Here is a 72,089-nt window from a genome sequence, read left to right on the forward strand (position 1 = left end):
AGATGCTGCTAAACAGCACACAATGCAGACAGTCCCCACAACAAAGAATTATCCTGACCCAAAACATCAGTAATACTACAGTTGAGAAACCTACTTTAGAGGTGAGTTAGAAGTCTAACCACTCTCAGAATCCGGGCAGCCTCTTAAAGTTGACCTACCACTTTGAATTGTTAATGTAAGAAATTTAATGCATACAGGATTCTTTGTACTAGGGAGGGCTTAGACAAAATTTAGATTGTTTTCAGAAATATTTAACTTCAAAATAAAATTAAAAGCACAAGAATTCTTTAAATACTTTCTTGCCATCCTTTAAATGTAGAATTACATTAATCAATAAATATTCTGTCTTCTCCTTCTTAATTTTGGTAATCTTTTCTTAAATAGTTCTATACAAAAACAGTAACTGATTATCATGGTTTTACATGAGAAAAATTATTATATAATGCAGTATCTTTCAACCACAACCCACAGCCTATATCCTAAAACATAACTAAAACTCAATAAAATACCTATAAATAAATAATAAACTATCGTGTTAAGGTGTAAAATGCTTAAAACATTACTTCCTAATAACCAATAAATTAATATATCTAATGATCAGTTGTGCGGTTTACAGCAATATACTGTATACAATATATATCTCTTCTCTGAAGAATTAAGAACTTTTCAAAATATCAACATGTGACTCTAATGCTGTAGTTGAAATAACTCAAAAACTTCCTCACACATTATTTCACAGAAATTATTTTATTGATTTTTCATTTCACTGATTAGTAATGTCATACACTTTTTTATGTGCTTATTGGGTATTTGTATATCATCCTTTGTTAAATGTTTATTCAAGCATTTTGACCACTTTTTTAATTCAATTGCATGTATTTCTATTATTGAGATATAATAGTTGCTTATAGATTCTAGATACAAGTCCTTTGTCAAGTATATTTTTCCCCACTTTGTGGTTTTCTTTTTTTTTTTTTGAGACAGAGTCTTGCTCTGTTGGCCCAGGTAGTGCAGTGGCATCATCATAGCTCACAGCAACCTCAAACTCCTGGGCTCAAGTGATCCTCCTGTCTCAGCCTCCAGAGTAGCTAGGACTCCAGGCCCACGCCAACTTGCCCAACTAAGTTTTCTATTTTTAGTAGAGACGGGGTCTCCCTCTTGTTCAGGCTGGTCTCAAACTCCTGAGCTCAGGTAATCCTTCCACCTTGGCCACCCAGAGTGCTAGGATTACAGGTATGAGACACTGCGCCTGGCCTTGTTTTTTTTTTTTTTTTAACATTATCTCTCAAGGAACAAAAGTTTTTAATTTTGATTAATCTGAGTATTAAACTGTTTCTTTTATAGATAGTACTTTCTATGTCCTATTTAAGAAATCTTTATTTACCTCAAGGTAACAAAGATATTCTCATCTTCCTTTCTTCTAGAAGCTTTACATATACTAGGATGGCTAAAAATAAAGGTTAACAACACCTACTGCAAGCAAGGATGTGGAACAAACAGATATTTCACAACTTGCTATAGTGCAAAATGGTAAAAGTATTTTGGAAAATTGCTAGGTAGGTTCTTACAATGTTAAACATACAACTACTCTATGAATGAGCAATTCCACTCTAGGTATTTACCCAAGAGAAGGGAAAACATGTGTATAAACAGCTTATACAAACATATTTATAACAGCCATATTCATAGTAGCTTACAAATGGAAATATCATAATTACCCAACAACAGGTAGGAAATAAATAAATTGTGGTATATTCATATAATGGTGAATCAACTACTGATATATACAATAACATAGATGAATCACAAAAACATTATGCTGAGCAAAGACAGACAGACACAAAAGAGTACATGCTTCATGATTCCATTTATCTAGAGTTCAAAGCAGGTAAAACTAATTGATACTGATAGAAATTAGAAGAGTAGTTGACTCAGGGCATGGAGAAAGGAGCCCAGGAAGGGGCACAAGGGAATTTATTAAGGTGATGGAAATGTTTTATATCTTGACAATGGTACAGCTTACATTGTTATTGACAATGGCGTGGATTATGTTGTTATTTTAATGTTAACGATATATTCATTTGTTATTGAACAGTGCACTTAAAATCTGTGCATTTCACCATATAAAAATTATACCTCAAAAAATATATGTCATACTGAGTATTAGAGGCATAAGTCTAAATTCATCTTAAATGTACAGCAGCTAAAAAATATGTACACTTTATGAAATCCAAGTATTAAAAGTCACAAGGCATTCTAATGGAAAAATGTTAAAGTGGGAGAAATACCGTTGGGGTGTACCTGTACTTTTTACACGCCTAGAAAGATCTGTCCTCATCTGTGCCTTTTGAGATATAAATGAAGAGTCAAGATTATACACTGGAGGTTGTTTCACTCTGGATTATAACATTTTAACTCAGTTGGAATTCCTAACAGTGGGGCTGTGTTCTCCCCTGTATTTGATCTGTTCTATTGGGCAAGTGCCAATAGTTAATTCTATTTCTACCTATTGTTGTAAACACAAAATATGGTATAACAGGATTTTATTTATTTATAAGACAACAAGGTTCGAAAATAGTTTTGTTAGCTATTAAATTAAGTATAACCTACTTCATTTTCTCAAGGACCAGAGAAAATATGTCAGTTGATCAGTAACCAGGACCTGCTAAACCTCTGACCTAGTCCTAATAGTATAAAAAGGACTACATAACTGTGGGTAAAGAGTTAACAAAATCTTTTGTCCTTTATGAACAAACTTGACCTTGGGTTAACTTTATAGCACTGTTTCCCTGGAGATCTGAAAGGGTAGGATGGAAATATTTCTACTAGGCAATATTTCTTATGATTTAAAAAAAAATGACAAATTGCATCTGACAGGAGAGAAACTCTGTATGAACCATAAATACCTAGTGGGAAACCATAGCTTTGGGCTCCTGGAATGTGATGACTCTAATAGCCGTGTAGTCACTGCAGGGGCTCTAGAATTGATGCCACAAACATTGTTACAAGAGATACAGGCTCCTATTTGAGACATGAGGCTGCTAAGCCAAGATGGGTACACAGGTATCTGTCTCGTCTCCTTGTACCTGAACTGTCAACTTGAAAGCCAGAGATTTACCTCTTGACTGGTGTGAGGACTTCTGCAAGAAGTCTTACTAAAGAAAGATACTTTATGCTGCCATTCTGGCAAGCTGCCTTTCCTACGTTATATCCCTCAGACTGAATGTAATGCCAAGTGTGCCTTATGGAAGTCTTGTGAATCGAAATTTTTAGAGACTCCCTTGTGGGCATTGCAATAACTCAGTACACAATGCAGGAGACCTAATACAGAATGGTAGTGAATAAACGCCTTTCATGACTAATGGGAAATTCAGTGCTCTCAGAGCCATGTTCATCTCTGTCACCATGCGTAAGTCACTCTTCAATGCCACAATATAAAGTGGAGATGGCATCTGCTCTTGTACAATAGTAGGAATGTCATGAACATAAAGTAGTACATGAAATGCTTGTGATCTCCTTAGAAGAAAGTGAGAAAGAAAAATAGCTCAGAGCAGTCTATCTGTGTGAGGTAGGCAAAACCTATCAGGCCCAGAGAGACATGAGCATGAATCCTCAGTCATGCCCCCTCCACCCACGCCCAGGGCAATTATTTAAAGGCATTTTGTTCTTTCTTTCCCTGTAGTTTCCAGACTAGCTGATAAATTACCTAAATGTTATCGTAAGTTACAAAATGTGGCCCTCACCCATTATCTTCATATTCCTGGAATCTTTGAAACAAAGAACAATGTAGAGTCCGTCAATAGCTTATGTTATTTTAATAAACCAATGTAAGAACTGTTTTTTTCCTTTAAAAACCCACTTGGAACTACTACTAATCAAAGCACATATTCAGGGCAACTTGAAACTCTGTCTCCTGGGTTGCAGTCCTCAAATTCAGCCCAAATAAACTCTCTATTGATATTAATTTTGCCTCAGGTTCTTTGTTTAGATCAACAGAAGACACTATAAAAATCAAAAATATGTTTTGGTACAGGCAGGGATGTATTTATTTCCTCTGACATTGTTGATAATATTTTGTTTTTCTCACAGATATATCAGTGGTTCCTTTTTCAAAAATAATAGGTTTACATATATTAAGAGTGACAATTATTCTTTCTCCCCTGCATCTGGTTAACTATACCAAGCCATCACATATCATAAATCAAAAGCAAAGAAATGGAACTATCAAATATCATTAGAGAACTTGGGAGCCATAGAGTAGATGGGCACAAAGACTAGAAATCCCCAAATCATTCTAGAACACAACGAAAAAAAATAGGGATACTTAGACTTGAAGACACCTGACACAAACTTTAAATACACACAGCAAACTAAGAGTGCTATCTGAACAGTTTCCATGGGCATATAATCTCCTTGTTACACCTGTCAGAAGTCAGTGCACGACCCTGAGTCACTACCTTTTCTTGGTAGATAAACTTTCTCTCTAGATACACTTTTAGCCTAACATGAAAAGTAGTTTAGTGAACCTAATTATTATGAGACACTTTTAAAGAGTTAAGACTTATCCCAAGCACACGTTTGTCACTTGAACTTAAATTATCAAAAAAAGAGCTGAGTACATGCAACTTCCTTTACTGAGTTTAGATATAAAGCCTACAGCTCATTTGGCAGCTAACATTACCATTTGCAGATATTGAACAGCTTTGCAAAGAAAATGTCTCAATATATCAATGACTAGATAGCTAGTTTGAGATGATAAAGATGAAGGGCTTTTCTTTAAGACAAAAAACCACTATCGATTTCCAGATGGTGACACTGAAATATTTAACAATACGCTATTCTAATTCATTTTATAAGAATATATGCAAAATTCACCAAGAGCCTGCAGCAGTATTCTTAAGCTGCCACAATTTGATTCACGCATTCTAAGCACAGTCAATTCTATTCTACTGAGTATTTAAGAAGAACCTATGAGTGGGCATGGAGAAGAAAGAGGCAAACTATCCTACCTGCTTCTTTAACCCCACAATATTCTTCTCTGCATGTGCATTTATGTCTGAATAGACACAAACTAAATAATATGGTTACAATTGCCTACATCGGTGCCATTCCTCTTGTGGCACCAGGAGACAGCCTCCCTCAAATGGTGAATGAGAATAAAATCCATGTAGACCCACTGCAAACGTGACAGGATAGACTGCCTCTATCCATCTTGGTATGCCTAGAAGACTAACTAGTTATACTAGTTCTATTAGGTACATACTGTGAGGGGTGGGGGGACGGCCTCTGGCTCTCCCAGGGGTGAGGGACAAGTATCCCACTTCAAATAACCACAGCAGGAGGGAGGGGTAATGCATGGCCCATCAGAACTCAGCATGCTAACTTCGAAAGCAGCAGGGGATTCCCAGAAAGCCAAGCAGCACAGGTGCAGTAGGACTGGAAGATGACCAAAAGTAATCTTGAGCCAATTATCATGTCATTAGCATAAATCTGCATTGTGGTTTTGCCTCCCCTCCTCCCAGTGGGCTTTCAGATAGGCTCACAGGAAATCCGCATGCGCAGTAAGACTCAGATTATATAACTAACAATTGTTCATCGAGGTGATGCATGAGCCCCACCTGCCAAGGAGGGTAAAACTCAGACAATATAAAATGAAACTCTAGTTAATAGTCAGGCCTCCTGTAGCCACAGGGGCCCGTTCACTGTCTGTGGGGAATGTATCTCGCTTCTGCTCAATAAACTGCCTCTTGCTTGCTTTGGTATCAGTGTGTATTGTCATTCTTCAGCAAGAGCACACCAGGAACCAAGAACAGACTGCAACCTGACAGTTCTAATAATTATACTGAATTTGGATGCTAGTAAGCACTTGCTCTGTGATAACAGTGTGCTAGATAGATAATTTATAATGATTTGTTTGTTCCCCTATTGTCAGTTCCTTGAGGCCATGCACAAACTGTGTCTTATTAATCTTTTCACCTCTAGGTTTTACATAGAACCTGGTATACAGTAAATTTATTCAATAAATAAATGAATGGGCAAATGGATGAATGAATGGCAATATGGTAGCAATTTAATCTCATCAGTTACTGAATATACTGCTACTCTATCAGTTAGGATGCTTTCAGCTGCAGTCAACAAATGATAGACTAGCAGACCAAAAATGGATTAAGTAAAGTAAACATTGATTATCTCATTTAAATAGGAAGTGATTCCAAGGTTGGTACAGTGATTTAGTTATGTCATATGACTCAGAATTCTTTCTATCTTTCCACTTTCTAATCTCAGTATGTTAGCAATGTCTGCCTTCATAATCACAAGATGGCTGCTGAAGCTCCAATATCATATTATCACAAAAATAAAAAAAACCCGAAGCAGAAAGGAAGTGAACAGGAAAAAAAATTTTTTTTTTTCTTTCCAGAGGTCCTCCATGCTACCATACTTTTGCTTATCTCTCATGGGTGAAGACTACTTCGCTTTTCCATTTTAGACTGGTCTCCAACAGGGTAGAATGGAATTTCCATAACTGTCATAGAATAGCACTCTATGGCTAGAGAACAGAGATGCATCCTTCCTGCACTACTCCATCAAATGAACAAAGTAGGAATTCTATTCATGTAGAAGAGGAAGGAATGGCTGTAACCTGCAGTATTTGCACAGCTAACTTACAGCATGATATATAGCAGATCCTAAAAAGTCAGCACAATCTCAAATCTTTAATTCATTCAACATATATTTGTTGAGCACCTACCATGTGGCAGGTTTCTGTTCCTGGGAGACATCAGAGAATAAAATATATATAACATCCAAACCTCACAGAATTTATATTCCAGAGGGGAGAAGACAATAAATAATTACTATAATAAATAAGATATATTTATCTTATGTATATGAAAGTGATAAAGGGTATTTAAAAAAAAAAGATCAGGGTAAGGTGGGACCAGGTGGAAGTTTTAAATAAGGTGATCTGAAAAGACCTCCTCCTAAAGATGTGACAATGATTTAAAGGAGAAAAGGCCAAAGACTAACACTCCCCCAACATCTGAAAAGCTGACTAATTCCAAAAGGCAAAAGGTCAGACTATTGCCTTCCCAGCAAAGCCTAATTATTCAGAAGGCCTCAGGATAGCAACAATAAAGTGAAAGAGCATGTCAGAGGAAGAGCAAGAAAGTAAAAACTGAAGTACTGTGTCGAATACATCCAGAAAAATTTCTGGTTGTGTTCCCAGGCACCTTAACAGCAAATAATGTAGGAGCTTACTAAGATAGAGGAAATTGCATTGCTAAAGAATCTATGAACCTAAGAATCAAATAACCAAGTGACTCTATCGGCCTGAAAACTGAACTGTAAAATATCTGTGGCCCTCCAAAGAGAACGAATTCCCCAAATCCATTTCAGATGTGAACAAGAATAATAAGAGACAAGGAAGTTCCTTCCGAAAGGAGAAACGAGGTCTAATCAAGGAAGTTCCTCCACTGCCAGGACAGAAGTCTTTGAAATTCCATCAGTGGTTTGCATCAGTGACTGCTGTGTTTCCCATTCTTCCCTTTTCTGAAGAGAAGTTTTAATTACAATTATCCAGTTCCTGATCCACCATTTATTCTTGTGGTCGGAAGGGGTAACAAAAAGAGAGGAAGGTATCTTACCTTCAGTTTATATGTCACCAACCAATGAAGAGCTACACCTGGATGTGAGTGAGAGGACTGAACATCACCCAGGGATCATGGACATTGAGCTGGATTCGGCAACTTAATGGAGCTTTGAGTTGTCTCTCTTGGGGAAGGGATGAATGTGCTCTTTGTGGCTTGCCTGGTGAAAGGATGAGTGTGAGAAGAAGTATACACACAAAAACTTGGCAGCCAGAATTGCAGGCTGTGGGAGAAATAGCCATAATCTAACATAAATCACCCACCCCTTATTCCTAGGCACATAATTAGGCTATATTTCCCAGTCTCTCTTGCAGACTGATGTAACCATGTGACTAAATCTCAGCAATGAAATGAGAGTAGATGTAATGTGTGCCTACCTCTTCAGGACTGGGGACTTTAAGAGAGGTGTGCCTCCTCCACACTATTCCTCTTTCCACTGGCTGAAATCTGGATACAGTCTTGAGCTCACACCCAATGACATGGTACTAGGGAATGGACAAAACAAAATGGAAGAAACCTGGGTTCTTGAATTAGCAGTGGAGGAGAGCTACTACCAACCTGGAGTAACCACTCTCTGTTATTACATGAGGGAGAAATCATCGTGTTCATTAAGTCACTATTTTCTAAGTCAGTCAGTGTTTATGACAACTTATTCTCCTCTAACACAGAAATTTAGCTAATGCAGAAATTATCTTCTATAAAGAATATAATTTTAGCTATTTGCTTTCAAAATAGCTAAAATGTTTTTGGTTTTGAAATCTACATTTTCCAATTACTTTGGGGAAAAAAGAACTATGGCGGAAACTCTCACTTCTTACAGACTATAGATAATGGATTATTAATATATTTAACGTGTAAGATTTAGCAAAATAATGAAAAAAGCAGGAAATAAAAATGTTATTTGCTGATGTGATACTTAAGACACCTTCACAGTGCTACAGCAATTGAAATGCAAATATATTTCACTGCCATTGAAAACTCCATTCCAAATGGAATTGCCTAAGGCTTTTCTCTTGTACTGGGTGGTAAATTTCTTAAGAGGAGGGACTCTGTTTGGCTTTCAACTGTAAAAATAATATCTGGTGCAGTATCTCACATAGAATATGCATTTAATAAATATTTGTTGAATGAATAAAATTAACGATTAAATGAAGGATTTACATTTTAATTGGTTTTAACTTTTGTAGAAAAGTAATATATTTAGTAGAAATTCCAAAAGCAAAAAACCAAAAAAAAGTTATATTCTTTCTCACGTATCTTTGATGCTATCATCTCTCATTAAGAAACCTTTCTGAATTACAATGAAATTTTAAATTTTAGATCTAACTCCATGGGCAGGGCTGATTCAGAAATATGTCTGGATTTCAATTTCGAGCTTGAGTATTCCACACCCAGGCATCTGGTATTTATACAATAAAATATAAAAATAAACTTCTGGTAAAATATTATGAAACAGACTTTTCTAACTTCAGACATCAATCCTAAACTTTCCTTTTATCACCTTGATTTAACAGTGGGAAATGTGCACATTACTAAAGACTGGATCTGGCTCAAAGTGAAAAAAAAAAATCAATAGCTTGGTAGTTAACTCCCAATCTTCTCCCAGAAATGCCAACACAGAATTTATCCACAGACTGAAAATAGGTTTGGTTTGTTCTGCTTGCACAACAAGACAATGGATCAGCAGACAGCTTACACATAATGTCAGCATTACTAAAACTATAGGTTATAAATCTCTTTAATGCAAATATCTGTATCCCAAACTTTCAAAGGGATGCTTGTCTAAGCTTTAAGGGGAGCCATAATTTTAAGAGCGATAGTTTCTTTAGTGTTAAAGATTCCAACAGAGAAGCACTAGAATGTGTGTAGAATCTTGTAAGGATTAGACTTTTAGAAAACTGAAATAAGCCTGCCACACTGTTCAATTTGAGTGGAAATCAAAAAGAATTTTAAAATAAGTTTTAAAATTTGTTTTAAAATGTTGAAAATAGTTATTGCTTTCTTTCTTACTAAAAATGAGAAATAGTTTAAATAGGTATTTAAACCTCAAATATATTATTTAAGCAGAATAGACTCTAAGATTGAAAATTTAATCTTCAGAGTGTAATAATCAATTTTAGTTTTTAATGTGATTCATTCACTCACACATTCATTCAAGAAATATTTATTGAGCATTGCAGCAGAGGTTGCTTGTGTATTCCAATATCCATGCTCCCTCTTTTAGAAGCCCTGACTTTTAACTGGCCACATGGACACCTAGAATAAAGATGCGATCTTCACGTCTCCCTTTGAGTTAGTCCCTTACCACCTCGATGGTGGGAGTAAGCAGAAATGTTACGTAGCAGTTTCTGAGCAATATTCTTAAAAGGTAGCTGCTATATATTCTTTACCCTATCTTCCCACTTCCTCCACTCTATTTAGGATGTGGTTCTAATGAAAGAACCTACCATTTGCACAAAGATGAGATCCATATCCTAGGGATGGCAGAGCAGAAAGCTAGAAGCAACATGTATGCCTGAGGACTTTGTGAATTAGAAGCACTGCCTTTGCCCTGGAATGCCCGCCTCTAGACTTAAACACAAAAGAAAAATAAAGCCCTATCTTTTTAAACTCACCATTATTTGGGGTTTTCATATTACTTGTGATGAAACCTAATCCTAATGGATTCAAGCACAAATTGTAAGATTTAGTAAGTATTGAAGTAAATACAAGATGAGTAAGACAGAGTTTCTGCACACAACCAGCTTAAAATTTAACAGTGAATACCAATGTATAAAGAGCACCAGAGTAGATTGTCATAGATAGTTTTTTCCTGTTTATGTTTCAAACTAACTCTCTTCCTCTGGTAACAAGCACCACTTTCCTTTGGGGAAACTCTTGCATACCATGATATCAAATTTTAATTCCCATACCTCCATTCCTGAGCCAACTTGAGTTATTTCAGGCTGGGGGGAGAGGTGGAAATAATACAGCCTGGCCAATTAAAGAACTTAGCCATTGTAATTGATTCACAGATAAGCATATGAATTAAACTTTGACATTCAGAATCCCACTGTATTAATCAACTATCACTGCAATATGTTGCATAATAAAGCAAACCACAACTCACTGCTTTAACAACAAACATCTATCATGGGTCTATAGGTCAGCTGGGTCTACCTAGCTTTAGGCTGCAAGTTGGGCTATGGTCTGCTCCACATGTCTCTCATGTGGAGAGACACATGGACCAGCAAATTCCCCGGTGAACTTCTAGTGACATATGACAGGGCCAAAGGAGCCAAGCAAAGCCACACAGCTAAGGCCTCTGCTCATTACCATGTTCATTAATATCCCATTGGAATAGAGAAATATATTCTGCCCACTATAGTGAACTGTAAGGTCATATGACAGACAGAAGGGGTGAAGAAATAGAAATAATGATGCAATCGATCATGCACACATCTTAAGTTTCCAGTACCATTTGAGTCATGGGACCAGAAGGTTTTGAGCCTGGGGCTGCACATGCCAATCTTTCTGGCTAAATGGAAAAAGCACATTTCCAATAGGAGAGAATGATATAGCATATGAAGAGAAACAAAGAGGTGAGAGGTGAATGGATGGATATACTAAACATACTAAATCCCTTACTTTAAAAATGAGACCATGTTAGAAAAAAATATCAATAGTAGTGGCATGAGCAAAAGTTGTGGGAATTCAGGAACGTAGAAAGATTAGAAAAACTTTTGTAGCAGAAAACTTAAAGGAATTTTTATTTGAATCGGACTTTAAATGATGAGTGAGAATGATTTTGACCATCACAGATACAAAAGTGACTTTCAGAAAACAAAATTATGAGATCTTTCTAGCAGACATTGTTGGTTTTTCCACCTAGTCTCTTTTCCTTGCTTTCTATCACAGAGGCTAAAAAAACTAAATACTCACTTTCACAGAACCATTACGTTAAAGGTCATATAACAGTTCTGATGATCATATATAAGCAGAAATCTGCTAGGGTCTCTCAGAAAAGTTTTTATTTCCTAGTAAAAGTGAAAGATGTAACTTCCTCTTCCCCTTATCACCATATCTTCCATCTCTAACTTCCTGAAAGAAAATACATTGCCTCAAAGGACATGAATAGAAATTTTTCAAAAGAAGACAGAAGAATGGCCAACAAACATATGAAAAATGCTCAACATCTCTAATCATCAGGGAAATGCAAATCAAAACCACAATGCGATATCACTTAACTCCAGTGAGAATGGCCTTTATCAAAAAGTCCCAAAACAATACATGTTGGCGTGGATGCGGAGAGACAGGAACACTCACACACTGCTGGTGGGACTGCAAACTAGTGCAACCTCTATGGAAAGCAATATGGAGATACTTTAAACAGATACAAGTAGACCTACCATTTGATCCAGCAATCCCATTATTGGGCATCTACCCTAAAGAACAAAAGACATTTTATAAAAAAGACATCTGCACTAGAATGTTTATAGCAGCACAATTCACAATTGCAAAGATGTGGAAACAACCCAAGTGCCCACCAATACATGACTGGATTAATAAAATGTGGTATATGTATACCATAGAGTACTACTCAGCTATAAGAAATAATGGGGATATAGCATCTCTTATGTTTTCCTGGATAGAGCTGGAACCCATTCTACTAAGTGAAGCATCCCAAGAATGGAAAAATAAGCACCACATGTACTCACCATCAAATTGGTTTCACTGATCATCACCTAAGAGCACATTTAGGAATATCATTAATTGGGTGTCGGGCAGATGTGGGGGGGAGGGGATGGATGTATACATACATAATGAGTGCGATGCTCACGGTCTAGGGGATGGACACACTTGAAGCTCTGATTCAGGGTGGGGGGCAAGGGCAATATACATAACCTAAACTTTTGTACCCCGATAATATGCTGAAATGAAAAAAAAAAGAAAATACCTTGCCTCTCAAGAGTTGCAGAGCCACTCTTGAGAGGAAAACCAGGAGAGCTGCAGAGAGGGTAGTCTTGACAACAATAACAACTGCTAGCAGTTGGTTCTACTTATTTTGTTCTGTGAAACAAATAAACTCATATTTGATTCAGACACTGTTAATCAAGTTTTCCTTTACTTGCATCTGAAAGAATTCCTAACTGACTTAAGCCTAAAGTCAAAGTAGTATCTATTTTAGATCAAGAACTAATTGTACAACTAATCTTTGTATATCACCTTACAGTTTATAACACATTTTTACACACTTCACTGAGTTACTAGACTAGAAATAAATGTAGTGAAAGATAAAATTCTTGACTGTTCAAGTATATAATTGTTTCGTTTTGTCAAATAAGATGGTAAACTAGAAAGACCATTGTAACTGTGTACATTCTAAATACAGTCATGTGTCACTTAACAACAGGCATAGTTCTGAGAAATGGATCATTAGGCAATTTCATCACTGTGTGAACATCATAGAATGTACTTACACAAACCTAGATGGTATAGCCTACTACATACCTATATATGGTATAACCTACTGCTTCTAAGCCACAAACCTATATAGCATGTTACTATACTGAATACTGCAGGCAACTGTAATACAGTGGTAAGTATTTGTGAATCTAAACATACCCAAATGTAGAAAAGGTACAGTAAAAATATGATATAAAAGATTTTTTTTTAAATGCTACTCCTATGTAGGGCACTTATTATGAACAGAGCTTGCAGGACTGGAAGTTGCCCTGGGTGATTCAGTGAGTAAGTGGTGAGTGAACGTGAAAGGCTAGGACATTACCATACGCTACTGCAGACTTTACAAACACTATACACTACATTTATATAAAATTTTCTTTCTCCAATAATAAACTTAGTTTACTGTAATTTTTTAATTTATAAACTTTTCAAATTTTTTACTCTTTTGTAAAAAGCTTAAAACACACATTGTACAGCTGTACAAAAATATTTTCTCTTTATATCCTTATTCTGTAAGCTTTTTTCTAGTTTTAAAATTTATTGTTTTTAACTTTTTAATTTTTTTTTTTAAACTAAGACACAAACACACACATTAGCCTAGGCCTACACAGGATCGGGATCATCAATATCACTGTCTTCCACCTCCACATCTTGTCCAGCTGGAAGGTTTTCAGGGGCAGTAACACACATGCAGTTGTCATCTCCTGTGATAACAATGCCTTCTTCTGGAATACTTCCTGAAGGACCTGCCTGAGGCTGTTTTACAGTTAACCTTTTTTTTTTTTTTTTTATAAGCAGAAGGAGTACACTCTTAAATAACAGTAAAAACTATAGCACAGTAAATACATAAACCAGTAACATTTATTATCATTATCAAGTATTATGAACTGTACATAATTGTATGTGCTATACTTTTATGTGATAGGTAACACAGTAGGTTAGTTTATACCAGCATCACCACAAACACATGAGTAATGCATTGCACCACAACATTATGATTGCTACAAGATCACCAGGCAATAGGAATGTTTCAGCTCATTCATAATCTTATGCAACCACTGTCCTATATGCAGTACGTCATTGACGGAAACATCATTATGCAGCTGATGACTGGAGGTGCATGTATTACTGTTACAAGTGTTAAAATTGAGATCATAAGACTGACAGAATGGACTCCTTGCAGAAATAAGATACCAATTATAAACAAGACCTAAGGCCATGCCAGGCAAGGGTTAAGTCATGCATCCCGACACTTAAAGAATAAACTATGTTCTAACACAGAGGTTATTTTTTCTTTTTCTCTAGCAGCTAAACAACACTGGCCTCAAGATGAGCAATATTAAAACAATTGCAGCTCACCAACCACCAGAAGCTAACTGACTCACCTCCCTGTTCCACAAGCCATAACTGCATCTTTCTTCAGACAAGAGACTGATTTCAGTAACTTTCTCCTGATCCTGATAAGAGACCACCAACCATGAACTGGTTCTGGCCAATGCACTGTGCACTGAGTGTTTTTGTGTCCCTGCTTTACCTTTTGATATTTAGGGTCTAAGTATAATACAGTTAAATATTACGTCTCTACCTCAAAGTGAACATGGGGTATATGTAACATACATGTTTAGTTATTGCACCTATATGTGCATCTTCATGAATATTCATAGCTCTTTCTATAACCTCTTGAATATGCACACTTAGCCAACCCATTCAGCATAAATTCCTGTCTCACTCTTTCCTTCTTCAAAGTGGCTGCTTCCAGTCTCTGCTGAAGGATAGGCTTCCCAGCCTGTCAGGATGGCCAGGCCACAAGTTGTAACCCTTTATAAGAAATAAAGTTTTCCTTTCCAAATTTATGAACTCTTATCTTTCTAGTCGACATAAGCGAGGCACAAAGGAAATGATCACGAAAAATGGACTGAAAAAATTAGATAAAGGGTCCACCAATGTAATACTAAAGGATTCCAGCCAGGATTGGAGTGAGTAGTACCAGAATAGACTGTGATAAATTAAAAACAGATCCACTAATCCATAGAGCAACCCAAGAATAAATGAATAGATATACATATACAATAATTCTAATTGGAATATATAAAATATAGCTAATAGAGAAGAAAAATGAAACAAAATACTAAAAAGAAAAAACTAATCTAAAGAATGCATAAAAAGAGGGGAAACAAACAAGAACATATATGACAAATAAAAAACAAACAGCAAGAAGGTAGAGTTAAATCCAATCATATCAGTAATTACAGTAAATATAAATGAATTCTATATCTTGATTGGAGTGGTGGTTACACGAGTGTATATATGTGTCAAAACTCATCGAATTGTGCTTTTAAAGTGGGAAAATTTTATTTCTGTAAATTATACCTTACTAAAAGAATCATTTTTTTAAAAAAGATGAGTAGAATCCACCTTTTAGTCATATTTACCTAGAATGAGAAATTCAAATAGAAAAAGCATAGACTTTTCTATTTCAATTAATAGAAACTTTAATGTGCACAGGAATCGCCTGGGGGGCTTATTTATGATTTAGGGAATCTTGGATGGGACCTGAGAGAGCTTACATTTCTAACAGGACACCATGTGATGCCAATGTTGTTGGTTCATCCACTACAGTTTAAGTAGCCAGAGTACAGATCACTTTTCTGAGGCATTGATGGCTTTTAATAAGTGCCAATTTGATCCAGAAGTTTTAAAAATCTATGGAATCCATTCCTACCATCAGTTCAAGAATATTCACACGTGGACTGACAACCCAGGCCCCTTTCTATTAGTGAATGTAACCAGAACAGGTGCTTAGGATGCTGTGGAAAATAACAGCGATCTTCTGTCAGCAGCCTGGGGTTCAAGTCCCAGCTTCTTTTTCTAACCAACTGCGATAACCTGGGTCATTTACTCCTAGTCTGGAAAAATGAGCGAACAGTTCCCGTTTCTCTTCTCTAGACTATTGTGAGGATTACAATAGAAAATGTAAGTGAAACTATTGCATGAGCCCTAACCTAAAAAAAAAAAAAAAAGTCAAGCAGAGACTTTGAGAAAGGGGCGGAACCTAAAAATAAAAGGTAGGGATCCGGGAGTATACCCGTGTGTGTAAGGAATGTACCATATTGTGGGGGAGGGGCGCCCCATTTTAAAAATAATCTATAAAAAAGCTTCTGTATTTAAAATTACGCCTATATCATGACACGTGAAATGTGAACTTTTCCTTCACCATATACTGCAACTGGCACCTAACTAAAAGTTCAGTGAGAGTGTTTTGCTTCAGTCCTCTGATTTCAGACAAAGTCCTACCCACGCATCTGTGTCCCTTTCTCCCATCCATCCGTCGCTCTCCTGCCCCCGCCCCCCTGCGGCCCCCGCCTCGGGGCAGTAGTTTGCACTACGCTGAAGGGGAGGTGGTGACGGACTCATCTATCTACGCACCTCGGGGAGGGGGGTCTGAAGAGCCACGGTTCAGAGAATGGTAAGGAACTCCGGCCAAGAGACAACAAATCACGGAAAACAAGTCGCGGTTGCGCCGTCGGTGCGGAAGGGCGGGAGCAGGGCACGAAGCTCCTCTGCGAGCGCGCAGCTTTGCCCCCGGCCGCGCCGCGGTCCCCTTAGCCTTCGTGGGATGGCGCCGGCGGGAGAGGGCGGGGCTAGGCGCGCGGCGGCCACCTCCGCTGCCGCCGCCTCCACTGCGGCCGGAAACAATAGTGGAGGAGCTGGAGCCGCGAGGAACGGCGGTGGCGGCCCGCGGAGCTGGACGGTAAAGACCCCGCACGCCTGCTCTTGCCCTGCCTGCGCCCGGCCCTCGGCCCCTAGCCCTGTCGTCCCGCCTCCTTCGAGTCCCGAGTCCCGCGACCCCTCGCGCTCGTGCGCGCCCCGACGGACGGTCGGACAGACGCGGGTCCGCTACAGCCTGAGGGGCGGGCGCACGCCCCCAACGCCGGAGGCTGGGCAGAAACCCGGCTCCCCTAGACGCTGAGGCTGGGCAGACCGGCCGTGGTGGCCCTCGGACGCTTTTCCCATGTGCGGGAGGAAGCCCGGGGCGATGGGACGCGGCGCTCCAGCCGGCAGCGCTCCGGGATCCCGCGGCTCCCCTCGCCCCGGCTCCGGCCGCTTTGGCTGTGCCCGACCCGGACCCGGGGAGCCGCCGTTCGGCCTTCCCTGTAGGTGCCTCGGACGCGGCCGGGACGCCCTCCCCGGGTGTTCGCGTTTTCCACGTGCATTTTCTGCCGCAGAGCTCGGATAGCGAGCCTCGCAACGCCAAGTTAGCGAAATGCATCTAAGGTTCCCACGATGAAGTTAGCAAAGCAGTGTCCCGTGCAGGTCGTTTTTCTTTCATTTAACAGCGTTAAGTAGGGTGACAGAACCCAGCATCTGAAAAGGCCTCGCCGCTAAGCTCTCTCTGCCTGATTACTCGAGGCCGGGGGACCGAGGGGGAAGACCGAAACACCCGCGAACAGCTTTCCCTCTGATCCCCTTAACGAAATGAAATATACAACAAAAAAGACACTTGGGTATAGTGTCGCCCTATGGCCAGGCGTTAAGTTTCACTAGCACAATGAAAGTATAGTATTGAAGTGCAAGTATGGCGATGCTTGTTTGGTTAGAGAAACTGAACAACGTCCCTGTCGTTTCCTAGAAGTTCCCAATATTGCCTGCCGTAGAGGCAAGTTCTTGAAATTCTGTAACTTTCCTTTTCTGTTTCTTCATAGGGGCACTATGAACGAAGAGGAGCAGTTTGTAAACATTGACTTGAATGATGACAACATTTGCAGCGTTTGTAAACTGGGAACCGACAAAGAAACACTCTCCTTCTGCCACATTTGTTTTGAGCTAAATATTGAGGGTAAGGACACACTATAGTGTTGATTTTATTGCATGATCTATGCATTACTGCTTTTTTGCTGAAGTGGCTATAAGGTAAAACTGAAATATTTTGAACGGTTGGAAATCTTGCTAAGTATGAAGTAAAGAGATCTGTCAAAGATAAGGGTTTCTGAAAATGGAGCAGGAGTTAACAGTTATAAATGTAAGAGAAATCTTTGTTTTTTAAACACCCATAGTACCAACTCCATTTTTGCTAACATAAAAATAGAATGAATATTGGCTGGTAAACATGTTTTCTGGTCTGAGAGCCTATTAAGTTGTCAGATTTTAACACACGTGTGTGTTTTTAAATTGAGAAGTAACATAACAATTTACATTGATGGGCAAATGTAATTTTTTTCATTTGGGCTTGTCATGCGAGTACTTAGGTGAGCCTGAACTCTTTTTCCACCAGTGCTGTCTTATCCAGAAAAATGTTTTAACATTTTTAGATAATATCTTTTCAGTAATCACACACACCATTAGTAATTTTTTTAAACTAAAAAGGTTTTTAAAATTTCTTAATAGTGTCTCTAAGCTATATAAAGGAAAGTTCTCCAAATATTTTTTTTAAATGTTATTGAAAGCATTCATTCTAGTTGGTACACAGTTACTGTGTCTATGGACATCAGTAGTTTACTTCTAAGAAACATGGGATGTTTCCATAATCTTAATGTTGTCATGTTAAAACTAACACTTAAAAGAAAGCTTAGGCCTGTCGTGGTGACTCACACCTGTAATCCTAGCACTCTGGGAGGCCGAGGCAGGCGGATAGTTTGAGCTCAGGAGTTTGAGACCAGCCTGAGCAAGAGCAAGACCCTGTTTCTTTTTAAAAAAAAAAAAAAAGTTTGCCTGTAATTTGAGTTGTAACATATCAGTAGAGAAACTTTATTAGACCCTTAGATTTTAGACAGTTTCAAAACAGTATTTCTTTGTTCCTGATTATATATCTGAAAATTTTCATGATCTTTATTTTTCTAGGAGATATGAAATATTCTTGTAGTTTAAAAAATGCATTAAGATTATATACCTTGAAATTCTTCTTAGAATTTGTTACTCAGAAATTGTGGTCACCAAACAGTATGTGATGGAAGATCATGGATTTCATGTGGGTCAGATAGAGTAGCTATAACTTTGGCTTTAGTAAATGTAGTAATAATAACTAATTTCAAAAAGATGACTTAGCTGGGCAGAGCGGCTGGTGCCTATAGTCCCAGCTGCTTGGGAGGCTGAGGCAGGAGGATCCCTTGAGCCTAGAAGATCTGAGTCCAGCCTAGGCAACATAGATCATCTTTTAAAAAATAAAAATAAATTAAAATAAAAAGAATGACTTAAGGCCGGGCACGGTAGCTCACGCCTATAATCCTAGCACTCTGGGAGGCTGGAGGATTGCTTGAACTCAGGAGGTCAAGACCACCCTGAGCAAGAGAGCAAGAGCGAGACCCCATCTCTACTAAGAAAAATTAGCTAGGCATCAAGGCACACACCTGTAGTCCCAGGTACTCAGGAGGCTGAGGCAAGAGGATCGCCTGAGCCCTGGAGTCTGAGGTTACAGAGAGCTACGATGATGCCACTGCACTCTACCCAGGGTGACAGAGCCAGACTCTGTCTCAAAAAAAAAAAAAAAGAATGACTTAAAAATGTGATTCTTCTGTAGTATTTGAATTATCATGCTCTTAATCATGCAGGAGTGAAAAATCTAAATTTACATTTTTGGGGAATAGAATTGGCCCTGTATATTCTGATACATTGTAGAATTTTAATTTTAGATGGGCAAAGACATTAAAAATTATTCAGTCCAATCCCTATATTTTGCATTTAAGGAAACTGAGGACCAGATAGTTGGATTACTCAAGGTTGCTGTAGCCATGATGGAAAGCTGGTGTTATATGCCAGGTGCTGTGCTAAGTACCTTATGTAGATTATCTTATTTACTTAAAAATAGCTCTGGGATGACTACTATCATTATCCATTTTAAATGTGGTGGAACTGAACTTTAGAGACCTAAGAAATGCACTTTGATGTCACATAGCTAATAATGGACAGTCCTGGGCTTTGAAGCATGGCTATCTAGTTCTGGTATATGTGATCTTAATTCCATTGATCTATTATCAATAATTATTTTAATTTATAGGGCTGATGTTAAAAACTGTTCTCCTAAATTCTAACTGACTATCCTTGCTATTCGGTCAGCCAACTTTTCCTAACCAGTGCTTCCTGCTAAATCATCATTAGTAGGATTCATGTTGTGATGGAATTTTTCCATAGAAACTTAAATTTTTTAAATTGCTTTTCCAAAATATGCCTTTTAACTGATTCTCAATCATTATGTAAAAAATGTACAAAACATTCCTTGGGTACCATCTTTATACATGTTTCAGCTCTGATAATATCTCAATATATAAGTATGACATTAAGTCCTGTTTTTTTGGAAATAATAGTTGTCTTCAGTTTAAAGGACAATTTCCAATTTGAAATAGAACAATTTCATTTAATACTCTACATATACTCAAGGTTTTATATATTAAAATGCCAATGTAACCTTTGTGAGAAAAATGAATTAAATAATTTCTTTTTGGTTTATCTGGTGTCAGTTCTCAGCTCTCATGAATATACATTTTCACTTTTACTACAGTGACAAACTAGTGCATTATAATCATTTTAATATCATAAAATTATGGTAGAATTAGTGCAGGGAAATGAATACCCTAAATTCCATAAAATTTTACTTTTTATATCAGCATAAAGATCATTAAAAATCAATGGAAAAAAAGTGATAATAGTCATATACCAGAAAAATAACAAGTTATATTCTTTGTCAGTAAACTTTTAAAAATATCTTTGAAGTTTTCTTTCTTCTACCAAGTTCCCAGCACAATACTAGTCTATAGACTAAAATGTAAGAAGGACTTTAAAAAATGACATTTAACTTGAATAATTTGTTATAATTTTTTGGGGGGGGAGTATGGTAATATTGCTATTGCCTGGTTTTTAGCTTACTAATTGCTAAATTTGCTGTACAGCTCTCTTTTCTCTGAGAAAAGGCTTAGTAAAAATAAATTCTCTCAAAGAATAACGACAATTAGACTAGTTCTGAGTCCACACATTTGTAGTAAACAAAAATAATATTTTTCACTTTTTGGATTGTTGCTTACATCAAATCAACATTGATCTCCTAATCAACTGGCCTCTTGTTTAAGAGCTGTGTGTATGCATATGTTTATAAAATGAAGACAAAGGAAGAAAGAGAAATAACAAAAGACTAATCTTGTTGGACAGATTTTGTATTCTGGGCATGGCTCTAAATTGGCTTTTGCTGTGACTTTACAATAATGAAAAGAAAAGGGATACCTAAGGTTTATATACTTCCAAGCCATGGGTGATATAATTCAAGGACCTAAGAAATGTACTTTGAGGGTTCAGATATTTTTAAATGTTCATAAGGTTGATTTTTTTGTGTGTACCTATAATTCACCATTAGAATAACTTGTCTACCTCTTAGGTTTGGAGACAGATGCATAAACTCCCTAATATTTGTAGCCTATCCTAGGTCTTAAGATACTATATACTTTTTCACACATGTTGATGAAATACTCTAATATGCATCACAGTTCATTATGCTAAACTTTCTAATGATTTTTAACAACTAAATCACTACCATTCCCTAAGCTGTCCAGGTGGAGAAGAAGGCAGCCCAAGGTGGTTAGGAACCAATAATGGAACTCAATTGTAATGTAACAGAGTTGGAAATAAGACTGACGAGGGGAAAGTTCCAAGGCTCCAATACTGTTACTCCATATTATTGGTTTTCATTTTGTGCCAAAATACCGTGCAAATAATTCTTAGAGCATTTCTACCTTCCTCTAATAATAGACTGGGCCAATTCCTTATATACAGTTTGAGCATCCTTAATCCAAAATATAAAGTGCTCCAAAATGCAAAGCTTTTTGAGTACCAACATGATGTTCAAAGGAAATGCTCATTGGAGCATTTTGGATTTTTGGATTTGAGATACTCAACCAGTAAGTATAATGCAGATATTCCCAAATCTAAAATTTGAAACACTATGGTCCCAGTCATTTTGGTTAAGGGACACTCAGCCTACACACAGCAGTTTTTAGCTTAAGTTGACCTTGCTAGTTGAGGAGTAAGCATATATCTAGCTGTTCTCTACGTGGTCCATCTTGGCCTTCTTCCTCCCCTAATTTGGTTTTTTCAGGAACCTTTCTAGAAGGAGACCTGCAATCAGCTTCTTCCTAATCTCTTCAGCAAGAAAAATCTCTAGGTGATTTTTCTTGGTTAAGGCATAAGTGAACCCGGTGCCTACTTTTAATTTTATTGTTCCTAGATTCTGTCTGTCTTTGATGGTGCACTGTTTACACTGTAAATAGTCAGGCACCAGTTTGAATCTATTAAATCCTTGATTTAGTTTGTCAGTTAGAACTGGTTGTTTACTGCTCAAGGTTTGTCCTTCTTCCTCTATGTCCTGCTTCTGACATATGAACATATTTCCACTTAAGTAAATGATCCCACCACATATAATAGGGAAGCTATAAATAGCCAACTCAATCTGGCATTAGCCTATTTCTCTTGTTTCCCATCCCATATTGGCAAACAACATATATTAGTTACACTTTTACGTATAAAGCCTAATGTGACTTCTGAACTTTAGCTTGGAGATTTTTGATATACTTGTGTGTTAGTCAGTTTTATGCTGCTATAATAATACCTGAGATTGGGTAATTTATAAAGAACACAAATTTATTTCTTACAGTCTTGGAGGCTAGAAGTCCAAGTTCTGGGGGCCCGCATCTACTGAGGGCCTTTGTGCTGCATCATCCCATGGCAAAAAGAGAGAGCCAAACTCACTTTTATAACAAACAAAGATAGTTTGTTATAAAAAGTTCTCTCAAGATAACTCACCCACTCCATGATAATGACATTAATCCAGACATGAGAGCAGAGCTCTCATGACCTAATCACGTCTTAGGTCCCACCTCCTAACACTGTTGCATTAAGTTTCCAAAACATGAACTTTTGGGACACATTCAAACCATAGTGACTTAGAAATAAAGGTTAATTTTTTTTTTTCCTTAGCTGCCTTTTAATGTCAATTTAAACACATTTGAATAATTTTTTCAAATGGCTCTGATAGTAAAACCTCATTTGGACAGGACTAGGGATGGGTGAGTGGAAAATGGGTGATAAGTTTTATTTAAATTATAGAACATTTTAAAAGAAATATAGTTGAAGCTAGGCTAAAACCACCTGGTAAAGACTTGCGAGTTAGCTAACAATCCATCTATGAGGAGCCATGTTCCTGATTTTTATCGCTGTCCTAATTATGGTGGCCTCTTTTTAGTTACTTCCAGCTTTCCCTCCCTCTTAATTTTGTTATACTTTCTAATTCTAACATCGTTAGACTTTCTGAAGTCTAGGGTAAGGTCAAAGTTTAGATCATACACAAATTTGGTTGTAAAGATTTATCTGTTAGAAATTAGGTGTGGCTGAATGTAACAGGAATTTTAAATATCATGGTGAAATAAAGCTGCTTTTGTTTTTCTATTCTACCTTTTCTATTCTGTTAGCACATAGTTTCCATCTTCATAGTCACCTCATAAGCCAGACTGGCTGCTGGAACTCCAGCTATTGCTTACTTATTTCAAGACAGAAAGGAAAGTACATCTGACAGAAGGTGGTGCATGTCAACAATCTCCTGCGTCTAAAAGGAGTTTTTCCTTGAAGTTCCACCTAACAATTTCCTGTTCATTTCACTGCACTTATATTCAAAAGAAGCTGCTTCAAATAAAATCAGCATTTTACACAGAAAAGAACAATGGATAGTGAGTAGGCAACTAGCAAAATGGTCCAGAGAGAGGCCATTTTAGTAATTAAAGGTTATACTCCATCGAGTAAACTATTTGAGCTACAAGGACCAATGAGAAATGCTGTGGTGAATCTTCTAATCCTGGTATTTGAACTGGAAGGCATTGTAGCAAAATAAGGGATTGTATTCTGAGGATGGCCATGTAACCAGATCTCACATGGATTCATTGCCAGAAAGCTGTAAGAATTTTCAAGTTTCTGACCCATCTAAATACATAACATGTAACGATTAATAGTACTGCTCATAAAGAGGTCCCAGATTTTTTTCATTCTGTTAGAAGCTTGTGTGATTAAACAAGTTAATATATTATAAACTTAGAAAAACTCCTCTCTACTTCTCCCAGCCTCTATTCGTGATAAATTAACATGGTAATTCTACCTTCAATACCTTAACATGGAAGACTTATTTTCTACAGCTGAACTCATCTGCCAATGCTACAATGATTAAACACATGGACCAGTCTTGAATTTTGACCCTGAATGTGCTAGTTGGGTTTCCTTGGCAAGATACCTAAGTTAATACTGTCATACTGGTTTCCTAATGTTACCAGTAAGAACAGCTTTGTATTTTACTTCTTAATCTTGAAATTACTGTGCTGGAATCTAATTCAAAAGGCTCAACTCCAGTTGTTGCTGTTTGATCCAAGAATATTTGGCAGTATAAGCTAATGGAGCTCAGATTTTTGTTTGCTTTTGATGCTTAGAATGTAGCTGCAGAGTAATTGAAGCATAATGACAATGAGCACAGGTCTCTAATTCTGTGCCATTGAGGTATAAAAGCTCTAGGTTGGGGCACACACTTCAGAGCCACACTGTCCAGATTTGAATCCTATTTATGTGTGAACTTGGACAAGTTACATATATTATTCTGTCAATTTAGCTAGAGGTGTATGCCGATCTAATGTGTAAATAGGAAATGATTAATATTTACTCCATTCCATTTAGTGACTGTAGCTAAAATGCCTATAGAGATGAACAGGAAGATTGGAAACCTGTACTTTGTGAACTGATTAAGTATGATTGAGCATTTATTGTAGCTAACATTTCTAGAGCCCTCCCATCAAGACTAAATAAGTAATGATATTGTCTCCATTTGTATGTGGTGAAACAAAGACACTAAGACCAAAGTTGTCCAAAAGTCGTGTTCCATAGTAAGAGACACAGAGGGCTTTCAGTTCAGGTCTCTGATGCCTGTAACTACTGTGGGAAATGAACATTTCTTTGACCTTTCCCAAGTTTACATTGTAGACCACATCCTCCATGATAGTGGTGCTCACTCATTGGTTTTCCAGTGTCTGATTCGTCTTACTCTCCTTTAATAGTTTCCTTTTTTGTTTGTTTTTCTAAATAATGTTGGCATGTTCTGTCCTAGGCCTTCCATGCTTACTTGCCTTGGTTTTTCGTGACCTTGTATATGCTAATAACTAGCAGATCTCCCCTCCTTCTTCCCGTCAAGCTGTACATTTATATATGTGACTAAATTTAGACATCTTTACTAATACAGCCCATGAGTACCTCAAACTGCATGTCTAAAGCTAAACTGTCATTATTTCCACCCCATATCTCATTTCAGAATGAAAAAATAAGTGAATCTTCCCCACCCCCAAAATCTCTTGCAACCAAAAATATTGGGGTTGGAAGTGAAGTGTAGAGAAAGTAAAGACTTACATGCCTAGCTAAAGTACCACTTGCAGCATAGGTCCAGAAAGAATCTCTCTGAGCAAATTCTTAAAAAGTTGCTTTTCTCAAAGCAGCCTTCCTGCTCTTCATTTTTTTCCTTATCACCACCCCTACCCGCCCCCCCCCCAATGTTCTCTTCCTCATTGCGCTCTTTTCTTCATGGTACTTGTTACAACTTATACTGTAGTGATTTGCTTGTATGTTTAATGTAGTGCCCTCCCATATGTAATTCTATAAGGACCTGGATTAACTCCTGCCAGGGCCACATGTGTGGCCCCTTGACTGAATTCAAACTTCACAGAACAAATCCCTTTATTAAAAGGATTTGTTCTGCAAAATTTGGAGTCAGTCAAAAGGCCACACTCAAGGATCCAGAAGATCCACATGTGGCCCCAAGTCTGCAGGTTCCCCACCCCCGGTAGTAGTGTATAGTATATATGCCAGTATATTATTTACTAGTATATAATCAGCAATAGTGCAAGGACTGGCAAGGGATAACAAATGACTATTTGATTGATTAATTAATTAATCTAAAAGAGACTTTAGAGAACTCCCTTTATGTTTGTTTACCTGTAAACTTGCCTACAGTGAAACTCTTCTACTTTTCTGCCCATTTACAAAATTTCATGAGATCTTTCTGGAGTCTATTAAAATTTTTATGAATCTTACTAATAAAAGAGCTTTGTCTCATAGTCAAAAGAAAAATATAATATAATCACTAATACAGTAATATTTGGTTATCTTATTTAATTGGGAGGTTAAAAAACATAGTACTTTGCACCAAACACACAACAAATACTGACAGGGCTGTGTTTTAGAATGGGAGTTTCTAGATTCATTTTACACACCGTAATGCAGGGAGTTAGCTACACTCCCAGCAAAAGTTCGGGTCTCTCAGACAGGGGTCGTCGCAAAGGATGAAATAATAGTAGGAAACAGAAATAAAAATAATACACAGAGGCAAAAATATAGTTTATAAAGAACAGATTTATGAAGATAGATAAGGAGGGTACTCGGAGGGTTACACCCCTTTCCCGTTAGAGATGCAGCCCTGACTGAAGTTTCACACAGGTATTTATAGTATACAGAGTTTCGGTTGCCAGGGATAACAGGATTTACATAATAACAGGTAGTTCGGTTTATGTTCAAAGTCTTTCAAAAGGCTTCTACAGATCCCTTAACTAACTCTATCTAGGTGAACAATGAGTTATAAAATCTTCTTAGGGCAAACTTCTAAGTTTTAAGATAAAGCTATCACTTTAGCAAAAACAGAGACATCATGGCTCTGTTTATTGTGTATTAGAACAGTGGTTTCAGAAGTCAAGCCTGAGCTGTCCCTTATGGTATTTACTTTAACCACATGGTTCCATCTGGGCTCCGGCTTGGGCAGCATATCTTACTGATCAGGTCTCATCTCTGATCAGCTCTCATCTCCAGTGGCCTGACTTTGTTGATCAGCTCCCCATCCCGTGGCTCCGTGCAAGACCTGCTTGGTCTTTTAAAGCCGGTGAGAACCACAGGCTTGAGACTGCAGCATCACGTTGGAAAGCAGCTGCTACTGACCATTGAGACCCCGCAGCCTCCTGAGGCGAGGAAGCTTTTGATATGCGAACTAACATGTTTACATTTTCCTTCAGGGCAAAGCCTTGCAAGACTCCTGAAATCATTTCTGTCTCTAAAAACATAGGGGGCATTTCTATAAATCAATATTTCTTAGGCTCAACACCGTAACTCTTTCTAGACACCACAATAGGGTAGTATATACTTAATGGTGATGATCCTGAGTGTCCTTTAAATCAGTGATAAAAATATGTTCTTTAAATTGGTGACTTAAAAGTTGAAAACAAGTAAACGGAATATATAACCCAGATAATAAGAACATCATAGTTATAAATAAAAAAGATTTCTTAGAATACTTAAAAACGACATTCTGGTTCAAAATCATAGTTCATTTATCTCGATATTCTGACAAAGATTAAATGTTTTGTGAGATATATGGAAACAAATCTAGATTGAAAATCTTTAAATACTTAAGTCAAAATTGTCATTCTCAGTAAAAGATACAATCACGGTTACTGGAGAGTTGCTAAAGAAAAAAACAGCTGCCCAGAAATAAAGGGTAATTATTCTGTTATTCTTAATACAACTGTATGAGGTAGGTGCTATGTTACCCCAATTTGATGAATAAGGAAGGTGAGTAGAAAGTCTGGATATCTAGTCCAAAATCACACAGCTTAGAAGTTCAAACCCAGGGTCTCTGATTTCAGAAAGCCCAAGTGCGTAAATCATTTCTACTTCCAAAGATAATTACATGAACTCCTAAGAATTTAGGAGCTATTAAGTAGCTTTTAGGCAAGGTTGGAAATGAATTACACAAATGTGAATATGTTATTCAAGCAAGGAACAAATTTCGGATCTCAAGAGATGCTTAATTTTTAAAAATAATTTCTACCCAGGATAATACAGTTCTGTGGAATACCCAAAAATATTCATTCCTGATGACCTAAGAAAGTAGGATGGTGTACTGTCCATATAGATTGTAATCTAAACAATAATCTGCCACGATAATACAGTTTTGAGAAGTCTCGGATTCATGATAATCAGAGAGAGGACACATAAGTCAGCCTTGTTGCTGGTCGTTGCCTACAAGGGTGTAAGGAAGTTGAGCTGTAGATTGCATTGGCTAAAGAACCATGCAGATGGCAGCTGGTAGTGAAGCAGTGGTTCTAACACTGCTCTCTGTCCTTCCAGCTATCCAAATAATGAAGACTAGCGTATTTATCCTGATTAATCTTTCTTTCAAGAGAGAGAATCGGATTATAAGTGAGTAGAAGCAGACAGTGCAAGCACAAGTGAAGATGTCAGCACCAATCCTGAAATTGCACACTATCTCCCTTATGCTTATCAGCCTCGAGAGCTGAGCCTGGGACAATTTTCAAGAGAGTGAGAGTAGAAAACGAGTTGTTTATGTTGAGCTTTCTGGTTTCTGAATTTTAGAAGATATGAACATTAAACTTGACTACATCAATAGAACATTTTAAGGATACTTAGGACATACTTAGAAATATTATTCCTCTGACACTTCAGAAATAAAATTTAAAATTTTCCAATATTTATTACTGAATATAATATAAAGACAAAATAACTTTATATTTGTATAGTACTTCAGAGGTTAAAAGGTTATTTTACTGTCTATTATAATCTCTACATTATTATATAGGAAAGGAACATTAAGTATGAATTTCAAATAAGGTAATACATGAAAAATGTGTAAGTGATTGAAATCAAAGTAGCTGAGCAAAGTTGTGAAGTTACCAAAATGTTATCAACTATAGTTTTAGTTAGAGTGGATTTAAATTATTCTAATCCAGCCAGAAACTGGTGGGAAAAACTTTGATGCCCCTCACCCTGATAAAGTGCCCTTCTACACAATGAAATAATAAATGTTTGAGGTAATTGATACACTATTTACTCTGATCTGATCATTATACATTGTATGCTTGTATCAAAACATCACATGTACCTTATAAATATGTATAACTGTTACGTATCCATTAAAAATTTTTTTAATTCTAATCTAATTTGGTGTGCCATTTGTTAGGGATTTGATAAGGGGGGGTAAACCTATTAAACACTGAGGTTTGGACTTACAGTGTTAACAATGAAATAGTATCTGTTATTTACAAAGAATTTTAACCTAGTGGTATCTATTTCTGGTAGCTCTCTGCTATTACTGTCTCAACTGTGTAACAGGCAAAATAATGATTTGTGTGTACCCACCAATCTAAATCTCAGAATTACAGCTGTATTGTTGAGTTCATAGCAACTTTTAAGCACATTTGTTCAATAAATATTAATTGAGCAACTGTTACGTGTCAGAAGTTGTTCTAGTATCTGGAGATAAGGCAGTTAAAAACATAAATCCCTGCCATCATGATGCTTACATGAGAGGCGGGAAAAGACAATAGACTAAATAGGTTATATATAGTGTATTGGAAGGTAATATAGGATTATTTGCTTTTATGAAGATAAGACATTAAAAGTACCTTCCAGTTTAAAGTGCTATATAAATATTACTTAATGACATTTTTAATATTTATCTTAAACTCATAATGACTGGTAGAATAATATCTACCATGAATGTAATAAATGATAATTTCTAGTCTATTCCAAAAATAGAGCCCATATGTTGAAGAAATTTGGTTGTGTTATTAGGGAGTAGTGGTTCAAAATTAGCATGAATTACTCTTTTGCTCATACTTTTATATGTCTATCTTTAAGTATTTATTAATAGGACAATGGAAAATATTTTAAAGTTTTGTATTCTTACTCCTTCCTTACTAACACTGTTTGTTAATAGTATTTTTACCCTGAGAACATTTCTGTTATTTATTTAAAAATATCTTCATACTTTTGAACATGTTAATTTGACTGAACAGATTATTTTCAGTTTATCCTGATCAATCAACATTTTGGGTCTATTTTTACTATAAAGTAGAATGAACACAGTAAAGATAAAATATAATTCCCACATAATATATCAGAAAGTTCTCCAGAAAAATCAGTTTTAAATTACCGGCATATTTATTAGCCAAATGCATTGAATAAATATGTCATAAGTATCTTGGAAAAGAAATGAAAAATTTCACAATTCTCAGTTGTTGAGACTGAATATAGAACAATTTAATTTCATGCTTCTTGTAGCTTCTGTCTTTTTCACTTCCCACTCTTCTTAATTCATCTATTTACACTCTCCTCCATTTGTTTTACTTTCTACTGACTCATCAGCTTGCCAGCCTACAGTTATCTTCTATGTAACCTGGCAGATTGGCCAAAAGCAAGATTAGAGTAGCAGAAATGTTCATATCTCCCATAGTTAAAAGAAAAGAAAAAATCAAGGAAAACCATTTCTCTCTTTCCCTTAAAACATAGCTCTTGAAAGAGCAGTGTTCATTCGGAGCCTCTTCTCTCTCTCCCACTATTCTTCAGCCTCTTTTAATTTGCAAGCCTCTTTTGCTTTCACCAGTGACGACCTAGCTATCAATGCAGTAGTTTCATGTTCTTGCAACTTCATAGTCTGACATTTAACATTTCCCTCTTTCTTGAAATGCTCAACTCCCTGGCTCCTGTGATGAGGTAGCTCCGGCCTCTTATTGCTGTCCACTTTTCTGTCATCTTCCCAGGTTCGTTGCTTACTACAAGTCCGTCTGTTTTTGTCTGTCTTTTTCTTCTTATACTGCACTTTCTGTGTTTTTTTCACTGCCGTGGCTTCAACTATACATCTATAAGCTAGTAAGCTTAAGCTGGAACTACACAAACATATTGCCAGGACAAATCTTTCTTCTAAGCTCTCCACCCTTATAGCCAACCTGCTAGACATCTCCTTTGTCTTGAACTTAAGTTTCTTGAATTAAACGTATCTCCTTACTTCCATATACATACCTATTTTATATTTTCTTCGTCATTGGTTCACATGGAACTCCAGGCCCCATCTCTCAGAGATTATGATTCACTAGAGGTCTAGGGTTAAGTCTAGGAATTTGCATTTTAACAAGAATTCCAGCTGGCTCCTATGCAGGTGATCAAAGAACCAGGTTGTTTAGTATTTACCATGTAGAGTTGTACGGGTGCAGGGATGAGTTAGGGCTGAAATGTGGCCTAAGCTCTGCTTTTCAAGGTGTGTGCCTTGTCAGAGATGGTTTTCCAATCGCAAAGGCTTGAGGCTGTATGGTAGCCTCAGCTCTGCCACCCTCACTACTTCCCGCCTGCCTACCCTCTTTGTCATGTAATCTGTCTGAGTCCTATTGATTGTCTGCAATCTATTCTCTACTTGTCATTCCCTCTGCTATATCTAAGTCCAGACCATTATTCCTTATCTGTGTCCCTTCAAGAACCACGTAATTCGTTTGGTAGACTTAATCTCCTCTCCCCCATCCCTACCCCACACTCCTCTCTCCCATCCCGTCTTCCTCAGTACCTTTGGAGGGTCTTTAAAATACAAATCTGATCATGCCATTCATTTTCTTCCAGTGGTTCCTTCTCATTTTATTAGAGTTAATTAACTCCTAACATGACATGCAAGACATTTCATTACTAGGTACCTGCTTAACTGGCCACCTTTATCTTTTATTACCTCTCCAAAGGCAATCTACAGCCAGTTATGCCGTCCCCATCTCATTCCTTCCCTTTCTTTCTGTCTCACTTATATGCCTTTGATTATCTGGTACCCTGTGTCCTAAACATTATTTGCTTTCCTTCCTCCTTGTATGCAACTGACTAACTTGGAGAGTACATGTATTAAATGAGAGGGGATGATAAATAACATCATTGCCTATGTCACAGGGCTGCTATGAGGATGAGAAAAGGTGATGAATCTAGGAACCCCATATAAGAAATATAGGTAAATACAGTATGTGATACTAATGTTAGTATTAATTTAAATTGAAATATAGAAGGGTTTTGTTTTTATCTCATCTGAAAAGATGAAATACTACTAAAGGTATTGTTATGATTGGTTTGTATGTTAAATAGTGTCTTCATTAACAAAATAAGTTAATATTCTGTGTACATTGAGGAGGTTTGATTTTTATCCTGAGTTGACCTGTGATGTGGTTTCAGTAGGTTTTCTGTTCTAACTTCCCTCATTTCTTCATACGGTAGCTGCCCAGCAAATCCTTTCACCACAGTTGGTTTTTTTTTTTGGTTTTGTTTTTCTTTAACCAAATGGTGGGGATTTTGTTCACTTATCTACATATTTCCCCCACTGCTTTTGCAATCTTTGGGTCTCCAATAAAATAAAACTCCACTGTGGTTGTTATTTTACTGGGGGTTGGGGGAAGGCTGCTCTCATTTGAGTGTTAAATACTTGAAATTGCTAGATACATTGTTAGCCTAAGAGAATTCTCATAATCTAAAAAATATTTAGAATTTTAGGATGTTTTAGGAATGTGTATCTTTTACCATTTTAGTATCCTAATCTTCTTAGTTTCACTTGATTCATTGGAACATACAGTACAATACCTAAAGTCTAATTTGTCTTGGACTCAAGAACTCTATGTTCTTTCCCAAACCGAAATGCATTTCTTCACAGGCATTTTTTTAAGGTTTTAAATTTTCACTACTTAAAATTATAAAAGATTTTGTTTTTCCTAATAGTTTCCTTTTTTTTTCACTGAAAAAGCAAGCTATACCTATTATAAGAAAATCAAAATACAGGAAGCAAAACGATTATTAAGATTCATAATCCCACCTATTTTCTAATAATTTCTTAATATTTTTGGTTGGTTTTATAAGTTTTCTGCAATAGAGCATGTGGGGACGGGGTAAAAATGTTTTTAAAACATTTTTCGGTTAAACATTTGTGTTTAAAAAAATGCAATCAAGCTGAATACACCATTTAATAACCAGCCTTTTCACTTAATGTACTAGGAACATCTTTTTCACATTGGTAGGTAAAACTTTAACCACATCAGTGTTTTTTAAGGTTGCATCTTGTTGTACCATAATTTGTTTAACCAGTATCACATCAGTGAACGTTTAGCTTCCAATTTACCAGCACGAAAGTGTTCCTATACATTCATCTTTTTTGCTTGTCTGATTAAATTCCCATTGCATGTAGCTTAAATTCACAGAGGTTGACTGTGGGTCAAAGGCATGTCCCAATTTGCAGTCCTATCATTTGTTTTCATGTCTTCCATTACTACTGAGTTGATGCCATGTTATCCCAGCAATCCGTCATTTAGAAAACTGTATTTCATTATGGAAAAATTTTATTGTACCTTAGTTCTCTAACCTCTTTGTTTAGATCAGAGTTCTTTTACTCTAAAATTTCTATGATGCAATTATGACAAATAGTCACAGTATTTAAGGATATTAACAAACCTCAACGTGAGATAGAATTTAGGCTCCTGGGTATTAGTTAGTATGTTGTTTCCCTGACAGTAGCTTCCTATCTTTGTCTCTGTGTGTAGTAGCATCATTTTTAAAAAAACGCTTGTAGAAATGTGATTGAAGAATAGATCGGCTAGAATGTGTGTTGGTATAATACTACATTTATGTATTAATAGTCCACATTAGTTTGAACTATAATTTCTTATATCTGTTTTAGCATTTTGCCATATAATTCATCAAGTATTGCTTTTTCTAGTTTTAGCTTTAGTTTTCTTATCAGATGGTTGGTGATTGTTTCTCAAATCAGCCTTCATTTTTACCATCTACTACCTACAGTAGTAATTGAATTATAAATGTCTCAAATTCACTAGCTAGTATATCTCTATTAGATGCTGTAAAAAAAATTTAAGAAATAGTTAACTAGAATTTCAGAAACAGTGATTTAAATATATACAGAGAAGTTGAGTTGCAGAACTGATGGGTTATAATTGCAGGTCAGCTTTTCATTTTATTTTTATTATTTGTAAGAAAAGAGATTAGTTTCTAAGTCAGAACCTAAACTGGGCAGATTGGCAATTCAGGACATGAAGGGCCAAGAAATGGAGTTATCACATTTCTTGTTTTCGAACCCTTAATTTGCTTGTCATAATGGTGTGTCCCATTATTATTATTATTATGATAATATTATGGTTATTATTATGAAGGCATTTTTTTCAGGCTGTCTTTTTTTTTTTTTTTGGTAACATTTATCTTTTTAATCTCGTCTGTCATTAGGAAAGTTTTGTTGTTTTTCCTGCAAGTTGATGTCTTCATATGTCTCATGCAAGTGGATTTTTAAAGCTATTAACTCAATCATATTTAATTTGAGTAGCTTTTTAGGAGTCTGTTATGACAACTTCATGCACAAAAATTTTTTTACAATAAATGTCAGTACATTCAATTAAAGTCCTTTAGGGGAAAAATGTAACAAGTAGAGGGTTATTTGGGTCAATTGAATTATTGGCTTAAAACTTTTTATAATATTAATATAACTTTAGTTGTGCCACTTAAAATTTATAGTCTAAATTTGATATATTTTAATGTATCAGAAAAACAAATTTAGCTTTTTATATCCTATATTTATACATCAGTAAGGTTTCACAAGAAATGGTGATGGTGTCTATCCATGTTCTTTTTCCAAGTACCTTTTTGCTTAATCAGTTACCTATGGACAAGCTGCCCTGTCCAATTCAGTAGACTAGCCATAAAGTGGTCATTTAAATTAAAATTAATTAAAACTAAATTAAAAATGTTAGTTCCTGAGTCACAGTAGCTGCATTTCAAATGCTGAATAGCCACTGTATTGGAAGCTCAGATATAAAACATGTTTGTCGTCACAGAAAGTTCTATTGAACATTGCTATTAAAAAAAAACAGGTAGCTAAATTAGGCAGTAGAATTGAGTGTGGATTGTTATTTTTTGTACCCTTTTAGTAATAAACAGTTGGTTATGTAGGTGTGTTTCCCCAACTTCCAACTGTTAGAATAAAAAAGTAGAATGCACTAAGAGAGGTTTTCTTTTTGACAAGTAATTGCAATGTACATGTGCTATCAATACAAGATCTCAGTTCTGCTTTGGCTTTCTTGGTTGAGATTGAGTTTATGTTTTAATATTATCTTTCTGAACTTTTAGCTCACTGAAATTTGCTCTTATAATTCATTTATTGGATTAAGCTGCTTTGATTAACTGCTAAATTCTTAGCACATACAAAACTTTAAAATGGCATAAACATCTCTAAGCTGAAATCTGCTTTCTAAAGACCACCTGTTGATATATCTTTCTTTAGGGCAGTAATTCTCAAAATGTGGAAAAACAAGTTGGTGAACCCATCTGTGTATTGGCTTAGTGTGGTTGCCAGTAATTCCATCTGCTACCAATGCAGAGATAAGCAATTACCTTTTATTTTTAAACAGTATGTTGAGTACTTGAACATGGCAGACTCTGTTTAGTCTTTGAAGTGGCTCCTGAGCTAGCTAAAGACACAAGGGGAAGGGAATGAGGCACTCTTTATCACCAGTAATTTCTAAGGCACATAGGATAACTGATAATTTCTAAGAGGCAGAAGCCTGTCCTATTGTGGGTGTGGGAATGAAGCAAATATTCCAACTCTCCATCCTTGCCTTCTCACCTTTAGTCTAATGTCCCATCTTAGTTGCATGACAGGATAGACAGTCTTAGCATCTTCTCACTAAGTGGCAGTGATTGACAATAGATATAATGGTAATAACTCTTCTTGAATCACGGCTTGGTACTGCTTACTCATCAAACGCATAGTAGTCTAGTTGAATTGGGTGTCAAAGCATGACTGGGGCAAGCAGTATTTACACTGCAGCAATCCAGACCTTTGTCAATGCACAGTCTTAGTACAGGTGACCTGACATGGCTTTGGAGCCTGGGAGGTCACAAGTACATGTGTATTCATTAAGGGAATGATAAGAACTGTTGTGAATTGAAAAGTACATGCTCTATGTATTAGCCTGTTGCTGCCAGATCCTCTGATTTTGTTTTAAAGAGAAACCAAGAAATTGAAAATTGTATGTGTATCTAATTTTTTCCTCTCTTTGAAACATTTGTAGGCCAAACAACACTGTCTGTGTTACAGATCTAGCCTTCAGTCTATGTGTGTGCCACCTCTAGTTACAGGGCTTTTCCTTTTATCAGGAATGGTTTATCTGCTCCTCAGAAACAAATAAGTGACATTTCAGTCTTTTCAATCTTTCCTGATAGAGTTTGGCTGTCCTCCCATTTTTATAGTTAATACTTGCTTAAAGAAGCAAAAGATTACTATTGTTTAATATGGGCAACACATACATATGCAGGTATTTATACTCCCTTTCCTAGCAACCAAGATAAAATCATCACAAAAAGAAAAATATCTTAAATCTTTGAAAATTATTTAAGCTAGGAAAAATATGAGCCTCCTTGAAAAAGATTTTGAAGCAATACTGCATGAATTCTTACACAAATGTTTGTCATATTTGAAGGCAATATGCTTATAAATTTTTCACAGTATGTTAACCTGGAACTTGAATCATAACTTAATTTTTTTGCCTTATTTAAACATTAAGAAAGAGCATACAAACTCACCATTTGGAAAACCCATACTGCCAGATCTCTGATTCTGCTCTAAGTTTGAGGTAAAAGTTGAGGTGCCTGCTCTCTTTCCAGTCTCCTACTGATGTGATGGTTCATATTACAAGTTTACATCCAACTACTGATGATATTAAATTTGCTCTCCCTATGGAGCATCATATAAAGCCATTTCTTTTATTAGGAAATGCAATATGTAATGAAATTCAAAATAAAGTTTTGTCTAATTGACAGTGACTAAACATGCGTGAGGCAGACAGATGATATGATTCAAGAATGTGTGAAGTATAAAGCCATGCAGCATCAGTGTAGCTGAGAGACAGCGTTGTTTGACAGGACCAGCTGGTGAATCATCAGGAAAAGATTGCTTAGCTTGCCACCAAGTCATAAATAAGGTCTTCTTCAGAAGGCTAGGGGTAAAAGCAGAGATGGGATTGTAGTAGAACTTAGGTGTTTTGGTATTTGTGGCTTTTTTTTAAGTGCCATTTGGAGTGTCATCTTTGTTAGGAAAAAAATTGTGTTACTATGATAGGCAAATTAAATATAATCTTAGAAATACCCTTATTTTAAAAGGGTGACAAGCTGGGAGCAGTGGCACACACTTGTAATCCCAGCTACTCAGGAGCCTCAGGTGGGAGGAGGCTTGAGCCCAGAAGTGCAAGACCCCTGCCTCAATAAATAAAGGGGTCACAGTGGTAGCTAGAGATAAACATCTACATTTGATTAGATTTTACTCTTTTATGGGTTTAACCAAGTTTTCTTAAAGAAAATTTATCCTAAAGAGGAAGTTAAAGAATAGAAGTGTGGAGAGCATGCCAGATGGGTTAGGGGGAGAGTTTTAAAGTACATAGAAGAATGGTATAAATATCAGGGATAAAAGTAGGAAAAAATAAAAGAAAACTATTCAATAGGAACAGCTTAACTTTTTGAAATACCACTGTTCATACAGTTTATAAAAATTGCCAAATAGCCTGTATCCAAAAGAAACTCATACTTTTAAAAAACAAAATTAAATTAACAATTATAGTCACCAATTAAGGTCTTGGTTTTCTAATAATAATGACCTTATGACCAAAAAAGGTGACATGGACATCTTTGAAGTATGTTTTAAATATGTTTTCTTAACAGGATGTCAATTATACTGGCATTCAAAATTTTTATAGCAAGGAAATTGTAGTGCAATCTTTGTTGAACTGATTGAGAAACCCTTATAAATCAGCTCCTTCAAAAGTATCAACTAATTTAATTGCATTTAGACTCATTCCCTTTCAAAAGCTGTGCAGGAAACAAATTAGTGCTCAGAGCTGTTTACACGTGTAAATGCAATTAAAACTGAAAAGTCAGTTGAGAAACTCACTGGGATCTCTGATAATAGCAATGGTTCTTTCTCCTATATTAATTTGAACTGATGAGGTGGAAAAAACAAAACCACTTCAAGAGTATAAAATGATATGTATATTGCTGATACAAATTAAGGGAGCTACTCACATTTTCTTCTAGATTAAAAAGTAATTTTGTTCAAGTACATGAAGCAGTATATTATATTTTGAATTTTTTGTTTTCTCTGCTACTACATGAAGTATATTTATAAAACAAATATTGTCAAATTGAACTTTAAAACTCAGGTTATTAAATTTTATTATAACAGACCTAGTTAAGGAAATTAGAGGTACAGATCTAGATGAATGAGCTACAGTTTACATAAAACAGCCTTCTTGTGTATTTACTATCTGTCAATTTCTATTTTAAAAATATATAATTGAGTAGAAATTTATAATTTTCCTTGGCAGATTGAATGATGTCATAGGAATGCCATTTCTCTCTCAGTGCTCCTCATCAGTTCTTTAGACTAATTGCCCATTAGACAAAATATAGGAGTAATTTCACCAAAAGATGCCTTTAATTATCCTCTGAGCAGCCTGGCAGAACAGCACATCCTAGTTCCCTTGCTAGGATGGGCAAAACTGCATTTCAGTAGGCCTCAAGCGATAACTGGTACATTTTGGGGTTTTTTTTAAAGATAGCTTTAAATTTCTTTTATGAACTTCTTTTTCTTGAGTACCAGCTATGTGTCAGGCACTATACACTGAGGACGCGTGTGAGTAAAATAGATAAGGTCTTTTTTTTCACAGAACTTGCATTCTCTTGAGAGATACAGACCAGTAAAGAGGCAATTGTAAAATCTGGTGTGATATATTAACCCAGATACATTGGTTAGAGAAGGCTTCTTAGAAGAAATGAGAAATAGACAGGAGATGATGATTATGACCCAGATTTGTAGTGGGAGTGGTAATAGAGTGAAGCAGAAGGATTCCAGATGTAGTAAATGCTAGATTCTATGGGGGGGATAAATCTATTAAAATGGGTAGCAAAATATCTGGGACTAGGGGGGAGAAAGGAGCTCTCGAGGACACTCGGGTTTCTTCCTGAACAGTTGGTGAGGCCAGACTCAGTAAGAGGATCGAGTAAAGAGGATCAGGTTTGGGGTCTCAGCAGGGAGAATGGAGGAAGAGCAGTTTTGTTTCATTAGAGTTAACTTTGAGGAGCCTATAGGGACATCCAAGTGGAAATGTCCAACAGAAAGCTGTACTAAATGTATATTCAGAACTCTTCTTGCCCATGACACTTTTTTCATCTCATATTTATAGGGGATTTTTCTCCTGAATGTCTGAAAGAATTTGAAATTTATTTTACAGTTACGTATTTTTACAGTAAATTGACCATTGTAGTTCTATGATTTGCTCTTCATTTCAGAAGATTACTTAAATAATCTTGTGCTTATCTTGGTTCCTATTACTGGTTTGGGGATTAAAGTACAGGTTAAGAGAAATTATTTCTGGAGAAGGAAAAGTTATTTTACACAAATCATTAAGAAGAAACACTGGATAAAAATTATTCAACTTTAAAAATCCACATTATTCTTAGATATCTTTTATTGACGTGTTGTTGAACCTCTGGAGTACATCAGGAAATTAGTTTACTATAATGTAATTACTTTTTTATCATAATATAAATTCTGAAGTTTCTATTAATATATGAATACTATAAAACCCCCCAAAATTAATAGTGTTAACTACGTTCTATTGCCTATTTAGAATCTTTTTTATATGCTGAAGAATTTTCTTTCATATAAACTGAAAGAGAAATTTATAATTTACTATATTCAACTAAATCATTGCTACATATATTAGAGCTATAGCAGTGGACTGAGAGTGAGACCATTGACTGTTTTGAGAGATTAGCCATCTGTTGCCAACGAGACCTAAAAACATCTGCAGAGAGTAAGGGAGGCTCTTTAATAAAATTTTGTTAGTAAAGTAAGAAAATTTCAAATTCTCTCTGCCTACATCTGTTTTCCAGAGAAGTAAACATGGGAATCAAACAGCAAAATGGAACTATTTTTTATTTGATGTATAACTTGTAATAACTACCGTTTGATCTTGTTAATGATGTAAAACATATGTAATAACAAAACTTTAATATTTTTATTTTAATAATCAAGGCTTGTGAACTTCATTTTTATGTTAATTTACCCAGTTTTGGATACGTACACTTTGTTATCAAATAAAGCTTTGAGATTTTAAATTTAAGTATTTTAGTGTTGCTAGAAATTTGACCTAATCAGACAATAACTGGTAGAGATACATACATACATACAATTGCAGTACAAGGAGCAAAGTGATAAATCTGTATGAAATTCTGTTTAAGTTTCAAACAATTTTGATGCTCAGTGGAAGAAACAAGGCTGAGATATTTGAGTCTACCTCACGAGAGCAGTTGTTCACATATGCTACTAATGTTGGTGTTCTGGAGTGTGCTCACATAGCTTACAGTAACTTTTGAGAGAACTGGTAAGCAATTTAACACTTGGCTTTATGGCCAGGCACAGTGGCTTACACCTGTAATCCTAGCACTTTGAAAGGCCAAGGTGCGAGCATCGCTTGAATCTAGGAGTTCAAGATCACCCTGAGCAACACAGGGAGACCCTGTCTCTACCAAAATTTTTTTTTTAATCAGCCAGTCTGGTGGCACACACCTGTAGTCCCAGCTACTCGAGAGGCTGAGGCAGGAGGATTGCGTGAGCCCAGGAGTTTGAGGTTGCAGTGAGCAATGATGACACCACTGCACTCTAGCCCAGGCAACAAAGTGAGACTCTGTCTCAAAAAAAAAAAAAAAAAAAAAAAAACTTGGGACTCACCAAGTCCCACCATTGGCTGATATTATATCTTTTTAGAACAAAATTAATACATGATTATATACCACTAACTAAAGTACAAATACATCATTATCTTACTGTTAGCCAGAATTTGTAGTTCAGTTAATAAAATAATTGTTATCATTTTTAAAGCAAAGGATGAATACAGAATGTATTTTTTTCTGATGTATCAGCTAAAAACATTTTTTTAAACCTAGCATCTGAGTGGCTCTCCACTTACTCCATTTAAAAAGCTAAGCAGATTTACACTGATTAGTTCTGGCAGGCATTAATTTCCAGCTCCACATCCCTGATTCACCTGCAGTATAAAAGCACTGCTGTTTGACTTCTCAATAATATGGCTTGGACTTAGGAAAACGTACGAATGTATTCTACATTTTGATATATATTTGAAAATATATTCTATATTTTAAAAAACAATTAACATAGCATATTTAAGCTAGGAAGTTGGGGAAATAAAAGTATAATATGAATATTTCCATTATTTATGATATGTAATGAATATTTGTGAGTTGAATTATACTGGCTGTTGTATCTTGGCAGATCAAATTTACTGCTATATGAAAAATAATTGTGTGTAATGCATTTCTTCTAGAAGATAAAATTGTCTTGGTAAAGCTTTAGTAAGTCTATAAAATGGAAATGTGGAAAACATTAGATGCTTTCATTTTCTTAAAACATAAATCTAAACAGTTCATTGACTTTTCAAGGCTTTTATTAATGTGTGTTTTTCTAGTTCTGGTTTATCTTTCTCCAGTAAAAACATAACTAACAATGTAAGAATGTGATTTGCTGTGTTTTTGTTAGAAAATAAAAACTTGTTGAGCATTTCTGTTACTGAACCTTATGATAGAAATTTTTGCAAGTGTGTACTCTAGGATGATTAGTGGAGAAAGCACAGTAATGTAAAGGCCAAGAGTCTGTAGAGGTAAATGGCTGGGTTCAGTAGCACTTATTTATATTGTGTGCAATAACATGTGTCTGGACTAAGGTTAAAATTGAATCATTAAGTTCTTAGGCTTTGGTAGTCATAAGAATTTAATATTGCTGAATACATAATTAAATTGAAACAAATTATTAGGCCACATTTTATGTTAATACTAATATTCTTTAGCATTTTTCTTCTAATTTACAAATTATCAGGGACTCTGTTTTACTAAGATTTGTGTGTTCGTAAAGCAACTTACAAAAAAAAAAAATGTTCTCAAGTCTTGTTTCTCTTTTTTTATTATAGGGGTACCAAAATCTAATCTCTTGCACACCAGATCATTAAGGGGCCATAAAGACTGCTTTGAAAAATACCATTTAATTGCAAACCAGGATTGTCCTCGATCTAAGCTTTCAAAAAGTACTTATGAAGAAGTTAAAACCATTTTGAGTAAGAAGATAAACTGGATTGTACAGTATGCACAAAATAAGGATCTGGATTCAGATTCCGAATGTTCTAAAAACCCCCAGCATCACCTGTTTAATTTCAGGCATAAGCCAGATAAAAAATTACTCCCACAGTTTGACTCCCAAGTACCAAAGTATTCTGCAAAATGGATAGATGGAAGTACAGGTGGCATCTCAAACTGTACACAAAGAATTTTGGAGCAGAGGGAAAATACAGACTTTGGACTTGCTATGTTACAAGATTCAGGTGCCACTTTTTGCCATAACAGTGTAATATGGCCCCATAGTCACAAGCAGGCACAAAAAAAAGAAGAGACAATCTCTAGTCCACAGGCTGATGTCCAGACCCAGCATCCTCATTATAGCAGAGAGGAATGTAAGTAAAATGAGGGGAAAAGCAAAAGTTGAATGGTTTGGCTTGTATTATTTTTTTTTAACATTTTTATATGTGTGTGATGTGTCAAGAATTTTGATGTAGAATCATAGATTTAGTAAGCCTAGTATTTAAATGACAGGTTCAGGCCGGGTACGGTGGCTCACGCCTATAATCCTAGCACTCTGTGAGGCCGAGGCGGGTGTATCGTTTGAACTCAGGAGTTCAAGACCAGCCTGCGCAAGAACGAGACCCCATCTCTACTAAAACTAGAAAGAAATTATGTGGACATATAAAAATATATATAGAAAAAATTAGCCGGGCATGGTGGCGCATGCCTGTAGTCCCAGCTATTCGGGAGGCTGAGGCAGGAGGATTGCTTGAGCCCAGGAGTTTGAGGTTGCTGTGAGCTAGGCTGACGCCAGGGCACTCTAGCCCAGGCAACAGAGTGAGACTCTGTCTCAAAAAAAAAAAAATTATTTGACAGGTTCACCTTAGCAATAATGAAATATCTTAAAACCCTCCATTTTCTGGAATACTCCTGAATATGTCCTAAGATTTGAAGTTCAGCAGTCCCAAGTTTTGTTTTGCCATTTTAAATGATTAAACTGAATGGCATCAGCAAAGTGTGAATTGGAAAATTCAAGATTCATATAGTTTAGAAAAGCCTTGACTATTGGCTAATAGACATTGTCACGTTGCTAATCCCTACAAGACTAATTGGGGATGACATTTCAAAAGCAAAAATCTGACATTTTACTGAAGGCCAAAGGTAATAAGTACATTTATTTTAAAGTTAGAAAACGTGACTCATTCTGTCTGCATCTATTTCTACAAACCTCACAGAAGCTGAGGTAATTTTAATTGACTTGAAATGATGTGATTTTAGTTTCAGTATGTTTTTATACATCTTGATTCCACATGTAAGTTATCTTAAGTTGTATAACTAGATAAATTGATTTTTTAAACTATTTCCACACTACTTTAGTGATTTTCAAACTCCAGGTCATAAACTATATAATGCTTAATCAAAATCATCCTGATGAGTAGTGACTAGCACTTTTTAAGAACTGCAACAGGAGATACCAGAATTCATCGTACCTGCTTCTAGGTATTTTTTGGTGAAACTTGTTTCAGTTTGGGGGTGGTGGTATACTGGGAGTGATGTAAAATATGTTTCTTACTGTGGGTTGTGGTCAGGATTTGAAAACTTCTGCTCCAAGCTGAGAGCTAATGGATGAATCCTGGAGTACTGCTGAGTGTTGTATTGGCAGATAAGTGCAAATTTTGTAATAGGATATTGTGTTAGTGATGTAAGCAGCTTATTTTCCCAAATTGTTGTGGTGACAATGAATATATTTTCATGTTTCAGTGAATTCAATGACTCTTGGTGAAGTAGAGCAACTGAATACAAAGCTCCTACAGCAAATCCAGGGTAAGAATCAGTCTCAACTTTTTTTGTGCGTGAACATTTCAATATAGAAAAACCACCTGTGATATAGAGTACCATTAGCTTTGTCTCCATTTAAATTTGGAAATGAGATATTTGAACCTGTTAAGAGTTTTCAGAGCAAAAGCAAGAAGAAAGAACTTAATCTATACCTCTTACTGACATTTTATTGACTGCCTACTATTGTGCCAGGTGCTCCCTAATAACTCTTTAAGGTATTAGGCCTGTTTTTTTCTTTATGAACGATTTCAAACATATACCAAAGTAGTGACTGATACAGTGAACCCCTGGAGCTGTCTTCACCAGCTCCAACTGTTATCAAAAGCATAGCTAATTTTTCTTCATTTCTACTTGCATCCATTCCCCTCAGCCTACTCCCATCTCCAACATGGATTATTTTGAAACAAATCTCAGATGATATATTATTTTGTCCATAGATATTTCCATATTTTCTCTAAAAAATAACTATAAAAACAATCACAATCTTTAAAAAAGCTAATAAATCCTTAAAACATCAACACTAATAGTTAATGTTCAAATTCCCCAATTATATACTTTTATTTTATTTTTTTACAACATATTCCCATTTAGGTAAGGAAATTACACACTTCAGAGACATTTAAGTTGCTTACAAAGATCATGCATCCAGCTAGAAGCAGATCAAGGATTTTTACCCCTGTCTTTTTAACTCCAAAGCTAGTGGTCTGTCTTGACCACACAGCCTCTCAGAATAATATTAGTAATAGCAACTTACATATATCAAGTATTTATTCTATGTACTTTACAAGTATATCTCATTTAATCCTTACAGTAACCCTGTGAAGTGTTTGACTATCATTATCAATGTTGTACGTAAAAGGAAATTGAAAGAACAAGTTCAGGTTGCTTGCCTAAGGCACATAAGAGTAGGAGCAAGGATTCAAAAATCCTGGCAGCCTGATTCCAAAGCCTCTTAGAGGGATTTCCAGACCTGGATACTCATAGCACTTATCCACAAATTTTATTAAATATTGATTGAACCTATTTATAGATTCTAATTGAGAAAAGTGGCTCAGCTGTAGTGGTAACTACCATTTCTGCTATGCATCTCTGTAGTCCTTGCTTATGATTCTTAAGTTTCACTGAAGAGGGATACAGTATTCTAATTGGCTGTGTAAAGTATACAGACTTCTGGTGGATAATCAGAACTGATAGAGTTTGTAGAAAACACAACCATTTCTTTGGTGTCAAATCGGTTTTATTGTGAAAATTTGCCCAATGCATTCTTTGAAATTAGAGTACTTGAAATACAAATCATAGCATTCTCTTTCTGTGTGCTAAAATGAAACTGTTTTTTAAATCTTTACAGAAGTTTTTGAAGAGTTAACACACCAAGTACAAGAAAAAGATTCTTTGGCCTCAGAGCTCCATGTCCGCCATGTTGCCATCGAACAACTTCTCAAGAACTATTCCAAGTTACCATGTCTGCAAGTGGGGCGAACAGGAATGAAGTCACACCTACCTATGAACAACTGAACTAAACTTATACTTCATATGCCCTTCCCTTCATTGGTCTGCCAGGCATGCAGACTTTGAAGAAGTTTGAAGAAGGTTATGGTCCATTTTTTATGGTCATTATATTTGCAGAGCATATCAGGCAGTATCTAACATCTTTGTCAAATAAAGCAGATCATTATACTCTAGTCTTCTAGGGTTAATCATTTTGTTTCATTTTGGGAATCCTTTTCCCCATAATTACTAGATGCCCCTCCCTAACTTTTATCACATGTGACTACTTAAATATAATGTTACAGTGTGATTTTATTAAACATATTTTAATGTAATTTACCTATCAAAATTACAGAAGATTAACAGATTCCTTAGATTATTCTAAACTACTAAAGATAATTTTTAAGAGGGAAATGGAATTCATAATATCACATCTTATTATGAGCAATATTTTAATATAAAAATTTTATATATAAAATGCTATTTTAGGTACTTTGCCATTCTCTTTCTAAATATGTATTTGAATGGCTCTGTATATTTACACTTTCATGTGTGAATATATTCACCCATATTTCAGGTCACTTCATTTTATTCTCTTAATACAGTGTTTTTACAACTATTGTTTTGCTTTCCAAAGATAAATGTATTTTGGAGTAGAAATCTATTTAGTTGAATTGTTTTAACTTCTAATAACTAACTCTTAGGAAAGAGGAATTAATAACTTTTTAAAGCAAGTATCCAAGTAAATAAAATACATTATTTTTTTCTAACAAAAGCAGTTCTAAGTTAGTTCAGGAAGAAAAGGCTAATCTAGTTTTTGTATGTCAACTTGTCTCCATAGAAAGGAAAACCTCTTCTACTTCATTATTAGTTTCATTTTAATGACTTTGATGTGTTAGCATTTGGACAGAATAAGTCAAGGCTCACTTTCAAGTCAAATATAATAGCAATCTTCAAATTGAATGTGCTGTGAGATTGTTCTATCTTTGAAAAAAATTAAAATTATTCTGTGTGCTACTTGGGGTAAAAATTCAAGAATACTTAAACTGTCCAAATTGTTATCACCATCATTGATACTGTGCTCAAAGAAAGCATTGTGAGATATTTTTCTAAACTTTAGAATCTAAAAAGAAAGAAAAGATTGCTTGACAGAAGAAAAGCAAAATTCCTAATTAAAAAAAAAAGAGCCCTTGTTTAAAAGTATATTCTTATAAGTTGCTTAGGATGTTTCCAAAGAATTTTTAACAGATTGTCTCAAAAGCTAGATTAAGTTTTAATAATGTATTATGGTAAACACTACAACCAATGAAGAATTAAAATGGGTTCTGAATTCTGTTTTCAACTGGTATTTAGAATGTATTTATGAGGTAGATTCTTTGCTTGAAAGAATCTACAGAAAAGCCCAGTAACTTGGCAGCTTCACGCATAAAAAGATATGAATGACTTTTGCCTTAAATTTGGCAGCCTACCTTGGCTTGGGTTAGTCTTGAACAGTATTTGACAAAGCAAAGAAACACTTAAGTCTAGTTGAAAACAATGTTTTGTAGTGCTAAAATGTGTTAAATTTGCCATAGGGTATTAACTGATATCCCCTTGATATTTTTTTTTAAGTATAACATAATTGCTTTTTGAAGGGCACTTTTGAAAAATGCTTTCAGTTTCTCTCAGTTATCAAAAATGAATTTAAAATCCAGGTAGTAGGAATACATTGCCTTAGTTTTGATAAGCTTTAAATTGTGTGCAATATCAAGATATCCAAATTTACAAGTTGGATAAATACATTTCCTGATTATGCCAGTAAGTATCTTAGTGCTTAGTTATTATGGTCACATTTCAAACTTGACTTTATTCTTTTTTTGGCATAATCAGTAAGAATGTTACCAGCCAGTGTGCTTGCACACATTTGGACTTGTTTAGATGACTTAGTGACAGTCATAAAAGTTTGGGAAGTGTTGCGTTTGATGTCAGTAGTAGTAGCATATTTCCAGAGTACGAGCCATATGGTGCAATCACAAATATGACAGTGTTATCCAAAGAAAGTATTTGCTTAACTCTTAAGGAGTTTTCTGGCAAATATGTAGCTTTACTAATGAGTTTGAAACAATTTGATGGGATTGTGCATATACTTAAGGTTTTAACTGGAGACTCTGATTTATTCCCTTCAGATATTTCTTCTTAAGCTCTTCAAAGGAAAGGTGCTCTTTAAAAATATCTGAGGTGCTGGTACTCACACTAGTACTTTATTTGGATGAATCTCTATTAAAAAAAATGTTTTTTCTTGAAGTATTTTGCACAGTGGTTTAATCCAAATATTTGGTAAACTTATAAATTCCTATGTTATTAATGGTTGTCTTGATTGAATGTGCAGTTATTGTGTATGCAAAAATAAGAATCAGGGACAGAGTTCAGTTCTAACTTGAGAGAACATGAAATACCACAAATACTGGTCTTAGTACTTGGCTGTTCTGTACAGTTGTTAATTTTTGAGGGAGTTTAGAAGAAAATCTCATATACCGATTGAGTCGCAAAAATGAAAAAAACAAAAGCAGACTGCCAGTCTGCAATTACTGACATTTTCAGAGCTTATATGATTAAGAGGAGTGAAATAAGACTAATATTTTTCACATTAGATTTCACAATTAGACAATTTAAATTGAGTTTAAAAAATCAAAAGTCAAAAGCATTTTGACTACACAAGACTGTTCTCTTTAAAGATTGAAGTTTTTAAAATCCATTCAGCCTTATAATTAAGCTAAAAATCAATTGTTGACTTTGAGATTATCATCTTATCCTTTGCTCCTAGATTTAATATCTAAATTAGCCTTTTTTAAAAGGCATGCACTTGAGACACCAATAATTGATGATTCAGGCTGCAGAATAGTGTTTTATTCCATTATGTTGTTCCATTATGTAGTTTCCTATGCACAATGTTGGAGCAGAGATTTTCTTAGTTTTTCAAAATATATGTTCATTTCACCACAGAGTGCCCATTTTTATATACATTTAAGAATTATTTTTAAAATGTCAAGTTCATGGTAGAAAGTGATTTCAGAAATATAATCAAAGTATATTCTATTTTATTGGCATCTTGACAGGATCTTGAGATTTCTCAGTTTTCCATTTTGCCATGTTCTTTGCCACTGAAAATGGTTTAAAGTGCTTTATTTTTTGTATATATATTTTTTACCTTAGTGTTTACACTGTTGAGGCTTGTCAGTAAATTTTTGTTAGTTTTTAAAGTAAGTTTTTTTGGATCTGTTTATGTTTTAATGTTTACCAGTTTTGATACTATTCTGTTTTGTTTGGAAAGAATCTGCTTTCATTATTAACATTGTAAAATGTAAAGTGTAATACAAAATGTATATGCTCTAAACTTACGTAGGAATTTTTTTAAAGAATAAGTTATTTGTGTAGCTTATTAGGAGGTTCAGGTTAGTGACCATAAAAGTAGGTTACATGTACATGAAAGCTTTAAATGGTACAGTGTAAAGTTCTTGTAGTGTCATTTTTTTCTGATTTATGCCAGTGCATTTACTGACAGATGTTGTTGTTTATACTAAAGTAAGATATTTGAATATTTTAAAGTACTTATTAAGAATTCTAATACTCTACAAAATTTTTAAATACCTTCTGATCAGATGTGGCTGTAAAGCAAAGATAATTGGTTTCATTTCAGTGTATGATTGTATCTTTAACTTTAGGTTAGTGGGAGTAATTATCTGAGGAAATTTATGGAGAAAAATTAGTAAGCAACAAAACCCTCAACAGTTTATTCTTGCCAAGTTAAGTTTTGTGGTGATGTGGCAAGGGGCAGTTTACTAGAATAATAAGTCTCTGGCACAAGGCAAAGGTATCTTGGCCATAATGCTGTGTTTGGAATATCACAGTTATCTTGCATCTCGGTATTTTCATTTCACTTCATCCTTTCACAATTGCCCCTGTCGTGGTGCAGTCTAATCTAGTGAAGAAACTTCTGGCTGTGGTTACCTTGATGTGAACCATATTGTAGCAAGTCTCTGGCATTTCGATTTTTTTAATACCTGGTTTGTAACATACACTGTCCCTATTCTTTTCAGTTTGAGTCCACATTACTAATGCATTTTAATAATACTGTTGCACAATTTTAAGCTTACAAAGTGAAACAAAAAAATGGTGATGAGTGATTACTCTCCCCCCCCAAAAAAATATTAGTCGAACATCTTTCAACATCACCAAAGCAGAGGGAATTTTAGTGTGTGTTTCTTGCTTCCTTGAAACGTGTCTAGAATGTTTTTTTTCACCCTACTACCTTCAAAAAGAGGCAGTTTAGAACGTGTTCGGTAGTGACTTCTGTTAAATGCCATTCCTACCTTTATTGTGTGTGTGTGTATGTGTACTTTGCTTTAAATCTTTGTAGCATATACTGTGGTCATGGAACTTAATCTCCCTGGTGTTAGAAATTTATTTTACAAAATTGTGCTAAGACATTTGGAAAAAGAAAATGAAGCTGCTGTGGCAAAAACCAAGTTAGTTTCAAAGAAGTTTAGACATTATTTGGCTGTTACATTAATATTTTCCTTAAAAACTGCAATAATTTATATATTTGTATTGCTCTGCTCTGGAACTGTAACTATATATGCTTGTCTACTATTTTTAATTTTACAATAATAAAATAAATATTTTGTTATCTGCTAGCTTCAGTGGATGTTTTTTTAAGAATACATATGTTTTTTTAAATGGTTGACCTATATAAAGGGTTTTGTTTTGCAGGCTTAGAGAGTCTATACTTAGAATTATCTTATCTGACAGTTTTCTTATCTGACAATTTTTTAGCTTAATTTCTTGTGAGAATCTTACCGAATCTTTGATGCTTAAATTAACATTTTCTCTGTCCTAAGAGTCCAAAAGTGAGAAATAAGATTCCTGTGATATACTGGCTGTGTGTGCCATTTTTTAAATTGGAGTGTAAGTTACACACAAAAACTGGGTTTTAAGTGTATTGAGTTTTAACAAATGTGTACAGCTGTGTAGCCATCACTGCCTTTGGCTCCCTTTCCAATCACGTCACTTCCCATTCCCTTCCACCCACTGTTTTGACTCCTGTCACCATCATTTTCATTTGCCTGCTTTAGCATTTAATATAAATGTAATCATACAGTATGTACTCATTTGCCTGTGGCTTTTTTCACTTAAGTCGATGTTTCTGAATTTCATTCATGTTAGCTCAAGGGTCAATATAGTTTATTCCCCCCCCCTTTTTTTTTTTGCAGACTTGTGTTCTATTATATGAATATATTACAATTTGTCATGTTGATGGACCTTTGAATTTTCAGTTTGCAGCTAATATGAATAAAGCTGTTACGAATATTTTTAAGTTGGCTTTTTTAAAAATTAAAATTAGGAGTATAAAAAAATATTCAAAGTCCCATGCTGTAATGCTAGCTTACAGTTAGCATTACAAATCGAAATAATTACCAGTTTTGTTCACAAATGATTTTTTAAGTAATTTATATGATGTTTTTATGGTAATAAGTAATTTGAAACTAGGAAACAAGGATAATTGTACAAAAGATCAGAAATTACAAAATAAGGACTGTTTGAGAATTGAAACATTTATCGGAGTACTAGAAGAATCTTAATCATTCTTAAAAGTCTCTTTAAAGTCTAACAGCCATACTACTTTGTTTTTCAGAAGAGGAAATGAGAGTCTGGTTTGGAAAAAGTGTTGGAAAGAGTACCAGACCACAAAGTTCTTCTGTTTAGCATTGACTACTTTGTAACATTAAAGGACGTTCTTCTCTAACCCTGAATTCTCTAAGCTTTGTTCCCAGCCTTCCTGGGAATTTTCAAACTATTTGTAAAATAATTTGCTGTCCTTCATTTTTAGTTACTATAGGACCAGGAATTCTTTGCAGGAAGAAGTGACTAAGTAGCTGGTGAATAGGTGTAAGTGTGTGTTGGGTAGAATAGGAGGGGGGCTGTAGGCAGAACGTGGCCCTTTTTATATAAGTTGATATTCTAAATTCATAAAAAGCTTTTTAAAAGGCTTTACTTTTGGATTCTGATCCAGATGATGTGTTAGGTCCCATCTGTCTTAAAAATTCCACATGACTTGCAAGTTTAAATCAGATTTTATTTTCTTTTTTCTTTTTGGTTTTGTGGTATTGTGGTTATTTTGCTGTTCTTCCACATCTGAATCCCATTCCAGTGTTTGGATGACACAGGCCACCTTCACCTCTGGAAGCAAAAACTTCAGATTCCCTTGCATCTGGGCCACCTCACCCTGACTGGTGAAGCAAAGAAACTGGGTAGGGGAGGGTCCATGTTGCAAGCATCAGTGTCTGTCCATAGGGATGACATCTGTTATCCCATATCCAGTGAGCACAACAGCCTTGTGTAAATTTGACTGTGAACCTAGTAGATGATTAATCACTTTGTTCCTGCCTGGTTTTCCAGCCTGGGCGATCTCTTCCCATTGAATAAATTCCTTTTCAACCTTAATCAACTAGTTGCTTTCTCTCGCTTGCAACTGAGAACTCTGCTACACCTAACCTCATCCACTAGGTCTGTGTCCTAGTGGTCTAGCTCTCCTACTCTGAGATCTTATGAAATTGGTTTCTAAAAGTGAACTGCTAAGAGCCACTGCATATCTAAACTCTCAGGACCACATGGACTACTTTTTGGTTCAGCTGAAACTGACAGGAAGATTCTGAAGAGAAATTAAACCTCTTGGTAATGCAGACATCAGTTTTCCTGTTAAGAGTGTGCACTGTTCACAGGAGGAATGACTTTGGAGAATTTCTCACTGTCTGCCAGTAATGACTGAAATGCTAACAGTTTGTATCTACTGAGATTTTGGAAGGAGTGGTCTAGTAGAAACAGTGATGATCATAACTTCAGCTCTGAGCTTAGCCTGTGTTTTCCTTGGTAATAGTAAATGACCTCCAGCTCAGTAAGCATTGAATGAATGAGTGAATGAGAGCTCAGTGGCAGGATTGCATGACCTTTCAAAGTAAATCAATAGCTACCCCCCCCCAAAAAAACCTGATCTTATCCAGTGACTGATTACCATACACCCTCCACACGTCCCAGTCTCCACCCCACCACCATGACTCTTTCAGGCCTTTGATAATTCACGCTTCCTATGCTTCTTTCTCCTCCAAACCTGTAGTTCTCTAATTTTGAGTTTCATCAGACATAACACTACTGAACTGGACCTTCAGAGCTTCTGAATCAATATGTCAGGGATAAGACCTGAAAACTTTCCATCTAACAAATTCCCAGGTGATATTGATGCTGCTTGTTTACACAGCACTTTGCAAATACTGTTCCAAACCATCAACTGCCCTGAAATTTACTTCCCAAAAGATGTGATAATGCTACTTCCTTGCTCAAAGACCTTCACAGATTCCCATTGCCTACAGAATAAAAACCAATCCCTACAGCTCAGCATTTAAAGCCTTCACTATTTGGCATCCACCTATTTTTCATTTTAAATACTTGATCAAATTGAGATTTGGTTATGTGCCAGTAACTCCACAAAGCCCTATAAGGCTTTGGGTCCAAGGGATGTAAAGGCCAACACGACTGTGTTGGTCAAGTGAAAAGAATTCTGACAAGAGATTTAAAAAACAAAGATTGAGTAATGTCCATTGGGTTTAGCAACCGGAAATTCATTGAGAACAGTTTTAATGGACCTCTGGGAGCAAAAGTAGATCACAGTGGATTGAAATATGGGTGGGAGAAAGTGCTATGGTTTGAATATGTGCCCCAAAGTTCATGTGTTGGCAATTTGATCTCCAAAGCAACAGTGTTGAGAGGTGGGGTCTGATAAGTCATTAGGTTCTGAGGGCAGTGCCCTCATGAATGGATTAATGCTATTGAGGGAATGGGTTTGTTACAAAAGCAAGTCCAGCCCCCTCCTTGCTTGCTCTCGCCCATTCTTGCCCTTCTGCCTTCCTTCCACCGTGGGATGACGCAGCATGAAGGCCTTCACCGAATGCCAGCACCACGCTCTTGGACTTCCCAGCCTGCAGCACTCTGAGCCAAATAAATTTCTGTTTATTATAAATTACCCAGTCTGTGGTATTCTGAAAACAGACTGAGGTAGGATGGTGGATTTAGGGTCTGATCTCTTTAAAAAGTTTATGAAGAGAAGTTGAGGCAATCAAAGAGGATGTGTGTCCAAGATTAGTTTTTAAAAGTTGGAAAGTACTTGAACATGAATAAATACTAAGAGGACAGATTCAGTGGAAAGGCTAAAGATAGACAGGTAGCAATAATCAAAGGAGTAAAGTCCTGAAGAGGCAGCACGGGGTGTCACACCTAAAGTGACTTGTCTTTGAAAGAAGTTTAGGATCAACTCAGGCTTTGACACCAGAGAGAAGGTAAAATTGCAGATGAATGTGTTTGATGGAGACTGAGTTGAGAAAGTCCTTACCTGGCTGCCTCTATTTTTCTATAAGAAAGAAGGAAAAGATGATGGGGTCAGAGGCTCAAGGGGAAGTGGTGAAGTGCTGGGTAGCTACCTCCCGGGGAATGCGAGGGGTCCTGACTACACAGGAAGGGTTGCCTGACTGTTTTAGAAGAGGTAGTGATGGGGATCCGTGACTCACTGTTGGTTGAAGTTCTCTGCATTTGCATTCAGATTTTGTTGCAGTAAATACAAAGAAGTATTTTTGAGATTGGATTAAACTAAACCAAGAACACTAGAAAAAATAAATTATCTGAAACTCAGATAAATTTGTGGCTCAAAAAGAAAATTTACAAAAACTCTATCCAATAGATGAAATTTTAAGTGTGGGATAAATGAGAAATGTGAAAAGCTACTGCAAATGGCATGCGGGAAAAAATATGAATTCTGTAGCATTTACTTACTCTTTTCAAGCAATAATTTTCATTTGTCCTCTCAGTATTTGGTGCTGCAGGTGAGCATGGACTAAGACTGTTCTGAAGGCCAAGCCCTTATAGGTCAGTTGGTATCAAACTTCACCAGAGAAACGTCAGAAAATCTCTAACCTAGATAAGAGGATCGTCTGTACAGTATACAGAATGTGGAAGAAAACCAAGGCATAGCTAAATACAGAGTTTCAGATCTATAACTTCAGAGCAAAGAAAAGGCAGTGTGAATGGAGAAAGGCCATTCTAGGGGAAAGAGGAAACTGAATTTAAAGTGATCAAGGCAAAATAGGAAGTTCTAACGAGCAAGGTGATTGCTCAACTGACATTCGGGAACTTCTAATCCTCCTCTGCCACTACCAGGCACCTCTCTTAGCCTCTGTTTTCTCATCTGTAAAAAATGAAACCGAACTTGATGGTCTTCCAGCTCTAACATTCTAAAAGTATAATGAATTTTAAGAAACCTGCAGGGGAAAATTTCCCTCACTCCTGCATGAACAGCAGAACTGAGCTGAAAAGGCACAAAGAAAGTGTTTCGTTTAAGAAGACACTGTGAGGTGCTGTTACAGCAAGCTATTTCTATGACCATCTGCGACAAAAGAGAAAAGACGGCCAAGTCAGCCTGGCTCATACTATAAGCAGCTACACGATTCTCTACATACTACTTAAGAGCAGATAGTTTATAGAAAGTAAAAAAAAAGTCTATAAGCTTTGGCATCTTGTTACTCTCCCATTTCTCATATCAGGGGAAACTAAGGATAATGTTCTCTTAGGAGTGACAGTGGGATGGTTCTCCCACACAATCAGAAGCTGGGTCGCCTCCAGCACAGCTTCTAAAGGCTGGCTCATATGCACGGAAAACCAGACACGAAAAGGCAGTGTGGTTACCTAGTTAGTAGGACATAGTTCAATAGAACTGTTCTTCGTCCTGAAATTACATCTTTCCCATGATGGGGATAGCAAATTGTTCTTTCTTTCAAGAAGTGATAATGACAGTAGATGGTAGGCTTTCATTTTTGTTTGTTTAGTTTTAAGTCCTTACTTGGTAAAATTAAAACCACAGTCTTACGGTGGTGTCATAGTCTGAGTTCTCCAGAGAAATAAAACTGGTAGTATGTGTACATGGAGAAAGAGAGATTTCTTTTAGAGAATTGGCTTACCAGATTGTGGGAGCCAGCGAGTCTGAAACCTTCAGGGCAGGCAGGCGGGCTGTAAATTCCAAGAGTTGATGTTGCAGTCTTGAGTCTGGAGACAGAATTCCTACTTCCTTGGAGGACCCTGGTCTTTTCTTTTAAGGCCTTCAACTGATGGGATGAAGCCCACCCACCTTATGGAGGATAATCTGCTCTGCGCAAAGTCAACTGATTTTAATGGTAATCATCACATCTAAAAAAATACTTTCAGAGCAACACCTAGACTGGTGTTTGACCAAATAACTGGGCACCATATTTTCAATTTTGTTGAAATACTCCATGAATTTGACAAGTCTGGAAACCACAGACCGGGCATCACTTCATCCAGACAGTTGCCTCTAAGCAGCACGACCCTGAACCCTCCACTCAGGTCTTCACATCTCCAAAGAAGGAAATGCACTCGAGAGGTTCTTCTACTATTCCGAATTTTTCCTTCTGTTCTAAGAGGGCTTAGAGGAAAAACTTTTCATTATTTTTGTAATAATCCTTTGTATAACAAAAACACATATTATTTAATTTGTGTTATTTAATTATCATTTTTCTCCTAATCTGACAATCAATCAAATTATTTGAAGACTGAGTATCATACAAAAAGTAAAAGATTCGATACCTATAGGTAGATTGAACATCCGATAATTTTAGATAAATTATTGAAGATTGTTAGACTATTGAATGTTTGGTTTGTTCCTCTTTTATTCCCTATGCTATCTCCCACCCAGACCCCACAAACACCTATGCAGAGATTATCTTGCATCACAGAAAGATCCCACTGAATCCCATCCACCACCAACCCATAGCACATGTTCCCTTGAAACAAATTTACATAGTCCTGGGTGTCAGAAGAGCTCTAGAGCTCCCCAAGACTAACTGGATAAATAACCAAGTTGCCAGCCACCTCTCTGTGGGCAAGTTTGTTCCTCTTTGTCCTGATCAGATATCTCTGAAACGAGAAAAGGCATCACCTGGGCCTCCTGCTAAGTTTCTCTTCACTGTTGTTGCCATACTGCTTCTCACAAAAGCCCCAGAAAGATGTGGGGGCCCTGTGTGCTGCTGCTGCTGCTCTGTAGAGACATTGGGGGTGCTTCTGTCAGTTAAGAGAAAATGCAGGAGGACTTGAGCTAGTGACATGCAAAACCACATTTCCTTTGCTTCCTCCATCTCGTCTCATCTCCATACCCGTGTGAACCAAGTATGGGGCAATAGACTCTCACATCCTGCAGGGCTACACTGCTTTTCATCAAAGCGTGGAAGGAATCTCTATCCCAGATTCACACAGATTGGTCTCATCTCAGAGGACAAAGTGAACCGACACGTGATATATATAAAAATCATAGGAAGCCACTAAATATCTAGAGCTAGAGGGACCTTCAAAAGACTCTCATAGGCCGGGCGCGGTGGCTCACGCCTGTAATCCTAGCACTCTGGGAGGCCGAGGTGGGCGGATCGTTTGAGCTCAGGAGTTCGAGACCAGCCTGAGCAAGAGCGAGACCCCATCTCTACTAAAAATAGAAAGAAATTATATAGACAGCTAAAAATATATATAGAAAAAATTAGCTGGGCATGGTGGTGCATGCCTGTAGTCCCAACTACTCGGGAGGCTGAGACAGGAGGATCCCTTGAGCTCAGGAGTTTGAGGTTGCTGTGAGCTAGGCTGACGCCACGGCACTCACTCTAGCCTGGGCAACAGAGTGAGACTCTGTCTCAAAAAAAAAAAAAAAAAAAGACTCTCATAGCTTTGATTTGATTTTGTTTTGTTTTAGCAGAGATCTTTCTTCAAAAAAAACCCTTCAAGAATAAATAATATGTAATATATATGAAAATAGAGCTGCTGCTACTGCTGCTCTCCTTGAAAGACAATTGAGACTATTGGAGCAAAGCTGCCCCCTTTGCATCCCTCTTGGTGACTATTCCCCCAGTTCCCCAAACCTGCCACCGTGAGCCCCTGAGACAGTGCTAAGAGAACTTCAGGGCCTTGGGTCCTACAATGCACCATTTAGAAACTGCTTTTCTAGTCTAACACCCTTAGGTGACCTAAGTTCTTTGAGAAACTTCCAAACATTCTAAACCTTGTTAGCCATAGAGGCAAGAATCAAACCCCAAATCTCCTGATTCTATTTCCAAAGTTCCCATGACATGGTACCACCTCCAACTGGACTTCTAGTTTTTATTTTTATCACACAAGATCTTCTGTCTAATGGAACGATAGGCTATTTCTCCACACTCCGGTGGACTACAGAAACAGCCAGGAGAGGACAGCACAGTTGGAAAAGAATAGACAGGGCAAGTTTTCCAGTGAATCCAGAGATATCTTACATGTCTTCATTCTGGAAGGCAACCAAGACAGACTATGGAAAAAGTTCACACCGTTGAAACATAAATATAGCTAGTGCTTCCTTACATCAAAAAGCCAGTTTCAGCAAAATTCATTCTTAGTAAATTTCAAAGCTTATAAATATCTATTTCCATTACCTAGAGGGGGGAAAACCCACATACCCTGCTGCTCCTGACTGGTTCTTCAGAGTAGAGGAGCTAAAGTCGCATATTGTTGTGTGTTCAAGGGCTTGTGCGTGCCGTGGGTAGGATTTCCTGTGTTAACAGAAGGAAATCACATGTACAAAAACTCCAAATGTCCCTTATTATATTAGCATATCTTGTGCAGAAATGATAGATTTTTCTACTATACCCTGGAAGCAGAAGGCAGCTAAGGCAGCTGGAACAGCAAAGAAGTTCACAAGGAGCCAAATTCCCATCTCATGCCTGAACGAATTTGAAATGGAAGCCCAGTTAAATACAAAGAAGTTTAGAGCAAGATCTAGAAACTATTTGTTAAGTAACTCTCTTCTTAGTCATTACCACTAACTTAATGCTCATTAGCAGTAAAAGGAGGACCTATCCAATTACCTACTGCTTGGTTTCCTGTTGTGCTAATGAACAGGAAGAGAAACAGAGACTACCACTAAGCAAGAATTCAGGTCTGTGTGTAGCCTGGGGCTTGGCCACATGTCTGGGTGTGCTGAGTTGTTCTGATCAGTCAGTTTAGGTAAAATCTCATTACTGGAAATGCCAGAAATAGCATCAGCAAAATGCACTAAGAAAACCCAAAAAGCTTATGCTGCTTCTTCCCCTTTCCTTCTTGAACAGTTTCGTCCTAGAGCTATTAGGTGCAACAAGCAAGGTGGGTACAAGTGGGATGGGGCTGCCGGTGAGGGGTGCTCACATTCAAGCAGACCAGGGGGCCTGGTGTGGGGTGGATGGGATGGTCTGATGCAGGCTGCCAGGTCGGGAGTGGAAGGAGGAGGGCACCCACGGGGCTGAGGCAGGTAGAGGGGTCTGGGGGTGAGGTGTCAGAGCCTCAGTGGTCACGAGCAGGTGAAAGGGGTGGGGTGGCAATAGAAGATTGATTACACACAGAAGAGTTGATCAAATAAATAAATGTCTTAAGGATAATAGGAGTCCAGTTTCTCATTCCTCAAGGCGTTACAAATATGGAAAGGAAGAGAACTAGAATGAACCTGTGAGTTTGGTTGCAATTGAAGATAATGGGGTAAACATGATTTTCAATGTACATGGATGGATAGAGATGTGAATTTAGATACACACAGGTGTAAATGCGCTAATGTGTGCTTGTCCCCTGAGAGGGCTGGAGAGAGTGATCCCCAACAAAAGCAATGAGTAACACCTAAACCCAAATTTGGTTTCTAAAAACTGCTCTCCACTAAATCAGGGCCCCTGGGGGAAATGACTGGCTTTAGGGCTGGGCCAGGGAAAATACAAGTTGAGTCTGGAAAAAAATATCTTTTTGTTCCAGAAACTACAGAAGTGTTAAAATAAAAAATGGGGATATGTCAAAAGGACAGGGAGCCTTGTTGAAGGGGCTCACATTGGCCGAATCAGAGGCAATTTAAGCACCAGAATAACTGTGAATCAGCTAAATAAAATAGGAAAGTCTGTGTCCATGGATAAAAACAAATGAATAAATTGAGTTTTTCATAAAATATGGGCTATTTACATAATATCAAAATACCTATCCCCAAATAATTATTATCTACAAAGGGGGAAAGAATAACTTTATCATGGAGAAGACTGGCAGATTTCACCTTAATCAAAGAATCAAAGTTGACGGTGGGGAATGAGGATGAGTACAGGGTGGGAAGAGGCATGAGACTGCTATTTTCCATGATAAAATACAATTTGACTTTTTAAAAATGATATAAATGTATAATTGTGATAAAAATGTTAAATTGGAAAAAATTTAATAAAAAGTCCTTGTCTTTTATTCTTAGATCCTACTCACTGAAAGCTAGAAAACAAGTATTATCAAGACAATTCAATCATAATGCAGTACTTGAAACAAAAAGGTAAATTAAAAGCTTTTACTAAGGGAAAATATAATCATATAATTGCTCTCAAGTTGAGAAATCCTTGATCCTTCATCAAATCGTTGATCCTCAGAGTGTCAAATATTAGCAATTTGAAAGAAGCAATTTTAAACGCTAAAACAAATACTATCATTAGTATTCACAAATCCTTGATCCTTGATCCTTAGAGTTTCAAACGTTAGCAATTTGCAAGAAGCAATTCTAAATTGCTAAATGAATACTATCATTAGTTATTGTAGGAAATAAAATACTATCTAGCATTTGTAGAGTTTTACTAAAGGGCAAGCATTGTTCTTAGTGCTTTATATGCATAATGATATTTAATTTTCACAATTTCTCTATGAGGTTACCAATTATTATCCCCCATTCTACAGATGAGGAACCTGAGGTGCAGAGAATTTAAGAATCTAGCCCAACATCACACAATTAGAAGGGTGAACCCAGGTAATTTAACTATTGTGCATGTGTATATAATCGTTACACTGACAGTTGTAAATCTTAATTCTACCCCACAGTTCTATTTCCTTCTCAGCCATCTAAGATCTATTAACCTAGATCTCTGTCCCCATGACCCACCATCACGACCTTCACCCTGCCATTTAATTCCTTAGCTCTCAGGAGCCTCCTAATTCCTCCTCCTGTATCAAGATTCTCCCCATGATGACCCACACTGCAGGCTCTTCAAAATAAGCTTTCAAAGAGAGATTTATCCAGGTCATACCCTTACTTAAAAACAAGTGGTGACGTCTTGTTGCCTGAGGGTGGAGTTCATACCCGTAAGGAGGGTATTCAAATTCTGTAACATTGGGCCCAGTTCTGACCGTACTTTCTATGAAATGCTCCCTCCAGCCAATCCCCTAAAAGCATCCTACACAACCCTTCTCTCTGCCCCTACATAAGCTCTACAGATGTTTCTAAAATGCCCTGCCTTCTCTTCTCTCCCTAGAAATTCTTTTTTTCTTTTAAGACTCATTTTAAATGTGCAATCTTCTGAAAAGCTTTGGGTGGGGAAAGTCTCAGCCAAAGACTAAAAATGCCCTAGGGGCAAGAACAGTATCTCCTTGTCTTCATATCCTCATCCCTAGCACAAGGACTGGTAGTCAATAGGTGCTTATTAAATTAAATGTTAAGCAAATTAATTGAATTTACTAATATACTCCTTCCAAATGTTGAAAGCCATTAACATTGGCTGGAGTTAATAGATCATTTTTAAACGTAGATTTCTATTTTACGTATAATCTTGCTCATCTAATTTCCTAACATGGCAGATTTGCTGCATTTCTCCATCCAGTTCACTGATCAACTATGAAACTGAAAGCTGGCTTGTCACTGCATCTGCAGTGAGTCACTTGCCTGGGGGAATGTACATGGCAGACATTTACATTTTGGCCTTTAGGTGAAGACAGAACAGAGCAAAATTCTTGAAAATGAAAACAATGAATCCAATGCTGATTGTGATCAGTGATGAATACCTTTCGTCACTTACAAAAATATACAGCTTCTGAAGGCGTGTTCCTGGTCTCCGGCTTGGTGTGTGTGACCATTGTGAGTGCTAAGTTGTCAGCTCCAAAGGCTTCCACAGATGACTTGTGTAAACAGAGCCTTTAACAAGATATCCTGTCAAGACATTTCTTTGAGAAGGTTTTTAACTGTTAATTTTATCACCGGTGACTTTAAAACTTTCACTAGAAAAAGAGACTCCAACATTTGTATGAAAGGTCACTCTGGGGCAGTGTGATGGGAGTGGTGGCTAAGAAGAGATTACTTAGGAGGCACCTACAACAGTCTAGGTGACCCTTCCTCAATGGAGGGAGAGACGTTTCTTTGAAGTGAGACCGCCATATTAAGAGACATGTGCATACGCACACACACACACACGCACACACATACATGTTAACCAGAATAATGCATTTGAACCTACAGATTGGGTTCTTTTTCTGCTTTTCTGGGTAGAAGTAGTATTAATATAAAAGAAAGGGCACTGGACTAAAAGTCCAGAGGACTTTGGAATAACTGATAATAATCAATAATAATTTTTTAAAAGCTATACAACAGTCACCAACTGCCATGAGTTGCTCTAATGTTTTATAACCATTAAATGAGTTTATCCTCTTAACAAACCTAAAAGGTGGGAACTATTACTTTACAGATGGGAAGCCGAGGCACCAGATTGAGTTGACCACATTAGTCAATTGTAAAGGGTGGAAGTGGGCTTTGCGGCAAGGCATTCTGGCTAACAGGGTCTGGGCTTTTCACCACTCACTCCAACAGTCAGTAATTCTAATATCTATTAACAAAATGTACTGTTCTTATCACCTCTTAGGACTTGTTCCGTTTGTTTGGGTTTTTAAGCAGCAGCAGATTTGCCTTGAAAACTGCCCTCGTGCTAAAGAGTATTTAAATGAAAGGAGAAATTATACATTCAAATGGGCATGTGAGGCCAGGCACGGTGGCTCACACCTGTAATCCCAGCACTTTGGGAGGCCAAAGCGGGAAGATCACTTGAGGCCAGCAGTTCAAGACTGCAAATCGTCATGTGATATTAATTAAATGGACCAGATCATAGATGATCTTTTATTTCATAGTTTAAAAAGTAGGAGACAATAAAAGTGCTGTTTCTTCAGCTATCATTCAAATACCGAATCATAAATCTATCCCTGGGTCAGAAAAACTTCCATTTTGTAACAAGGCACATAAACAGATGCCTCCCATAATTCAATGATTCCACACCCCATTCTCTTCACCACCAACAAAATGCATAATGCTTTGTGTTAAAAAACAGAAAGCGAGAACTATGTTGAAATCACTGTAAATTTAATCCCTTTAGTATCCAAGAATGTTGTCTCTTTTTTGGGAAAGCTCTAGAAACACTGTTCAACTCAATCATAACTCTCGCAATATTGTATCACTAGACACTAACAATCAACACAAAGAAATGTTGAGAAATTAAGCCAAGTGAGAGCAGTGGAGTGTGCTGAATGAGATAGGCCCCCGGGAGGTTTGCAGCACTTGAGTGTCTAGCACCCTATTCTCAGCAAAAATGCTGGGTAAACTCAATTTGCCTTATAATTTCGCAGCTGCGCTTCCACCTAAGATTCAACTTCAGGATTTCACTTCTTTACCCAGAGCAGGAACATACCCAACTGTAGCTGTTTCTCTGCCTGCAGGTTTTATGGGGACAGTGAACTAGAGTATATTGTGCTATTAAACCATAACCAGACAGTAAATTACAGAGAGGAAAACAAAAGCAGATTCTGCTGAGCAGGGTGAATTTTTTTGGAAGTGAACGATTGTACCTTATTCCGAATGAACAAATAAAATAGTGAAACATTTCTTAGGAATTTGTCATCATAATTCATGTTTATTTTGCCTTTAGTTTAGCAATAGAAGCAATATTTGAAAGAAAGAGTTTCCACATGGGGGAAGGTGAGCTGAGAGAACAATGGTACCCTAGCGGTTGTAATAGTAACCAAGTAAACCCTATTTCCGTAACTATTTTTTTTTTAATTCATGGACAGACAGACATGCAGGGGACAGGATCAAACTCAAATATTTCAACCTTCTCATTGTTTCTGAAACTCCTGAGTGTTTTTTCAGCAGCGTGCAGTTCAAACTTTTCAGGGGGAGGTGGTGAGGAAGGAGGGAGACAGAGCAATGCCATAAAATAGACAAAAACCAGTCTTTGCCCAAATAGTGCAAAGATGGTGGTGACTCATGGTAGTTTTTAGGGACACTGAGTATGTTTTGCCTCCCGGAAAACCTATTTCTTTATGTTTTTTTCCAACCCACTCCCTCCCCAGAAATGCGAGCAGAATTTGGCAGGCGAAGGCCACAGCATCTTAGTACCAAATAGGAAAGCACTAAACTCAATAGTTGTCCTGCTTTCTTCAGTAATGATACAGCAATCACCATTACATGTCACGTCATAGAAACAAACAAACAAAAAGAGCCCATACCTGTGGTATTTCCCACCTCCACCTACCCACTCCTCAATATGCAAAATAGTATTGAAGCAAGGTTATCAAGGGATGAGAATTAATGTTTTTAATATTGATAAGTGGAAAACTTGAAGTTCTAAGAACTTGCTGTCTTTCTCAAGCCCACAAAGTTTCAAAGCCTTCAGACATTCTGTTGTAGTGATTTTGAGAACATAGAATTGATCAAGGTTAAGGCCACCCATTGCAGGAATTCTAGATCCTAGGGAGCCTCCCTCTTTAACAAATTCCCAGACTCTGAAGAATTGGAAGGATTAAAAGTTATATCTTTTTATTTTTTTAAAAAAAGGTCAAATTAACATTTTTTCCCAAAATCATGATAGTCATAAAAGTCTTTAATGTCACATGGTTTCTTTAGAAACAGTTTCCCTTCCACGCTCTAGAGAGCCAGTTAGGGAAGCTGTTTGCATTACAAATGACTAACAGCAAATATTTTTATCAGAAGACAAAGAAATCTCAGTAGGAATTCAAGAAATCAGGGATGTATAAAGGACTGCGAGTTTCAAACATGGCTCACCTTTACTTTGGCTGAGAAAGCAAACTAGCTCAAGAGGGTTTGTAAAACAAGACTGTTTCAAGGATGTGTAAACATTAAAGTAAAAAAAACAAAGAAGCAACCCATATGTGGGGATGATGAGGACAAATATTGTGCTCCTTAATAGAAGTATTAGACAGCAGTCTGTTCACCAGCACAAATGTAACCACATAGTCAAAACAGATATGTCTTGGAATGGGAGCTAGCCAAGCATACAAGAGGAAACACAGGAGGAATAAAAACATATGCTGCTCCCAGACAGTTCTTAGGCTATCTCTTAAATTCCAGTATTTTCATATGCTAGCTCTAGAAAGAACATTAGAGCTTCTTCCAGTCTGACCAACACACGCAGAAGTTTGAGGCCATTTCCAAGGAACCCTCCACCACTTCTGGAAATACTACTCCAATGCACCCTGCTTTGTGGAATCTGTCTCAATTTCCTGGGCAAAGAGAGAGGGACTCCTCCTCTGTTCACAGATCCCTTTATCCTACCACTATTTTGGCACATGTCACAATCACATTATTATTTACAAGTCCACGAGCACCAATTTACAAGAAGGTAAGAACCATATACTCGTGTATTGCAATGGACTGAATGTTTGTGTCCTCTCCTCAAATTCTTATGTTGAAATCCTAATCATCAATATGATGGAATTAGGAAGTGGGACCTCTAGGAGGTAATTAGGTAATGAAGGTGGAGCATTCTTGAAGGGGATTAGTGCTCTTATAAAAAGAACTCCAGAGAATTCTCTTGCTCTCTTCCTCTCTTTCCACCATGTGAGGAAACAGCCAGAAGTTGGCAGTCTGTAATCCAGAGGAGGGTTCCCACCAAAACCCAACCATGCTGGCACCTTGATCTCAACTTCCAGCCTCCAGAACTGTGAGAAATAAAGTTCTGTTGTTTTTAAGCAATTCAGTCCAAACTGACTGAGACAGTGTGTGTTAAGACCCTCATTGCTTGGCAAAGCCTGACTCAGTGAGTATTGATTCATTGATTGCTCAATTAAATGATAAATTAATGCATGAGAAAAATAAGACCCAGACTTCTGAACTAACTTACCCACATCACTCAGCTACTTTGTGTCAAACTAAATCCCTTCATAGGCCTTAAAAATTTTTTGGATGCGTAATCCAATAAAGGGTTTTATTGTAAGAAGAAAAATTCCATAATAAAGCTGGCAAAACCTTAATTCATAACCCAAATGTGCGTGTCAAATTAGCTATTTTGTTTTTTTGATATTTAAACAGTAACACTGCTCAACACTAGGAAGAGAATTTAAAGCTTCCAAGCAAATGCCAAAGACACTTTCTTTCAATTATTCAGCATACACGTACTGGGCTTTGTCTGTGTTCCTGGTATTGTGCTGGGAACAAGGACATGAAGATGAATGAGGCAGAGCCTGGCTCCTGAGGAGCTTGTCATCTAGTGGGCATGTAATGGACAGCCCAGGAATTCCTTTATTTTTCAAAACAAAATTTTTTACAGAGAAAAAATTTTCCAAAGAAAAATAATATATGTAATTTTTTTTTTAAGTTAAAGGAAAGTCCCTAAGGAAAGAGATACACTAAAGGAGGAGAGCAACAGCTACTCTAAGCTCTTGTACCACTCCCCCACCACTGCCCCCGGTGGCCTTGCCACTCCCAGACATCTGGAGCTTTACAGGGCTCTTCACTGCTTTGGAGGGGGGGTATGTAGGAGGAGGGTGTCATTGAGGGTGCCCTTGTCATTTTTTAAAAATCATACCCCACATATCCTGAGGGATATGCCGAACCTTCACTTCTCTGTGTTCCAGAAAACTCCCAAATTCCCAGGTGATGCTGATGCCACAGGTTCAGGCACTGGATATTAAGACCCCCAAAAAGCAACACTCTCTTAATGTGCAGAGAAAGAAGAGCCACTAGCTTCCTGCTCCATCCATTCATGCATCACCCAACTCCTCCCTCCTTGCCCAGCCCCTTTCCTTGGCATCTACTTCCTCTTCCAGAAATGGCTGGAAGCCCTTGCATGGCCAAGGTCAGGACCAAATTCATGGACATGCAACTGGACAGCCACACAGGGTCCTGCACTCGGAAGAGCCTTACACTTGGCTTACTGTTCTTCTGTTGCCATCTTGAAATTCTTAATAATTTTTTAAGAGGGACCCTCATTTTTATTCTGCATGGGGTCTTACAAATTATATTCTTGTGACCCCTAATCTAGGCATCAGGACCACACACGTTCCATGTCAGCATGGCATCTGACCTGCATTTGGTCTTTGCCATCCCATACATTATCACAACAGATTACTGAAGTGAAAATAGTGGCTGACCTTCAGGTGCTACTGGTCTTATCTGGGAGGTAAGAACCATGATAAAAGGATTTGTTTGGATTCCATCACAGGCTATACCGAGCTACAATTTCCAAACAATGCCAGTGACAAAGGTTGGTCCTCCCATCAGTACAGTACATTGATGCACTGATACAATCAGAACTGTTCCTGGGGTCTGTCAAACATCCTCCTGGGTAGAAAGATCAAGGCTAATTGGACGAAAGTGACTGGGAAATAACCCTGTTACCATACACACACAATTACCATAGACCACTGTGCAAACACAGTGGTCTCAAAGTCTGGTGACTAAACCCTCTGCATCAACATCCCCTGGGAATTTGTTAGAAATGTGCAATCTCAGACCTTCTGAATCAAACTCTAGAGGTAGTAGCAACCTGTAGCTACTTTAACAGGCTAACCATATGATTGTCATGTCACTGAGAAACACTGGCTTATTACAACTAGAATAAAAAATAGCTTCCAGTTGCAAATAGGTAGCATCAATTATGATAAATGTCCTCCACCATTCAACCTACTGAGGAAATTTTACATTTATTCATTCACTTCAATCATAATTTCATTTATCCATATGCTAACTATATGTGTGTTTGTATGTGTGTGCGTGTATGTGTATGTTGTGTGCATGCGCAGGGTTAAGGCTCTGAAGTGAGCCAGGCACTGCAATGGATATGAGGTTAATGGTGGGTATCATAAAAGGACTTATAATCCAATGCAGGGAAGCAAAGAGGCAAATTCATAAGTAAATTCATAAACATGAATAACTCTGCCCAGAATTCCAGATGAGAAGCACCAGAAAGTGTAGTATGTGTTTGGCCCAAGGAGAGATTACATAGAGCTTGTTGAAGCAGGGTTAGGGAAAACATAGCAAAAGTTTCCTTCTATAACTACTAGTTATTCTACAATTCTAGTTATTCTACAACTGGAATTTTTATGTGAGTGTTAATACTACCAAAAGTTCAGTATTTGTCCCCAAGCCTGAATCAGTGAAAACAAAGAATGTGGACAAATGGTTTGAGGAAAAGAAAAGAGAAGCTTATTAATTTGCCAACAAATGAAGAGGGCAGTGGACAAGCATCTCCAACTGCCATCCTACCTTTAAGCAGAAAAATGGGGCTTTTTAAAGGGGTGGGGGTTCTGTGTTTGGGCTCTGGTTTACATGACCAGTGTCACATGTTATAGATTCAGGCTGTTGTTTAACTATAATTGGTGGCTCTCATAGACCTTATCTCTGGTGACTAGAATCACCCTTGTCTGGACAATTCTGTTGAGCCATCTCCTGTGGTTTAAGATACTAGAAAATAAACAACAAAGAACATTTTCTGCCCATTTGATTACTGGTTTAGGGCAGGAATGCAGGTTTTAATTCACAAAAAGGGTGGGGAGTTTTAAAGAGACAACTGATAAAACATTTCTTTGCCATTTTTCAGACCTTTACCTCGGTTACAATAATGGGGAAAAGAAACTTCCAGGCACAGGAAGGATATAAAGACACGAAGTGGAAACGAATAGAGTGTGTTTCCAGATAAGCATATAGTTTCCTTGCAATGGAGTGCAGATTCTGTGAAAAAGGCTAATCTGAGAATAAACCAGAATAACAGTGTGAGGCCAACTTTTGGACTGAGGGCCTTGAGTGCAAGGCAGAGTTCGGGCTTCTCAGATTGGAAGGAAGAACAATGTACTGAACCAGTATCAGGGGTCTCAATTCCTGCTCCATCTTGGCCACATTTCAACTCTGTGATTCCAGAGCAAAGAACCCAAGCAGTCCTGGATGCTGTTTGTTTGGACAAAAAGAAAAATATATTTGGCCTTTTATTTCACAGATAAAATGAGACAGGCAGAAATGAGTTTAGAGTCATTTGGAGACCAAGCCATGTTGCTGGCCCACCTCGTGAGACTAGATGTTTCTTCATGGCTCTTGCCAGACAATGCATGAGATGCAATTTGTAAATCGAATTTTTTTTTTAATTTCAAAATATTAAGGGGGTACAAATGTTTTTGGTTACATGGATTGCTTTTGTAATGCTTGAGTCAGAGCTATAATTGTGCCCATCACCCAAATGGTGTTCAATGTACCCATTAGGTAGGTTTTTGCCCCTGCCCTCCTCCCTCCCCCCTTGATTTCCATTGAGTTTTACTTCCCATAAATCAACCAATTCTTTCACGTCAGAATCCTTCATGAGGACAGGTTTTGGGGAATATTTTTTTTCGAGAGTAGTTTGTAGTTTGGAAAGTTTTCCTGAGCAAGGGTATGTTTAATCTTCTACTTTAGACACTAGACTTCCAGCTCTCCCTACCCTCACGTCCTGCATGGTGTCACTGCGGGACTAATAGGCAGCTGCCAGCCTCTTTAAATCCAGGGCTGAGAGTCTCATATGACAACATGATGGGCCCTGAGGGAGGGAGGAATATCATTTTTTAAATACCTTTCTAGCTATTTCTGCCTGTTTCATTACATTCACTCTTCTTGACTTCTCTAAGGCTAGGCAAAGAAATGTGAACAAAGAGATTACAATAAGCAAAACATCCCAGTAAAAAATGTACATGTGCTTGGAAAAAGAATGATCTCTTTTGAAAGTTAGTTCTTGAGGGCAAAGACCATCTACGGTTAATTCTGTCTAGCACTCAAATGATATAAAGTAATTTGATGCTTTGAGTGCCTCATTTCAAAAACAATATGAAAATAGCTGGGGGAATTGTAAATTAGTACTACTTCTATGGACAGCAAGTCAGCAATGCCCATCAAAAGTTAAAATACATGCAAAATATGAGCCTACAGTTATATTTCTAGGATTTTATCTTACAGGCAACTTGGCCTTGTACAAGGTTAGCCAGTAAAGTATTGTTTGTAATAACAATTTTTAAAAAGAATTGGAAACAACCAAAATGACCATGAAGAGGGAACAGGTTAAATAAAGTATAGCCATAGGATACTTGGTAACCAGAGCAAAGAATAAGGAAGTACTTTATGTACTGATGTGGAGAAAGCTCCATAATGTATAGTTTTTGACAAAAAGGCAGCACAGTGTGATCAGTATAGTATCATAAAAAAAATCAGAAATAATAATGTATGTATATTTGTTTATATAAAGAATACACCAAAACATATGGCTGCAAAAGAAACATAACCTTAGCAACTTCCAAGGAAGGGAACTAAGGGGCCTGAGACATTAGTTGGGAGACTTTTCCTTGCATACCTTTTTGTTCCTTTTAGACTTCAAGCTTCATGAATGTGTTATCTATTAAAAAGTAAACACATCAAAATAAGAATTTCAAACAGATTTAAAAATAAATGACTGATTAGCCTAAAAAAATCAAGTAAAAATTTTTAATTTCTCTTAATCATTCTGAAAGACGGTTTTGAAGTTCTTTTTTTCTAAAAGTTCAACAAAACTTCTACACTCAAAAAAAATTTTTTTGTTTATGTCCTGCTAATGAAAACGGGATGATCTAAATATTCTTCTTTACCTTTACCCCAAATATACAAAGCTAAAGAATCAGTGCCTCTGTTCAATCAGGCTGCTGTAACAAAATTCATACAATAAACTGGGTGGTTTACAAACAACAGAAATTAATTTCTCACAGTTTTGTAAGCTGGGCAGTCCCAGATCAAGGCGTCAGCAGGGTCTGTGTCTACTGAGAGCAGGCTTCCTGCTTCATAGATGGCACCTTCTTGCAGCATCCTCATATGGTGGAAAGAGGTGAAGGAGTCTCTCTCTGACCTCTTTTATAAGAGCATTAATTTCATTTATGAGGGTTCCACTGTCATGACCTAATCACCTCCCAAATTTCCCACCTTCAAGTACCATCATCTCTAATCATCAGGGAAATGCAAATCAAAACCACAATGAGATATCACTTATCTCCAGTGAGAATGCCCTTTATCAAAAAGTCCCAAAATAATAAATGTTGGCATGGATGTGGAGAGATAAGAACACTCATACACTGTTGGTAGGACTGCAAACTAGTACAACCTCTGTGAAAAGTAATATGGAGATACCTCAAAGAGCTACAAGTAGAACTACCATTTGATCCAGCAATCCCATTACTGGGCATCTACCCAAAAGAACAAAAGACATTCTATAAAAAAGACATCTGCACTAGAATGTTTATAGCAGCACAATTCACAATTGCAAGGATATGGAAATAACCCAAGTGCCCATCAATACATGAGTGGATTAATAAAATGTGGTATATGTATACCATGGAGTATTACTCAGCCACAAAACACAGTGATGATATAGCACCTCTTGTATTATCCTGGATAAAGCTGGAACCCATTCTACTAAGCGAAGTATCCCAAGAATGGAAAAACAGGCACCACATGTACTCACCATCACATTGGTATTAACTGATCAACACTTAAGTGCACATATAGTAATGACATTTATCAGGTGTCAGGCAGATGTGAGGGGAGAGGAGGGGATATTCACACCTAAGGGGTGCAGTGAGCACCGTCTGGGGGATGGACATGCTTGAAGCTCTGACTTGAGTGGGGCAAAGGCAATATATGTAACCTAAACATTTGTACCCCCGTAATATGCTGAAATTAAAAAAATTAAAAAATTAAAAAAAATAATTCAGCGTATGAATTTCAGAGGAACACAAACTTTCAAACCATATTAGCCAGGGAAGAAAATGTCACTGAAATAGTGATCATGAAAAAGGAGGACAGTATGTGAAAATGTGAAAAGGGTGGCTACGTTAAGCCAAGTTATTTATTTTGATTTCCCTTGCCTCAGAAAAAAAAAATGTTATGGGTCTTAGTGAGTTATATACAACACAAAAATGCAATGTCCATAAAACAAACCAGTTGCTCTATAAAAAATAGCCAGTCAAAGGATGCACAATATTTTTGTAATGAAATCAAAGAGAAAGACATTGCGTGTGACCTCGTAAAGAAAACACATCACGCCATGTAATGAATAACTGATTCAACAGCATCTTTACAGTCATTATTACAAGTTCACAAAGATGTTACTTATAACATCTTCAAGTGTAAGCAGAGGTCACAATAACAAAGCATAACTGAGTAAAAGCCACTGCACAAGGAACCAAAACAATGGAATCCAAACGATCAGCCTGTAGATGATCTGTTTAAGTTAAGAATGGATTTCAAATCATCTGAGAAAAGGAAGGACTACATATGCTTTCAAACTGTCCTCCATAAATTTAACTCTTCTCAGTGGACTTTTGCTTTGTACTGAGTGGCTATGAATTTAATGTTCTACTTCCTGACAAGTGCCTGGAGATATTCTCAGGTGCTGCTGTAGGACAGAATGATGGGTTTTAATCATCATCAAAGATAGCACTGAATTCACATTCTTT

At 36.9% G+C, this 72,089-nt stretch overlaps 1 protein-coding gene across 2 annotated transcripts; it reads left to right on the top strand.

The window, feature by feature from the left end:
• Positions 1-16,826: 16,826 nt before the first annotated feature.
• C7H21orf91 (chromosome 7 C21orf91 homolog) lies at positions 16,827-45,700 on the top strand. Of its 2 annotated transcripts, none has more exons than XM_069472433.1 (5): positions 16,827-16,842; positions 17,795-17,928; positions 41,984-42,520; positions 43,890-43,952; positions 45,316-45,700. In XM_069472433.1, exons 2-5 carry the CDS (start codon positions 17,802-17,804, stop codon positions 45,480-45,482), a joined length of 894 nt encoding a protein of 297 aa, XP_069328534.1. In that variant the 5' UTR covers positions 16,827-16,842; positions 17,795-17,801; the 3' UTR covers positions 45,483-45,700. The 2 variants fall into 2 exon arrangements, with proteins under 2 accessions (XP_069328534.1, XP_069328535.1); XM_069472434.1 differs by having other exon boundaries at positions 45,319-45,700.
• The last annotated feature ends 26,389 nt before the right edge of the window (positions 45,701-72,089 follow it).

The sequence above is a fragment of the Eulemur rufifrons genome, chromosome 7 (assembly GCF_041146395.1).
Source record: "Eulemur rufifrons isolate Redbay chromosome 7, OSU_ERuf_1, whole genome shotgun sequence".
NCBI classification, from domain to species: Eukaryota; Metazoa; Chordata; class Mammalia; order Primates; family Lemuridae; genus Eulemur; species Eulemur rufifrons.

Coding starts and splice junctions, on each gene's coding strand:
- C7H21orf91 (XM_069472433.1), top strand. CDS start 17,802: ATGAACGAAGAGGAGCAGTTTGTAAACATTGACTTGAATGATGACAAC. Junction 42,521..43,889: donor TCATTATAGCAGAGAGGAAT/GTAAGTAAAATG, acceptor TTCATGTTTCAG/TGAATTCAATGACTCTTGGT. Junction 43,953..45,315: donor GCTCCTACAGCAAATCCAGG/GTAAGAATCAGT, acceptor AAATCTTTACAG/AAGTTTTTGAAGAGTTAACA.